Genomic DNA, 72,089 nt, shown 5'->3' with positions numbered 1-72,089 from the left:
AGTTTTGGGACTGGGCTGCGTACGCTGGGCGTACGTGGTCAACGCCCCGCTTTTGGTCAACATCAGAGTACGCTGGGCGTACTCTCTTGATACGCAAGGCGTACTCCAATGGGAAGGAATATTGACTTTTGGACCTTGACCTTTGACTTTGACTTTGATCAGGGTTGACCAAGTTTGACCAACGGGCAGTTTGGGTAATTTGATTTATAGTTTGAGATTTGGGTTCCTGTTAATTGTATAGGTGACCGGTAGAGATAGCTTTTAGAGCAACGATCAGTGTAGCTATTCTTTCAGACTGTAAGGTGAGTTTTCTCACTATATCCATAGATCGAAGGCACCAATGTCGGCCCATTACTTGGTATGTGGAATGTTAGTTGTCTTTGTGATACTTTCTTGGAAGACCCTGGGGGTAGCCCATGGCACTTGGATGTCATACCATGGGGGCAGCTCATGGCATTTCAAGGAAAGACCATGGGGTAGCCCATGGCACGTGGATGTTAGACCATGGTGGTAGACCATGGCATTTCAGGGAAAAGACCATGGAGTAGCCCATGACAAATGTATGTATGGTATGTGGTATTTTGGGGAACTCACTAAGCTTTGTGCTTATGGTTTTAAGTTTATGTTTCAGGTACATCCAGTACTAAGGACAAGGGCAATTAATGATATTACTCGGATGTTTAAATGATATATTCACTTTGATCTTGAAAGTTTGTGACTTTTTTATAGATAAAGTGGGAAACTTTATCCATATAAACATCATGTAGATTAAGATATGAAGGTTGGAGACTTAGACTTAAAGGATTAAGTAGAGAAAGATGCATTTTTGGGTCCCTTTAAGACTTAATGTCTAGATCTTTGTGGTTTGGACCTTCTTAATGGATAAAGTTGGAAACTTTATCCATTATGAAACAATTAGGAATCAAAACTGATGATTTTAGCTTTGGTCCTTATGGATTGAGCTCCCATTGAAGAAAAGCCTTTCAAACTGGAGACCACGACATGGCCATGGAAGGCCACGGCGTGGTGGCAGGACTTATCGCGTCTATTTTGTTTGTACATGACCATGACGTGGCAAAGGAAGTGCCACGACATGGGGGTCATCTGAGTTGACTTGACCATTGACTTTTTGACCGGTTTGACTTTTGGTCAAACATGGATAGAATTGAGTATTTGACTAAGGATTGGTCCCAGTTTGGATTTTAGGAAGCTTGTGATGGCTGTGGTGTTGCTAAGGTAGTTGTTGAGCTCTATGTTGAGTAGTTCAAGTGAGTCTTCTCACTATACTTGTGGGTCGAAGGCACCAATGTGGGCCCACTGGATGGTGTTATGTAGAATGCTAGTTGTCTTTGTGACTCTTGCATGATTGATTGGGGTGAAATATACCCCAGGGTTGGGCCCACTATTGTATGTTGGTTTGAAATATACCCCAGGGCTGGGCCTAATATTGTATGTTGGGTTGAAATATACCCCAGGGTTGGGCCTACTATTGTATGTTTGGGTTAAAATATACCCCAAGGTTGGGCTCACTATTATATGTTTAGGTTGGAATATACCTTAGGGCTAGGCCCACTGTTTTGTATGGTATGTGGTATTTTGGGGAACTCGCTAAGCTTTGTGCTTACGGTTTATGTTCAAAATGTTTTCAGGTACATCTAGTTTCAAAAGGAAGAGTCCGGCTTGATCGCACTGCATCCCCTGGAGATTTATTCTGCATTGATTTTTTATAATTTTACTCTGATGTTTTACGAATACTTTTACTCCGATTGTATTTGGGATAATGAATGAATGGTTTTAACTTACTTAAAATGAAATTTTTACTCGGTATTTTTGGGATGTTACAGTTGAAGATATGTCATTAGGGCTAATTTTCGGCTATATTTATAGGTTTCAGAGTCACCACGGAAAAAGGCTCGTCACGCCGTGGGAGATGGTTTCTACGCATGCACGAAATTTTCCGATTTGTCACGTCGTGGAAACGCTTTGCCATGGCATGGGAACTAGGAATCAGAATTTTCTCAAAACACGAAAGTTGTCCGAAATTTTATGTAGTTTCTCGTCAATCGGAGTTACGAGTCATGAGATATGGTCAAAACACTGGCGATGGGTCAAGCCGGCAACAACATCCTTTTTGCGTCTTTTTTCAGCTATTTTCTCCTCCTTTTGCATCTCAGCTTCCATTTTAACTGTAATTGAACATTTTAAAGCATAATAAGTATCATATATATCTCAAAATATAACATTTTTACTCAAATATATTATGATAATGGCCTAAAATATATAGTTAAATAAAGTCATATCAAAGCATATACATGAAAACTTCCGATCCAAATTGATGATAGTTTCCACCCATCATACTTACATTATAAATATTAAGAAAATGAACGAACGCAAAACGTTTCCGGTATGGATAACTTGTGTGGAATGAAGATATCTATCACCTTTCCATGGCTTTCACATATTGATCGCAAGTTCTTGATCTCAATGTCAACAGGAAAATTCGCCACGTAGATTGTAGTCGAAAACCTCTCTGCTGGCATATTAAAACTCACCTTCTTAACATAATCTTCCCGACTATTAACATTATTTTTAGGTAGATTCATTTTCTTTTTCATTTTAACAGATAGCCACTCCTAATCACCTACAATCTCGTCGTCTTTGGATTCTATCACCATGAGTGTAGTCTTAGTAAAGAGTTTTACAGTTGTAGGACAAAATTAGGAATCGAGTGATAACATGTTGCTATGTATTTACATGTTTACAAAAAATAGTGGTTCCTTTGAATATTTTTACCAAATATAGAATTGTAATTTTTTCTTCTTATTAAGTCATTATGTTTTTGAAAAACTCATTCGATAATAACATTTGTATTTTCAATTTTTAGGCTATGTTTCTAAAACAACAATTTTCTATGCACGGTATGTTGGGTTAATCGTGTTTGTTTACGGGTCAGTGGATCCAAAACTTGTAGCAAAAGACTTGGTCATTATCTCTTCCTAATTTGTTGGTATTTTGATTTAGTCATAAGTCTTTTTGGGAGTCAAATAGATTATCCGATTAGTACTGGTAGTAGTGGTCCTTGCTTTTAGGAGTTTTTTCTAGTATTTAAAGATATGTAAGTTACAGTTTTTTAAGTGGAAGGAATACAAAGAAAATTGCCCCACAACGTATCTCTTGTTCTCCTTCTCCTGTACTCGTTTTTTTATTATTGTTGCATGAAGCAAAGGTTTTACAACACAGTCTAGATGAGCAATAGTTGTAACTAAAACTTAAAACACACAACAAAATTTTCGCCATTAAATCTGGTCATCCACCAAATTTTCTTCAGATTCATCATCACTCTCCATCCTGTATAAAAATTACATTAAATTAACAAAAAGAAATAAATTGATTTTTTTTATTAAGAGAACCTCCAGCAACGAGTACAACTAACAAACACAGAAAGAACAAAAACCTAACCAACAAGAAGAACCAAACTACAACTACTCAAACAACACTAAGACTGTGACAGCAGCAAAGTAGTAAAAGAGGAGCCAAGGGCAAAAATGTCAAAGAACCCAAAAGCAGCAGACTAAAACAAACAGACAGCAACCGTGGCTCAAGTTCATTCATGATTGGTAACTGAAGTTTTTGTAGGGAACTTCTCGGTGTTCACTTATTTTGTGAAAATGTGTTTGATTTTTTTATGTTTCTTTGAAGTAAGAGTTGTATTGCTTTATTAGGCTGAATAAACTGTGAGAGAGTAAATGACCATTCCACCCTTGAAAAATAAAAAGAAATGTTTTTACCAGCAAACGTTTATATCTGATCATAAAGGTGAAAAATAAAAAGAAATGTTTTTACCAGCAAACGTTTATATCTGATCATAAAGGTATAGAATACTTTTTTTTAGTGAAGATAGGCATACAAAAAAAAGTTTAGGCAAGAATGTAAATAGTTGGTTTAAACCTTAAACAGAAGCATCAAAATTTGTAATAAGAAAAGGAAAATACTAAAATGAGTGCAAACTTAGATTGCCTTGAATGATTGGGATTTAACTCAAAGCCACATAGATGGAGTATCTACGGTACCAGCAAACATGGGACAGGGGCAAAAATGTCCAAGTGCTTTTTGTTAATATAGGTGATGAAGCTTCTTCTTTTGAATAAAACAACTCTTCAAATAAGAAAGGTGATCTGTGATTTTTCAGAGAAAGAAATAAAGATGGAAAGAATGCAGGTTACTTTCATTCAACATCCAAAATGTGCCTTAAATAGGCTAGCATCCAACTTACACAAGATTAATTCACCCAACACTCCACATTCTCTTAAGGACTCGGTAAAAGAAAAACAAACAAATGACCACAACTTTAATTCTAATTAACATGCTCAAAATAACTATAACCCAACAGCTATCTCTTCCTCTTCATCATCAGAATTTTCAATACTTGTCTCTTCCTTTTCATCATCAGAATCTTTAATAATTTTACTCACTGAACACACCAAACATCAATATTAAAACAATATAAACTTAGAGATTCTAAGTTAGTAAAACAGTGTGTATTTTTGAGAAAAGGATATTCAAGCTCACATTGTAGATTTTGGGTACCAAAGAAGTGAACACTCGTGTTTTTCATGTCGTGAGATAATTTAAAGTTTTCGACAAACACCAAGTTAAATTCTTGGGTTGGCAGAGACTTAGGATAAAGAGTTGCAAGTACAAATCTTTTTCCATCGACTATGATGTACAAATGAACAGGATCATCTCCTTCCCCATCAATTGCTCCAAGACAAGCCTGAGCAAGATGCAAAGACCTCCATTGACCAATTTTTACATCAGTCACCTCACCAGTTTTAACCTCCAAACCTGAATCAAAACAATATGAGTTTGCAAAAAAAATAAAATTATAGTACAACTTAGAAAATGAAAAGTTGAAAACACACATCATAACATCAAACAAAACAGAAAACTAGTGTTAAATACAATTAATATGTAAACAACCAACCATACATATGAAGCATCTAATATCCACATGAAACATAAAAAAACAAAGTTTGTGAACGAAACCATAACAGCACGATGAATATCATCAAGGTAAATCAAAGTGAAGATTTGTATCATCATCAAAACCAACATGGAAAAGGGATAACACAACTTTAAATCTAGACCAACACTTGCACACCCTCTTTCCTAATAACAAACACAAATTGGGATCAAACCAACACAGGATCAAACACATACCAAAACAACCTCCCCAAACACAAACAGATGCATACAGCTGCCTTCCAGTTAATTTCCATCACAGACAAAAAAAAAATCATACATACAATGCATCTAATATCTGTTGTGTTCCAGCCTCCAAAGCTACAGTAGCCATCATTGTTGACAAAATGAAACCTACGGGACAAGTTTTTCTTCCCACCCTATGATGAACACAATTAATAGACGCAACTACAATGGTGGCTGCCATGACTATAAATAGAGACTTCATTCTTCAGTTGTATGCATCCCAAATACAGAGACACAAATGGTATAAAACTTAGAGTGAGAGTGTTAGTGAGAGGGTTGGTCTTTTGTAATAGTTGAGTGTGAGAGTTGCTCCTCCTATTGTAATTCTATTTTAGTGTTTAATAGAAGAGTTTTCCGACCCCAACAACTGGTATCAGAGCCCCGTTTGGTGTCCAGGGAATTCTTTACGAATTTCTCTGTTTTTTCGTCAAATTTTTTTTTGTCTCAAAATCCATTTTTGAGTACACCGTTGGAAAGGGCTTGTTTCAAGGATTCCGAAAATATATTTTTCGTAATTTTTTGACCACGGGAAGACCTCCAAAACGTCGGTCAAAGTTTGGTCAAAATCGCCGGAAAATATCGCCTGAAAAACCAGTCGCCGGAAAGCCTCGCCGGAGAAGAAGGAGTGACGTCATCAGTGACGTCAACAGTGACGTCATCATTGACCAGAGTTTCAGATATTTTCAGTTTAGCCCCTGAAGTTTCCGAAAATTTCAAACAGGTCCCTCTGTTTCTAAAACACTGCAGTTCGGTCCCTGTTTGTTCCGAAAGTAACTTGTTTGCTCCCTAGACTTCAGAAAAGTTTCAGAAAGGTCCCTGGTTGGCAGAAACGTTTCAGATTAGTCCCTGTAAGCTGCGAAAATTACAGTTTAGTCCCTATAATTCTGAAAAGTTACAAATTAATCCATAACTTTTCAAGAAAGTATATTTTGAGCCCGAAAAATTCTACCCCACCATTTTTGACGCTTCCGAATCCAACCGAGAGCTCGGTTTTATCTAATTTTTCCTTGAAATATTTGTAAAATAAATTTGCATTTATTTTCGATGGAATCTACAAGTACGATTACAATGGTTCGACTTACGCCCACAAATTACAACATGTGGAAGCCAAGGATGGAAGATTTGCTTAATCTGAAAGATTTAGCAGAGCCTATAGAAAAGCAAGGCGTCAAACCCAACACGAAGACAGACGAAGTTTGGACGAGAATAAACAGGAAAACGGTGGCACAAATTCGACAGTGGATCGACCACAGTGTTTTTCATCATGTCTCTCAAGAGACAAACGCGTACAAACTTTGGGAGAAGCTCGAGAATATGTATCAGGCAAAGACGGCACGCAACAAGACCTTGCTGATGAGGCGCCTTGTAAACCACAAGTTACGAAGTGGTACGTCCATAACCGAGCATACGAGTCAGTTCCAGGATCTCGTAAACCAGCTCGGTGCTGCTGATTGGGTTCTCAAAGACGAGGAACAAGCCATATTGCTCTTGAGTTCTCTACCAGATAATTGGGAGACGCTTGTTGTGACTCTCAGCAATTCTGCCCCCGGTGGTAAAGTGACAATGGAGATGGTCACAGATGCCCTAATGAACGAGGAAGCCAGAAGGAAAGAAGCTGGTACAGACTAGTCTTTTGCCCTCGTGTCAGAAAACAAAGAAAGAGGCGGAGGCAGAACTGGAGGCCGAGGTCGAGGTAGAGGCAGAGGTAGACATGGTCAAAGTAGAGGAAGATCCCAAGATCGTGGGAAATCACGAGATCGAGGGAAATCGCGAGAGCGAGGTAAATCTTCAAATACATGGTTCGAAGGCTATTGCAATCATTGTAATTATTATGGCCACAAAAGGAGTGATTGCCGAAGGTTCTTACGAGAGCAGCCCGAGACAAGCCAGAATCCAAGCAGGGAGAATGGTGAAACCATGGTCACCATAACACAAGACGTTGCCCTTGTTACATACGAGGAGGAAGCATGCCTACATGTTGAAACTCATGATGATGAGTGGGTGATTGATAGCGCTGCATCATATCATTCGACTCCAAACCGGGATTTATTCAGTACTTATAAACCCGGAGACCATGGTACCGTGAAGATGGGAAACACCAGTTTCTCAAGCATTGCTGGTATTGGTGATGTGCATTTAAAGACCAATGTTGGATGTACATTGGTGTTGAAAGATGTTCGGCATGTCCCAGAGCTGAGAATGAATCTTATCTCAGTTGGAGCTCTTGACGTCCAAGGATATGATAATCAATTCAAAAATGGCACCTGGAAGTTGTTGAAAGGTGTTATGGTTGTTGCAAGGGGAAAACTTGATGGTAATCTTTATAAAAGTCATGCAAAGTTGCTTCAACCAAGTCTCAATGTTGTTAAAGAAGAGACATCACCAAACTTGTGGCATAGAAGACTAGGCCACATGAGCGAGAAGGGATTGACGACTCTTGCAAAGAAGGAGTCCATTTCAATGGCAAAAGATGTTGCCTTGGATCCTTGTAAATACTGCCTATTAGGGAAACAACACAGAGTTTCCTTTAGCTCCACAAGAAAGAACCGCTCTGAGTTGCTGAGCCTTGTCCACTCCGACGTATGTGGACCCATTGAAGTAGAATCTCTTGGTGGAAGCCGATATTTTGTGACATTCATTGACGATGCGTCACGAAAGGTATGGGCATACTGTTTGAGAACGAAGGACCAAGTATTGGACTGCTTCAAAGCTTTTCATGCAATGGTGGAAAGACAAACAGGCAAGAAGCTAAAATGTCTCCGATCAGATAATGGAGGCGAATACTATTCCCGTGAGTTCTCTAAATACTGCACGGAACATGGTATCAGACATGAAAAGATTGTCCCACGAACCCCACAACACAATGGTGTAGCAGAACGGATGAATCGCACCATTGTTGAGAAAGTTCGATGCATGCTCAGCATGACTAAACTCCCAAAGCCATTTTGGGGTGAAGCTGTACTGACAGCTTGCTATCTAATAAATAGGTCACCTTCCGCTCCATTGAATTTTGAAGTTCCGGAGAAGATATGGACGGGTAAAGACATATCATATTCTCACTTGAGAGTATTTGGGTGCAAGGCGTTTGCATATGTATCAAGTGAACTGCGGAAGAAGTTGGACCTCAAATCCACTCCATGCATCTTTATTGGATATGGAGATGAAGAGTTCGGGTACAGGCTATGGGACCCAAAACTAAAGAAGGTTATTCGAAGTAGAGATGTGGTTTTCTATGAAAACCAGTATTATGATTTCAAGGCACCGGTTAACAAGCAACAAAGCTCCAAAGTTTCAGATATAATATCTGAAAATAAAGAAGATGTTTCCGCTGAAGAAGTGGATGAAGAAGTCGATGATGCATATCAAGAAGGTGTTGATGAGGGGGAGCTTCCACCCCTGGATAATTCAGATCCACTGCCAGAAGTTGCAAATGAAGGAACTCAATTTCGACGATCCGAACGAGTCCGTGCTCCATCAAGAAGATATCCGACTTCAAACTACATCCTTCTTACTAGTGAGGGGGAGCCAGAGAGCTTTCAAGAAGCTCAATCTCATATTGACAAAGCAAATTGGCAGAAGGCCATGGAAGAAGAAATGAATTCTTTGCAGAAGAATCAAACATATGAGTTGGTGAAACTCCCCAAAGGAAAGAAAGCCTTGAAAAACAAGTGGGTTTTCAAACTGAAGAAAGACGGAAAGGGAAATACTATGAAGTATAAGGCAGACATGTTGACAAAGGTGGTGACACAAGAGAAACACAGACTATGTGCTGACATAGTTGGGATGAGGATTGTTGGACGGAGACTGGAGGGGGAGATTTGTTGTGTTCCAGCCTCCAAAGCCTCCAAAGCTACAGTAGCCATCATTGTTGACAAAATGAAACCTACGGGACAAGTTTTTCTTCCCACCCTATGATGAACACAATTAATAGACGCAACTACAATGGTGGCTGCCAAGACTATAAATAGAGACTTCATTCTTCAGTTGTATGCATCCCAAATACAGAGACACAAATGGTATAAAACTTAGAGTGAGAGTGTTAGTGAGAGGGTTGGTCTTTTGTAATAGTTGAGTGTGAGAGTTGCTCCTCCTATTGTAATTCTATTTTAGTGTTTAATAGAAGAGTTTTCCGACCCCAACAATATCCACATGAAACGTAAACAACAAGTCAAAGAGAGATATTCGTTACCCCAAAACTCCATTGTATTATTGCAGAGAGAGGCAGAGAGAAATTAGAGAAAGGGAGCGGCAGTTTGGGTTTCGACGAAAACGCAATGCGGAAAGAATTATTATACATACCTTCTAATTGTCAGGAAATCACATAATTGCAGTTTGGTCCCCGTAAATTTTGATTTTCATTCATTACAATCTTGGGAAGTGATTAATTTTTAATTATCATATTTAATGTTTTGGTCCCTGTTTAGAAAATACGATAATTATAATTTTTGTCATTATACTTTTATATTTGCAGCAATTACAAATTTGGTCACTATAGTTTTTAATTTAATATATTTACAGTTTTGATCCCTGTTGTTTATAATTTGTGTTATTTATACATGAATGGTCCCTATGTATAAGCGATATTACATAAAATGGTTCCTATATAATGACGACTTTATAGAAATGGTCCATATATAAAAGAAATTATAATAACGGTATGGTGTAATAGTGAGATTACAAAAATGGTCTCTATATAAGAAGACGGCATTACATAAACGAAGTTAAAATTATAAGATTAATAAACTCACAGCAACGCGTAGGTAAGGCATCCCCACTAGTTCATATTTATAGTCAACATAAATGCACGTTAGTTAATGATATATAATATTAATTCGCGTAGCTACGAGGAACAGTGTAGTTTTTGCATTTCAGGATTTGGCCACATTGTTTTTGCATTTCAGGATTTGACAACAATACTTTCCTAACAGTTTCATTTTCAGCCTCTCATAAATAATGTCGTCCTTTTGTGTAAGAAAATTAGGGTTTGTAGTGGAGAACTGGATACCAACTTGGATCGTGAGAACACTTTCCGAACTGATATTTCTACTCTATGCCTGGGTTGCAAGAAATTCAGCCTAGGATAATCCAAGTGGACACTTACGATTCTAGGCACAGAAATCGTAAGCCAATTTGTTAGAGAGATTCTGTGAGAGTTTGATGAAAACGAGAGCTCAAATCCGTAACCTTCTTCTGAAGAGGAAGAACCGTTTATATATTAAATGAGATTAGGGTTTCATTAGGGTTGGGCCGTCTTTAGTTGCTTTGGAAGCAAGTCAGGATAATCCGGATTAGGGTTACCAAAACTAACGAGTTTCGTTAGTTTTACCATAATCACCCAGCCAGGGGCTTTGCCCCTTGGACCCCGCTAGGGGCGCTGCCCCTTTGGAAACCCCGGACCCAGGGGCGCTGCCTCTGGACCCCCGACTAGTCGTCGAACCGGCTTCTAATTCGATCTTATACATGCGTGCACTCCGCACAACCCCGTACATATATTAGCGTACAAATTATGAAGCCCCTTAGCTCACATGTCAGTTCCAGTTACTTAAAATGATATGGTGACACTAAAATCACCAACATTCTCCTTTTTTGTTCTACGTCTGACACGAATTCCTTTTCTATTCCACCCCTTCTCCCCTTTTGCTCTATGTAATGTTTTTTGGTTCATACAGGACCGGAGGGTTCAAAATCGGAAAGATCCACTGCGAGAGGGGCGAGTACCGACGGCTTAGGCAGAGGAGACAGAGAAAACATTGGGTTTGGCTGAATTGCACGTATATGTGTGATCTGCTACTATTTCTACATCTTTTGTGTCGTTGATTAAAGTTGATATCAAAGCTTTTGTTATAGTTTGGTGAATCGAAATCGAAGGGGTTTTTGTATCTGGGTTGGAATTCGAATTGAAAAATATCAATTGTTGATAGTATCATCGCACCAAAGCTTATCTAAGTTGAAAAAAGTAGTGCGGCAAAGGCAAATCTAACAGTTTTCACCAAAATCGACCCTCAAACTGCTTCCGGTCTTATATTGAACTTGCAAGATCAAACTCCATAAGAAAGCGTAAAGCATGTATTCAGTTGTGTAGATTGTGGAGTATTATATAGGTATGGGTATACAATGATTGAAATACAACAATGAGGGATGAAGTGGTTAATTTGTAGGTTGTGGAAATTGTGTCTTAAAAAATGAGAAATGGTCAATTGTTGAAGGACCATATATATAAAACTGGAGTTTGTGGCACTATTCAATTCATGGATAAAATTGTAACCAATTCTAAAGATGCAATAAATGGTGGGAGTTTGTGGCACTATTCAATTCATGGATGGAAATTGTAACCAATTCTAAAGATGCAATAAATGGTGGTAATTAAAATTCAACGACACATTCTCTTTTCTCTTTTCTCATTTGTTTGGTGCGGCTCCTTTATACATACAATAAATATGCATGTGGTGTTTTTTATTGGTAGTAGTAAGAGTTGTATATATTTTTATATATAGCTAAAGAATGAGAAGTGTGCATATTGCAAAAATTATTCCACCAATTTTAGCTATTTGTAATCTCTCTGCAAAATTATAGCGCATTGTTTCTCGGCTTCCTCCGCCCATGGTTTTTTCTTATTTGGGTTTTCCACATAAATTCTTGTGTCTCTTTTATTTATCCTTTTCATTCGTATTTTATTAATAGTTGATTACGCTTAATGTTTTGATTTCATTCCGCATCAAACTAATATTATTCTATATCACTCGGATTCTTGGGGTGTGTCTCATACATGTATTACTACAATTGGTATCAGTGCTTTTGTGTTTTAATATTAGTTTATTAGGATCATTTTATCAAGTGATTAATCATGTCTTCGATTAAGTACAATATTTTGATATTGGATTGAAACAATGCGTTTTTGGGTTTTGAAAAGATGCCCACTACATGGACCGAAGAAAATAGAGAGATGAAAGATTTAAAAGCTTAATCCCATATTCATTTGCATGAAACTTCAACGGTTTCTTTATGGTTAAAGTTGGAGAAATTGTTGATGACGAAGAGCCTACCAAATAAGTTACATTTAGTTGTTCAATCTTAAAATGATTGAAGGAGGTTATGTGGCTGAACATATATGCACATTCAAAGAGTTAGTAAAAGGAGTCTCTTCGAGCTAGGTTTTTTTGGGGTGTGGATTTGGATGAAAGATGCATGCATTGGGTTTGTTGGGATAAAGCTTTAGCTAACAGAAAAGAGGGGGGGGTCTTGGTATCAGTAGTTTGATCTCCTTCAACCGAGCTTTACTTTTTAAATGGCGCCGGAGATTATTTCATAATTCGGATTTGATCTGGGTTAATGTCGTCAAAGCTCTTTATGGGTCTGATGGTGGCTGTAGCTCTCTTTCCCCGAGGAGAGGGACGATGGGTCCTTGGAATGGTATTATTTGGATGTTGGTCCAGCTCAAAGATCGTGGTTTAGATCTTCAGTCTTTTTGCCCCATTAGGATTGGTGATGGGAGAGTGACTTCTTTTTGGCATGATGTGTGGAAGGGGAATGCTCCCCTGGCTGTGTCTTTTCATAGGATTTTTGCTCTGGACACTCATGGATCTCTGTCGGTTCATGATAGAATGTTACTTGGATGGGATTCTGATTCTCTCAAGCGGACTCCTAAAGGAGGCATTGAGCAGACTCGGTGGGATGCTTTTATTTCTTTGATGCAGGATGTTCAGCTTCAGTCGATACCAGACCGTTTGGGGTGGACTATCGACGTATCTGATTCCTTTTCTGTTTCTTCAGCCAGAGTTTTTTTGGATAGTGGGATGTTGCTCACGTGTGGTTGTGAAACTAGATGGAATAATTGGGTTCCTATCAAGATCAACATCTTTATCTGGAGATTGTAGTCACGAAGTATTCTTACTAAAGAGACACTTTCTCACCGAGGCATTACTGTGGATTCGATTTTATGCCTTGTTTGTTCCAATACCGTTGAGACTATTGATCACCTTTTTGCAGGTTGTTGCCAGTTGTTAGAGATATGGACCCGTGTTGCTATTTAATGGGGTGTCCAAATTCCTCAACACTGTTCTATTGATCATCTTCTTTCGTGGTCGAATTCTATTTCCTTGGGAAGTGGGTGACGCCAAGCCTTTTTTTTGGCCATTTTGACTACGTTATGGTGTTTATGGAATTTTCGTAATTCTGTCATTTTTGGATCGGCTTTACCTAGGAAATCAGTTATTTTAGATGAGGTGATAGACAGAGCTTTCTTTTGTATTTCCAATAGGTGTAGAAAAGCTAAAATTGGTTGAACCTTTTGGTTACATAATCCTCTTTTAGCTTGTAATTTGTTGTGATGACTTTTTTTCTAGCTTTTTGCTAGTTTTTAATAAAATTTATGCCGTTCCAAAAAAAAAGTATGAAGATGAAGACTTGGATTTATTCTTGTTGTCGTTGCCCGAATCCTACATCCATTTTCGTGATACTATTACTTATAGACGTGACACTCTCGTCTTAGATGAAGTTATTATATCTTTGGATTAAAAAGAGAAGATGAAGCATATTACTGGTGATTGTTCAAGTGAAGCAAAAGCCGAAGGTTTAAATGCCTGAGGAAGAACAACATACAACAACAGACAGAGGTAAAAATCCTCAATATTCCAACAGGACCATATCTAAGTCTAAAGGAAAACGAAAGTTTTGCAATCACTCTCACACGAAGGGAAATACGATTGATGAATGCTTTAAGGTGAAGAATAAAGAGAAAGCATAAGCAAATGGTAAACAAGTGAACACTTTAGGGGAAGCCGAGGTAGTAGAGGCTGGTTGTATTGGAGATATTCTCACAGTTTATACAGATAAACTAGATTCTACTGGTGAATGGATACTCGATTTTGGTTGTATTTTTCATATGTGGCACAACATAAGTTGGTTTTACACATTTGAAAAGGTTAAACAAGGCTATGTTGTAATAACTCAAAAATCCTTCCGTTAACAATGTTAGTTTTCCATGACACGGATATTTATGTCTATAAAGTTATTTTGGTTGAAAGTTATAAAATGGATAAATTAAATAAAAAGGGTGTTGATTAATATTTTTAAAGGAATTAATTAATAATAAAAAGTCATATAAATTAATTAATATACTTTGGGGATTATTTAGAATAATTAAAATTTATTTAAGGGTATAGGGTCAAGGTTAATCAAGAAGGGAAATGTGTGCAATATTCTAGTGGATGAAAAAGAAGGTTAATCAAGAAGAATTCAAATGTCACAACTACCTAGAAATTTCTTCGGTCCATTTAAGTATATGCAGTAAACGTGATCATATGATCAAAACAAAAATATCATTAAGAATGTAACCAAATATATAAATAAATCAAAATGTCAACCAGACATGAATCCTTCAATATATGCATCTACATATTAGCTAACATCAACGTAAGATTTTTCTAGCAGTTCAAGGCTGAGAAGCAATCCTTTGATTGAACCAAATAAGAAACCACCCTTCTTCTTTGGGATTGTACTTTACATGTTCACTTGAGAAACTTCATCATGAAGACCATATTTTATGAATTATGGTAGATATAAAAGTGTTAAATGTGAAGTAAAGTAGGGGATCAAATTAAGATGAATCATAAACCTGAACCAAGAAGAAACATAATCTACTTCCGGAAAAATTCATAGAACACTTGCTTAGCATCTCTGATTTGGAGAAATCCCACCACATGTAACACCAGAACTTATAGAACCCATATTTGTCGTTGGGACTGTATTACCACTTACCAGTGCAAGCATCTCGTTGAAGATGGATACAATGCAATTCTCCGCCCATTTGAAGACTTTTTCTCAGGAACAAAAGGACGCCTTTCAAACATGCCATGGCTGGAACCTGAACCAAGAAGAAACATAATCTACTTCCGGAAAAATTCATAGAACACTTGCTTAGCATCTCTGATTTGGAGAAATCCCACCACATGTAATACCAGAACTTATAGAACCCATATTTGTCGTTGGGACTGTATTACCACTTACCAGTGCAAGCATCTCGTTGAAGATGGATACAATGCAATTCTCCGCCCATTTGAAGACTTTTTCTCAGGAACAAAAGGACGCCTTTCAAACATGCCATGGCTGGAACCATTACTCTGGCTAATCACGACATGGGTTTTTGTCTTCTTAGGAATCAAGAATACAGAGGTACGAGCCTATCGAACAGATCACGTGGTCGTGCGTATTCCTCTCTTCACTCCTGCTATATATGCCGCTTGATGTGCACTAAGAACCGATGTGGGATGCGCTTCAGAGGGAGACCTTTCCTCATCTTGTATCTAACTACATAGATGTGTAACTAAACTTAGAAGTTTCCAAGGCTTATATCACCTAAAAGAAATTATATTATATTTGTGTTTTCATCAAAATATATACTACAAAATAGACAAAATCATATAATTGGGCTATTGTACGATTTTATATTCGTACTTAGATTGTCTTTGAAATGCATAAAGAGTTACAAGCTAGTTTTTGTAAAGTTATTTATTACTTATTTAAGATAATTTATTGATAAAACTCATCAAGCTTTTTCCATAGTTTTTTCAAATATATATTTATATACTCGTTTCTTGTTAATCCAATTTATCAAACATTATAAAACTCATAGTTTTTTCCATGTAATGTGCAAAAAAAACATTACATGGCCTTCAAGCAGAGACTCCTTGTTAGAGATTTTTGGGGTAATAAAGGCACTTGGATATTCTGAGAATTGTGATTTCGCTTTCAAATCAAAGTATTTTGGTAGTACTCCCTAATCTTTGATTGGATAAGACTCATAAGAGATTATCAATTTCGTGAGTACCAAAAAACTGACCAAAATTCGGTTAAATACCTCCTTTTTCCGAAAACTACCACAAAACAGTTTCATGTATGAAAACTATCAAAAATTGTCATAAAATTCAAATTTTGGATTTCTTATGCATTTTAATACAACAACATAACCCAAATAATAAATTTCCAGGACAGAACGATGCATTTAGTCTAAGACAGATAATGTCCGTTTTTAGACTAAGACGCATTTTCGTGTTCTAAAATAGACTCCTTATTCTAAATTTGGTTTTTAGACTAATACGTCAAGAGTTTCGCCCCTAAATAACAGTGTACTTTGAAACTTAATCAAACTTAAACAAGTGTGTTATCCACACCTTCCTTAATTGTTTAATATTTATCAATATCACTTTTTGGTCAACAAATTAATCGCATTACACTTAAATAACATTGATGATAACAAATCACCAACAACCCCACCCCCCCCCCCCCCGGGCCCCCCATTTAAGTGTAATCTTGATTAACTTAAAACAAAACATAATAACAACAAACTTATGCATAAATGAAATGTCGTAACGATTGAATTTCACATTAGTATAATATACAATCCAAATATTCGAATATCAGAGTGTCACTAAGGATTGAACCCTTTCTATTTGTAGTGAATACATGAAGATAATACACACAACAGTTTACATTCTCATAAGTTCTAACTTGACACTACATTTTACTAGCTTGTGACCCATCCTTCAATAAGCATATCAAAGTCAAGTCCCAACTTCTTGAAGCAGCTAAACTTCATGCTTATATAGGTAGTTCTTTTGTTCTTGCACATGCAAATGCAATTTTTCAAAGAACGATTAAGAAATACAAATTTCAACCTCCTTAAGTTGCAGTACTGAACACATACCTTGGGATGATGATAATAATGTGATCCAATCTTCAAATATCAAGCTTTCCACATTGAATTCGGCATCTAATATTGCATTGGATGGGAATTAGGTATCTTAATATAAAAGATTTTAGGTGGACTTTAAACCCATCCCTACAGTCGCCTTGTGCACAATATTTCTCGCTAACCCTTTGGTTAGATGATCAGCTAAATTCAATTGAGTTCTTACAAACTCCACAGATATCATACCAGTCATGATGAGCTCACAAATCATGTTATGTCTAACACCTAAATGTATAGACTTTCCATTGTACACTTAAGTATAAGCCTTATCCAAGGTTGCAGCACTATCACATCTGATAGAAATGGTAGATATCGGTTTTGGCCATAATGGAATTTCATAAATCCAATTCCTTAGCAACTCAACTTCATTACCTGCAGCAGACAATGCAACAAACTTATATTCCATGGTTTATTTAGTAATACAAGTTTGTTTCTTGGATGCCCAAGAAATGGCACCTCCTCCAAGAAGGAACACCCAATCACTTGTAGAGGAGTGATCCTCTTAGTTGTTAATCTAGCTGGCATCAAAATAACCCTCCAAAACAGAAGGATATCCACTATAAGTTAAACCATAATTCTTGGTCCCTTTCAAGTACTTGAATACTCTACTCACAGTTTGCCAATGATGTGTACTAGGATTAGTAGTTTATCTACTAAGCCTTCCCATAACATATGTTATATTAGGCCTAATATTATCATGGCATACATTCGACAACCAATAGCCCTTGAATATTCAATTTGAGACACTGGAGATCCTTTATTAGGTAGAAGCTTGAGACTAGGATCTATAGGAGTGTTAATAGGAGAACAATTCTCAAAGTTAAACCTTTTCAATATCTTCTCAATGTAATGAGATTGAGAAATTGAAATCCCATTGTTTCCTTGTTTAATTCTTATACCAAGAATTACCTCAGCCTCCCCCAGGTCTTTCATTTCAAAACTAGATGATAAGAATTTCTTGGTTTCGTCAACTTCTTCTAAATCAGTACCAAAAATCAACATATCATCCACATATAGATAAATCATAACTCCTTTACCAGAAGTATCAAATTTGCTATATACACACTTGTCAACTTGGTTTAATGCAAAACCATTAGATAAGACAACATCATCAAACTTTTTATGCCATTGTTTTGGTGCTTGTTTCAAACCATATAATGATTTCTTCAACTTGCACACTTTGTGTTCATTTCTAGGCATCACAAACCCTTCAGGTTGTTTCATATATATTTCCTCATCCAAGTCGCCATTCAAGAATGTAGTTTTCACATCCATTTGGTGAATCACAAGATTATGTATAGTTGTAAGAGCTAATAATAATCTAATAGTAGAACTTCTGGCAGCAGGAGCATAAGTATCAAAGAAATCAATGCCTTCCTTTTGTCTAAAGCCTTGGATAACCAATATTGCTTTATACTTATCAATTGTGTCATCCACCTTCATTTTTCTTTTGAGGATCCATTTACATCGCAATGTCTTGCAACCAGGAGGTAAATCAGACAATACCCAAGTATTTTAATGCATGATAGAATCAATCTCATCCTGAATTGCCTCTTTCCAGAAATGAACATCCCTAGAAGCCATAGCTTCACTGAAAGTATTTAGATCCTCCTCAATATTAAAACAATATTGATGTTGAGACACAATCTCATCCCTTATTCCTTAAACTAACTATAGTTGAAACTCAGATCCAAAAGATTTAGCTTTTCTAGCTTTAGTACTCTTTCTAAGTTCAGGCACGAAACTTGTACCACTAGAAACATCTTCAGATTGAGTTGTGTTCTTGTTGAAAGCTTGTTGAATCATGTCCCTTGGTCTAGGTATAGATGTAAATCTTTCTTCATCAAAGATATCATCTCTTGACTCTATAACATTGTTCACAAACATAGAGTCATTAGATTCTAAAACATAAAATCTATAAGCTTTGGAATACTCAACATATCCAATAAAGATACAATCTATACCTCTTTCACCCAATGTTTTCCTTTTGGGTTCAGTGAGCCTCACAACTTCTCGACAATCCCAAACTTTGAGATAACTCAAATTTGGTACCTTTTTCGACCAAAGTTCATAAGGAGTATTCTTACTCCTTGTATTTGGAGTTATGTTCAAGATGTAACATGCAATTAACGTTGCCTCACCCCAAAACCCTTCACTTAATCTAGAATAGGACAACATAGAACTAACCATTTCTTTCAAAGTCCTGTTCTTCCTTTCAGCTACACCATTATGTTGTGGTGTATAAGGAGTTGTTGTTTGATGTATTATTTCAGTTGATTCAAAATAAATTGGATCATAATACTCACCACCTCTATCAGAATGCAAAACTTTTATTAATTCATTTTTATGTAGCTCTACTTGTTGCTTATAAATTTTAAATTTATCAAGAGCTTCATCTATTGAATGTAGCAAATAGACATAATAATATCTAGATGCATCATCAATAAAAGTAACAACACACTTTTTGTTTCCAAGGGAAGGTGTTGCATGGAAATCACATAAATCACTATGTATGAGATCCAACACCTTTCTTTCCCTAACATCTTTGAAAGGTTGTCTAGTGATTTTAGTTAGCATGCATGTTTTATATTTTTCATTATTTTGCATATCAAAAGCATGAATTAAACTCATTTTAGACACGTCTTTTAATCTCTTGTAATTAATGTGTTCTAGTCTGGCATGCCATAATTTAGATTTATTAAAATTATTGCTAGTACTAGTAGAAGTCATGCAAACAGAATTATCAATAGAAGGATAATTAATATTAAGCCTAATCATTCCATTACATACATATCCAAATCCCATAAAAGCACCCTGTCTTGACAAGATATACTTGTCACTTTCTAACACTTGTTTGTAGCCACAATTATTTAATACAATTTCAGACACGAGATTCTTATGAATCCATGGAATATATAAAACATTGTTCAAACACAAACATTTCCCCAGAAGCAAAAGTAAGTAAAACATATCATATGCCCTTGATTGGTTCAGTTGCAACAGTTCCGATCTTCACAACAGATCCATCTTCAATTGGTTGAAAGTCCTTAAACCAATGTAGATCTTTGCAAACAAGACTTGTTGCTCCCGAATCAACCCACCATGCAACATTATCATCATACACGTAAAATGCTTCAGAAATCACAGAAATATAATTATGAATATATTTAGAATTCTGTATGAAAATAGAAATCTGACCTTGTTTCTTTTTTGGATCCTTAGATCCACTTGGTCCAGCACCATCCTTGTTCACTTTACGAAAACGGAAATCTTTCTTGAAGTGACCCAGTTTGTTACAATTCCAACAAACCACTTTAGACTTCTTGTTGGAAGACTTGTCATCCTTTCCTTTAAACTTCCTTTTTCCATTAGACTTCTTTTGATTCATTGATCCTTCTCCATCCACCATGTTCTGTAACACCCAGTTCTGAAAATACTTTGGTTGTGGTCTAGGAGGCCCAGAGTATAGGCCATTCGGTCGTTTATGGGTCTCGGGTTCTATTCGAAAGGTTTTAAGGCTTGGGTGTGTAGTTAGAGCGTAGGGCTTCTCGCCACCTTTTCGTGGATATAAAGTTCGTCGGAAACGGACTTAGAATGAAGGAGTTATAGCACTTTGAAGTTATTGGCAATATTGGTCCTTAATAAAGAAAGATGGCAAGAAAGGACCATGCATGCAAGGTGGCCAGCGCAAGAGTACGCCCTGCGTAAGCTGGGGTACGCCCAGCGTAGAAGGATTAAGTGGTCGCGGATGCTGGAGACGTACGCCCAGCGTACGAGATGTACGCCCAACGTACGCTCAGAGACCCAAAACCCTAATTTTTAGGGTCAAGCACTATATAAGGAACATTAGGACTCAAACCCTAGCCCCTTATCAGCCTCCCCAACCTTAGAAAAACCCTAGAACGCCTCATCCCTCCTTTCTTGTGTGATATTGATCTTGAGAAGCTCATCTTGGTGGTTCTAAGCTTGGAAGAAGAAAGAAGAAGTGGCAAAGAAGGACTTGGAGTAGCTTGAGCTCATAGATCTGGGATAGCATCATCATTTGGGACTCTTTGGAGGTATAAAGTTCATAACTTTCCTCAAGTATGCTTAGATCTAGTGTAGTGTGATTTTGAAGTTATTTTGGTCCCAAGTATAGAACTTCATGGTTCAAATCCGATTTCTGGACTTAGAGTTGCCACTCTCAGTTCTAAATGAGTCCCTAAGGCAGAAAGTTGCCATCTTGAATGTCGTATTGGATCATGCATGAGTTAAGATCATTTTTATGGGAATGGAATGCTATTTTGGAGTTTGGGCTTATTGGGGTCATGTAAAGTCACCAAGTCAGTGACTTTATGGATTAAGACGTTGAAAAGGACTTGGATCTGTGATTGTAGCTTCTGGATTAGAGTATTAAGCACTTAATGGGAAAGTGACTTAACAGGGGAGTACGCTGAGCGTACATGCAGGTACGCCCAGCATACGCACCATTTAGCTTGTACGCTTAGCGTACATAGGAGTACGCCCAGCGTACTCATCAGTTATGGGCTTGATGTGTTTTGGGCCTCGGGTTGGGCCAAGCAATGGACTTTGGCTCTTTGGGCCTTAGTGGGCCATCAGAAGTCAGATGTTTTGGGCCAAGAATATGTTTGGGCTTAGGGTAAGGCCCATTAGAGGGATTGGGCCCAATTTAGCAAATTGGGCCATTAATGGGCCAATAGTGGGCTTGGGAAGCCTACCTAGAGTTGGGCCTTTTATATTATGGTTTTGGGCCTTCGATATGGACCAAGTTGGACTAGGGGTAAAATGGTCACTTTACCCTAAGGAGGATTATTGGTTTTTGGGATAAGTGTTATCTTGGTACTGATAGCTTGAGGATCCGAAGGAGCAGCAGTTCGGGGAATTGCCAGTTAGAAGCCATATGTTTATCGGTGGGATTCAGCAGTGCGAGGTGAGTCTGCTCATTGCGTGCATGGGTCTACGGACACAATGCCGACCCATTATGTTTGTGTATAACAGGAAGACCCGGGGGTTAGCCCTAGGCATTTTTATGATATATGTTTCGTATTACGATCCAATACCGGGCGAGGCCCGAGGTATGTTAGTATGCTAGAGGTCTTGGTGATTCTTGCATGTGTCGGTAGTATGTTCCAGACTAGGGTCCGATGCCAGGGTAAGCATCGAGGAATGTTATATGTTGCATAGTAGTTGATACTTGTTGTCTTTGTGATACATGTATGTGCCTGGTAGGGAAGTGAGTGTGGGCGAGGTCCCGTATCTCACCACTAGCTGAGTACGGATGACGTTCCGTATCTCATTATTAGCAGAGTAGGGGCGGGGACCGGGATAGGAGAAAGGTGAGTGTGGGCGGGGGCCTGTATCTCACCATTAGCAGGAGCGTGGACGGGGTTCCATGACTCTTCAGTAGCACGACAGGGGCGGGGCCCAAGATAGGCGAGGCCTTAGAACATGAATACAGTAGAGTATGTTTACTTATTGTGCTAGTATGTTTATGTGATTTTATATGCATAGCGGGCGGGGCCCGGAGACAGGCGAGGCCTAAGAGAAGCAGATCTGTATACCAAGGGGGGATAGATGTCGGGCGGGGCCTGATGCCGAGCGGGGCCCGATGCCGGAGCGAGTCTGATGTCGGGAAAGTCCCGATGCAGCGGGCGGGGGCCAGTATGTGGTTATGTGTATGGTATGTGGTAGGTTGGGGAACTCACTAAGCTTCGTGGTTACAATTTTCAGTTTTGGTTTCAGGTACTTCCGGTAGCAGAGGGAAGAGCTCGGGATGATTGCATCGCACACACCATGATGTTTAGTCTGGGATGTTTTACTCTGATTATTGATATGGAACTCTGATGACAATGTTTGGATGAAATGTTTTGATAACTTATGGTTTTATTTATGAATAAAAATGGAATTTTTAGTCATGAATTTTGGGATGTTACATGTTCACAGAAAAGGAACCAACTTGGTTCTTGACTTTGGGATTGTTATCAAGTTCTTCAGTCCTTAAGGGCTCTTCAATCCATAAATGGATTCCAAGTTGAGTCAAAGTAAATTTCTCTTTGTTATGTTTCAGATTGTGTTTAAAATCCTTCCAGGAAGGGGGAAGTTTGTCAATAATCTCAGCCACAGAAATGGCTTCATCCATTTGTAGATTGTGTTGAGCAAATTGTCCCAAGATCCTTAACATTTCATTGAATTGTTCCATAACAGGCCTGGAGTCAACCATCTTGTAACCTATAAAGTTACCAACCAGAAACTTCTTACTAGAAGCATATTCAGTTATGTACTTGGATTCAAGAGAATCCCACATTTCTTTTGCAGATTGAACATTTTTATAGATATCAAAAAGAGAGTCAGGCATACCATTGAGAATATAACCACGACAGATGTAGTCATCATTGTCCCACTTTGATCTCCTCCTTGTTGCCTCCAAAGTTTCATCTTCAGTAAATTTTGGCATGGGTGTACTCAAAACATAAACCACTTTCAGATTGGTCAAGAGGAACTTCATCTTCTTCTGCCATCTATGAAAGTCTTGGCCTTCAAACTTCACCAACTTATCAAACTCGCTTGTCATTTCCTTCAAAAAATCGCTACTTTCCATGATCACATAAATACTTTGATTTTTGTTAGAGATGTTTGGGGTGATAAAGACACTTGGATATTCTGATAAATGTGATTTCACTTTCAAATCAAAGTATTTGGGTGGTTCTCCCTAATCTTTGATTGGATAAGACTCAGAAGAGATTCATAACAGAGAAGGACAAGCATAAATTTCGTGAGTACCAAAAAACTGGCCAAAATTCGGTTAAATACCTCCTTTGCCTGAAAACTGTCACAAAATAGTTTCAGGTATGAAAACTGTCAAAAACTGTCATAAAATTGAAATTTTGGATTTCTTATGCATTTTAATACAACAACATAACCCGAATAATAAATTACCAGGACAGAACGACGCATTTAGTCTAAGACATATAATGTTCGTTTTTAGACTAAGACACGTTTTCCTGTTCTAAAACAGGCGCCTTATTCTAAATTTGGTTTTTAGACTAATACGCCAGGGGCTTCGCCCCTCAATGACAGTGTGCTTTGAAACTTGATCAAACTTAAACAAGTGTGTGCTCCACACCTTCCTTACTTGTTTAATATTTATCAAGATCACTTTTGGTCTACAAATTAATCCCATTTCACTTAAATAACATTGATGATAACAAATCACCAACACTCCTCAAGAAAAGCAATGATGATCAAGATTCCTGCAAAGACATCCAAGAAAAAAGATACAAAATTTGCAACGATTGATAGAATAGAAGATGGGCATTGGTTTAAATAATCTGACGTGTGTGTAACAATGATGTTGATACGGTGCTTGAACAGATGATCCACCTAAGCAACTATAAAAATGTAAAAATTTTAGATATACAACATTAATATAGAAGAAGATGATAACAAATAAACAAAATTTAGGGAAGAGATCTCACCTCATTGAATTCTCGGAATATCCACTTTGAAAGATTTGACCATCTTCTTGATGAAGCTGTATTAGGATGATTGTAGAAGTGTTCGGCGTGTCTTGGAAAAAGATACACGGGCATAAAAACAACCATAAATGAAGAGAGGAGAAGCATTGCAATCCCAAATACCATTAGCCTGTTCTTTAACGTACCGTGGTTGCTTACAAAGTCCATTAGAAAAATCTGTGAAAAATAGGGTAATATGTAGAAAAAAACAGGATGTTGGATAAATCTATGAAATCATCTAAAAAGGGTTATTCCAGTGTTTTAGTCGGTAATATGTCATGTTTTGTAAAAAAAAATTGAATTAAACCGTAAACTGACCCAAAATATTGAGACTTTATTTTAGATTTCTCTACTATTGTTGCTATAAGTTTTACAAAAAAAAAAAAAAAATAGGCCAAAAAATAGTGTTAGGATTAGTCACGTCCATTTTGATTTGTTTTAAAACTTTAACAATCTTTTACCGGGGGTGTTTGAGATTGCTTATTTAAAATAACTTATCATTCGTAAAAGTGTTTATTAGTTTATCATATATGAAAATGAAATTAATTAAAACGTGTTTTAATTAATTTGTATGGTACCAAAGCATAATAAGAGTGATAATTTATTTTTTTAGTATTTGATAAATTCTCCTTATAATCTCGTATTATATTCTTAGTTCTTCTTTCTTCTGAATTCTGTTCTTCAGTGGTTTCAAATTAGGAAGGTATTTGAAAATATGATTGGAATTTCGTAAATGATTTATGATTATTGTTTAAAAGTTGAAGCTACAAAAATAAAAGAGTACTTAATGTGATCGATGTCATAATAAATGTTATTTATCTTGATACTATTATAAGTTAGTGTTTTTTTGTTATTGTTTTTGGCTGTATATGTGTATTTAATATGAATTTTCATCTAAATAAGCCGGAAGAAGTATATATATATATATATATATATATATATATATATATATATATATATATATATATATATATATATATTAAATATTGGGTTTTTGTAAAGTGTTTGATAATATTTGTGTTTTTAGGGGCCTTTTATTTCCTCTCACACATCTGATTGGACCGGCCGTGATCACTTAAAAGGGTAACATAGTATAACTTTTGTATATGTTTAGTTATTTATGTTTTTTTATACATATTTAGTCATTTATGCTTTTTATACATATTTGCTCACTTATGTTTTTTTATTTTATACACATGACGAATCAACTTAATGGTCATATGTGTAAAAAATGAAAAACATAAGTGACTAAATGTACATAAAATGAAAAACATAAATGACTAAATATGTACAAGAAACAAACGACATAAGGTTCATTCTTCTGAAAAATATAAACGACATAAATGTGTAGAAGAAACGATATAAATGTGTATAAAATTAAAAACATAAATGCATACAAGAAACGACATAAGTTTCGTTCTTATGGAGTTGCAATTGGTAAAGGGAAACATCAAAGCAATTTGTTTGGTTGACCAACTAAAACATCAAACACAACAAGAGTGGTAGGTTATGTTTCTAAAACAATTTTCTATGCAGTAACCATAAAGAAATCTAAAATTGTTGGGTTTAAACTTGAATAAAATGTTGAATCATCTGCCGCCAACGTCTTGCAAACAATGTGAACATTCATAAGTAGCAAGACTTGTGCCTTTCCAACTTTCTTTCTTTCTCTTTACCATCATTACTTTGAGAGAAGGTGAGAAAATGATATCCATGCTTGTGTTTATGTTTGGTAGTCAAGGTCCCAAGTAGGTAGACCTTGACATCTTTGAAGTTCTAACTTAATTGAATCTCTTCTTCGAAAAATCTTTGTAAGACTACTTGTGGTTTGCTTCTAGTATTCAGGGATGCGATCTCATATTTTGTGCCACCGGCATTGATTTCCACATTAACATCCTTCTCCTTGGTTTGCTTTTCAATACCAATAAGAGAAGCATGCATACATTTTCCAGTAATCAGCCCCTTGGTGAACAATTCTGCTATTTGGTCATCGATCTTGATCTGTCGCATCTAAATTTTCTTCCACCAAGACTCTCTCTGAGTACCACCATGAAGATGCTTCATTGAACACTACATCTATTGAGTGTAGCATCTTCCACTTGTTGGATCACAACACTTCCACCGTTTTCTTTGATTACGATATCCAACAAATATACACTTGACTGCTTTCTTGTCAAACTTGCTACATAATTGACTATGCACAAATACATAGCAAACGCAGCCAAATACTCAGAAGTACCTAATAGTAGGTTTCATGTTCCATAGTCTCTCAAATGGTGAGATGAAAACTAAGTACCTAACCTTGGTTGGGGACTGTAATGCCAAGTTTCGGGTATGTTTCTTTTAAGTAAATTAATATTTTGGATGTTGGATTTCTGGTGGTCATGGTGTGGTGATCGAGTCCTACGGCGTGGCCAAGGCCGAAGTTTCGTGGGCACTAAACTAGCATCACGGCGTGGCATCTATTCTCCATGGCGTGGTCGCGGTTTAATAGCAAACCCTAATATGGGGTTTGAGCCCCTATTTAAGGGAATGACATGGCTAGGGTTACCCACCCTCAACATTAATCACTTTCCCTTAGCCTCCAAGAGAAAACACTAGCCTCCATTGCTAACCTTTGAGTTTTTGTGTGTTTAGTGGTGTTTTGAAGAAAAATAAGAAGAAGGCACCCTTGGGCTTTGTTTCAGCAAGCAACTCACCTTATCCCTCTTGTGCATATTTTCTGGACTCTTGTAAGTCCTCAAGACCCAATATTTATGTTACTTGTCTCTAGATCTAGCCTGTTGTCCCTTAATCTTCATGGTGTGAGAAATTGGTGTTGGATTAGGTGTCTAAGTCCATAACTATAATTGGTATGTACTTAAATTGATAGCAGCACAGTCCTTTTGGGTTGCCCTCAACCTAGCAACTGGACAAGGAAATTATGAAAGGAGAGATATTAATTTATAAGATTAATAAATTAATATATAAATGATTTATTAATATGTTAATGGATTAATATATTAATTAGAAATCATTATGTTTAATTAATAGTTAACCAGAAATTAATCAGAATTAATTTTGGGGTTAAAAGAATTAATTATGAAGTGCAGGGACTAGTTTGCAATTAACTAATAGTTGAATGGAAGGATCCAGAAACCCTTTGGAAGGGGGTGGACGAAAACCCTAGGGGAAACCCTAGAGAATTCGTCCAAGGGGTCCAGTAAAGGCCCTTGGATCTTGCTTAGGCCCTAAGCAAAGGATAACTAGGGTTTTCCCTAAACCCTAGATCCCTCAGCTATTTAAGGAGCCTCCTGGCTCACATTTGAGGTACTGATTCTTTGGAAGAATACCTTGGCCGAAATTGCATACTCCCTCTCCTCTCTCTTCTTCTACTTTCCTTTTTGCTAGTCATTGGGTGTGATTCCATTAGAGGCATTACACTTGTGGTGCTAAAGCTTCCAAGAAGATCAAGATCAAGATCAAGGGAATATCAATTGTTTGCTATAACAATTGAAAGGTATGTAAACTCTAAACCCTAGTTTGTTAATTTCGAAATTAGCCTCTCTCCTCTAGGGTTCTTGTTTTGCAATTCAAAGTTGTATGTTCAATAGTTAAAACATAGATCCAAAGTAGGTTGCATGTGAACTTAGGAATTGTTTTCTAGTTTATTTGTTTTAGCTAAAACCCATCAGTGGTATCAGAGCCATTGTTGTTTTAAATTGAATTGCTACAATTGTTGAATTGCAAATTAGGGTTTATAGCTATTAAACCCTAAAGGCCAAATTTTCGATTTCTAGGGTTTTGGATCAAAGGGTTTTTTCGAAAACCCTAGCCTCCAAAGAACCCTAATCGAAATTAGGGTTAGGGTTTTGAAAAACCCTAGCCTCCTCCCTTGTAAATTTCGAAATTTGCTTAGAAGTTTTAGGGTTTCTTGTTTTGAATAATTGTTACTTAATTAGATTAATTGGATAATTATCCTTACCCTATTTTTCGAAATTTAGAGGGATAAGGATTAGGATTAAATTAATGGATTAATTTAATTAGATAATCCTTACAAGATTTAATAATTTGATTAATAGTTAATTAAAAGATAAATATTAAATCTAGTTAATTGGTTTATTTAAATTTAAATTTAATAGCTTAAATTTCGAAATTTATAAACCCTTGAAGTTTTAAAATGTTTTAAAACACACCTTATATATATATTATAATTAAAAGTTTAATATTATATATGTATAAGAATATGGTCAGTCAAATCGCTAGTATGCCTCATTCACGAAGCTAATCTATAAGGGGGGTATAAGGAAACTGCCTATAAAATGGTAGTTGAATGGGTGTCCACTCTCACCCACCGCTTCCTTGATTAGTGGAGGGTCGTTAGCAGAACGGATTTGATAGGACAACTACTTCTCATTAAAAGTATAATGATATTAAAGAAAGTACTAGAACATTATTTTCAAAATCCCAACTCTAGTTACTTTAGGAAAAATGTGAAAAGTATGCTAATCCATGAAATTGCACATTATGCTTTATTGGTCGTTAGTGGAGCGTGTGTGGTTAACCAGCACACTAAAAGGCACCAATAAAGAGTAGTAATGGGTATCTCATAATTGTCATTTTGATGGAGCGTGTGTGGTTTACCAGCACATCAATAGTTAATGATAAAGACAATGAGGTTACCAAGCACATTTGCATGGTTATTCACATCTTGTTTGTGATCCTCGGCATCCCAGTCACAAATAGAAGAGCATAATCTGAGATTAAAACATGCCATTGAATAGTTTCAATGTATCTCAAAAGAATTAGGAATTTCACTTCGTTTGTTTCGTCTAATGGTGGAATTGGTGAATCGTCATTCACCTACCTTTATGAAATTTGCACTTGGATCTCGGCATCCCATTTCTAAGTTGTGAATCTTCATAGTTGGATCATAACCTTGATATTATATCTTTGGGTTATTCTATTAAGGTATCTTGAAATCTAACTAAAACTTTCTTTCTTTTCAGATGTCTACTCCTGGAAACACTTCTGCTTCTTCCTCCTCCAACCAAAACTTCTATTTGCTCAATATATGCTCCAAAGTCGTTATGGATGGCTCAAACTATAACGATTGGATGCGCAACATCAAGATGGCTCTTCGTTTCGAGAACAAAGAATATGTTCTTGAAAAGGAGCTCAAAGAGCTTGATGAGAATGAAGCTACTCCTGAAGATCTTGCTGCCTACAAGAAACATTACGATGATGCTACCAAAGTGGCATGCATCATGGTGGCAACTATGTCCCCAGAACTGCAGAGGTACTATGAGGACTACTGGCCTTTCGAGATGAACAAGGACCTTATGGAAAAGTACCATAAGCGAGCTCGTCAAGAAAAGTTCGAAGTAGTCAAGTCACTCATGGCTTGCAAGATGAAAGATGGGGAGTCGGTTGTGTCACATGTGCAAAGAATGCAACGCTACATAGAGCGTTTGGTCAAGCTCAATATTCACTTTGATGAGGAATTGGCCATTGACATGGTCTTGAACTCACTTCCTGAATGTTATGGTCAGTTTATTCTAACTTACCATTTGAACAATACTGAGCAGACCTTGGCCCAATTGCACAACTTGTTGCAGACAGCTGAGGCATGGATGAAGGGTAAAAGTATACCCTCCACACCTACGAGTGCCCCTGTTTTGGCTATTGGACAGGGAAAGGGGAAAAAGAGGAAAGGTCCTCCCAAACAAAACTGGAAGAGCAAGGCTCAAGCTGGGTCATCTAGTAATGGCCCAAAGGCTAAGCCCAATGGTTCCACTCCCCATGTTTCTGATCCAAAAGAGGCAGTTTGCTTTTACTGCAACCAAAAGGGGCATTGGAAGAGATCTTGCCCACAATATCTGCAAGATATCAAGGATGGCAAAGTGAAGCCATCTTCGGCAGGTATTTACACTATTTCTGCTAATAACTCATTATCTTCTCGTTCATGGGTCCTTGATACAGGATGTGGTTTTCATATCTGTTCTGATTTGCAGGGTCTAAAGGAAAGTGAGGAGATAGAGCGAGGAAGGATAAACCTGATCATGGGAAACAGAAAGTCTTCACCAGTAACCAAGATCGGAGTTTATCAGCTTCTGCTTAGTAATGATGTTAGATTAGATTTAATAAATTGTTGCTATTCGTCTGAGATGACGAGAAACATTATTTCATTTCATGCATTGTTCAGACAAGGTTTTACATATTCTTTTAATGATTTGAATGGTTCAATTTCTGTTTATAAGAATGGTGTTTTTATGTTTGAAGCTTTGCCTTGTAATGGTGTGTATGAAACAGTGACTTGTGTTGATAGCCTAGGAAATAGTGTACTTAATATTGACTTGTCTAATAGTGTAGACAAGGCATGCTTGTGGCATTGTCGTCTTGGACACATTAACAAGAAACGCATAGCCCAACTCCAAAAGGATGGAGTGTTGGAATCATTTGACCTAAAGTCAGATGATATGTGTAAATCTTGTCTTTTGGGAAAGATGACAAAATCACCATTCACAGGGTCTTGTGAAAGAGGTGAAGGTCTGTTGGATCTCATACACACGGATGTGTGTGGGCCCTTCAGATCAACTACAAGAGATGCTAATCGATTCTATGTGACTTTCACTGACGATTATAGCAGATATGGATATATCTACTTGATCAAGCATAAGTCAGAAACTTTTGAAAAGTTCAAAGAGTTTAAGCATGAAGTCGAAAATCAATTGGGCAGAAAGATAAAGATACTTAGATCCGATAGAGGCGGGGAGTATCTTAGTATCGAGTTTAACGACTATCTGAAAGAATGTGGGATAGTCTCAAAATTGACTCCTCCTAGGACACCACAGTTAAATGGTGTAGCTGAGAGGCGCAATCGAACCTTGTTAGACATGATTCGTTCTATGATGAGTCGGGCTTCGCTTCCTATTCACTTCTGGGGGTATGCCTTAGAGACAGCCGCCCACATCCTCAATCTTGTCCCTACAAAGAAGGTTGCCAAAACACCTCACGAAATGTGGACAGGGAAAGTTCCCTCGTTAGCACATATTAAAGTCTGGGGTTGTGAAGCTTTCGTAAGACGAGAGACTCACGACAAGCTAGCAGCTAGAAGTGAGAAATGTGTTTTCATTGGTTACCCAAAGCAGTCTTTTGGATATTTGTTCTACAGGCCTAGTGAGAACGTGGTCTTTGTAGCACGAAGATGAGTCTTTCTTGAAAGAGAGCTCATATTCAAAGAGGACAGTGGGAGCACTATTGACCTTGAAGAAATTCAAGAGTCAGCCAATGAACGAACCTTAGATGACACTAGCACTCAACCAGAGGAAACAGTTCCTGTTGAACCAATTGATAACTCATTACCTCTTAGAAGATCCACTAGGGTGAGTGTGTCACCTGAGTTGTATGGTTTTCATATTACTTCAGATGGTGACACATTCATAAGTGACAGAACACTGGTAAACTTAGATGAACCAGTCACTTATAAGGAAGCAATGGCAGGCCCAGAGGCTTCCAAGTGGAAAGAGGCAATGGACAGCGAGATTAAGTCCATGTATGACAACCAAGTTTGGAATTTGGTTGATAGTGCACCAGGTCGCAAGACAGTTGGGTGCAAATGGATCTTCAAAAAGAAGACAGACATGGATGGGAATGTACACACATTCAAAGCTCGACTGGTTGCAAAAGGTTTCACTCAAACCCCAGGGGTTGACTATGATGAGACCTTCTCGCCAGTGGCTAAGATTAAATCTATTAGGATATTGCTCGCCATAGCTGCCTTTCATGATTATGAAATCTGGCTTGGAAAGTGTTTTGCCATGAAAGACCTTGGAGAAGCTGCCTATATTCTTGGGATTAGAATATTGAGAGATAGAAAGAAGAGACTACTTGGACTTAGTCAGAGCACATACTTAGATAAGGTACTAAAGAGGTTTAGTATGGAAAACTCCAAGAAGGGAGAGCTACCTATCCAGAGCAATACCAAATTGAGTAAGACTCAATGCCCGAGTACAGATGTTGAAATAGATGACATGAGTCGTGTACCTTATGCTTCCGCTGTCGGATCGATCATGTACGCTATGACATGTACTCGCCCTGATGTGGCATTTGCTTTGAGCATGGTCAGTCGCTATCAGGGAAACCCAGGTAGAGCTCATTGGATAGCAGTTAAGAATATACTCAAGTATTTGCGAAGGACAAAGGACTGGGTCCTTGTGCTTGGTGGCAGTGATACTTTGAGAGTAGATGGTTACAGTGATGCCAGCTTTCAGACGGATAGAGATAACTTCCGTTCTCAGTCGGGCTGGGTGTTTTTACTGAATGGAGGAGCAGTTACTTGGAAGAGTTCCAAGCAAAATACGGTGGCTGATTCTACTTGTGAATCAGAGTACATAGCAGCAAGTGAAGCGTCGAAAGAAGCAGCTTGGTTGAGGAACTTCATCGGGGATCTCGGAGTTGTTCCAACCATCCAGGAGCCCATGGAACTGTTCTGCGATAATGAAGGAGCGGTTGCCTTGACAAAGGAACCGAGAGATCATGGTAAGACCAGACATATCGACAGAAAGTACCATTTCATCAGACATAGAGTAGAAGAAGGCCATCTTATAGTAAAGAGGGTGTCATCTGAAGATAACCCAGCAGATCCTCTCACAAAGGGTCTGAGTAGGGTTAAGCACATTCAGCATGCTCGGAGCATAGTACTAAAAGATGATATTAGTTTTAGTAGTTAGATTAGTATTTTTTTTTTTTTGAAACTTGTAACAAAGTAAATGTAATTGACTTTTAGTGATTAAATAATAAAGTATTATTTATAAGTTTGGCTACTACCTTTTGTCAATTGTTTATTATTGTGTTTCATTTTTGCATGTTTTACTTCCTAAATAATGAGATTATTCAAACTCCACAGTCGCTCGTACTCTTGGAAGTAAGTAGTAAATTAAGACTGTCATGAATTGGATTGCAGATTGTCTAAGGATAGACATGGCAATAGAGTTGCTGCAACGTTCATGAGTACTCAGAAATTGAGATTTGAGTATTGGATAAACCCTCGCTCAGAGTATTACTTCATGGAATTCATCACGAGTAATACTGAGACGATAATATCTTATAATCTTGAAACGAAGATATATGAGTTGTAATTTACAAGTCGGTTGTGCATTGGTGATACGAAAACGCATCAGTAACTTGGTGTTATAAAACGTATTGTCATGCATAATTTGATGAGTAAAAGATACAAGCATATGAGTCAACGTTTATTCGTTCCTTTTGCCCTAACAGGAAAAGCGATATCTGTGGGCCCCTCGATGATTTGGTGTTGACTTATGTGCTGGGCCCAGCCAGGACTAAATTGATGTGTTCGATTAGAAGTCCTTCATCATCACAAATTAGGAATCGGGAAACATAGATTCTGGACAAAGAGATTGATTACATTCCATGTCTTTTGTCTGGGGATATCAAGCAGAACGAAGGGTTATATGATCACTTATCTTAGGACACGTAACTGACTTGGTCAGAGTTCGGCAGCAGCTTTTTGGAAGCTACAATTTGCTGGTCAAATTTAGAAGGCATACTAGCAATTATAGTTACAGACTTATCCAAGTGGGAGACTGTTGGATTAGGTGTCTAAGCCCATAACTATAATTGGTATGTACTTGAATTGATAGCAGCACAGTCCTTTTGGGTTGCCCTCAACCTAGCAACTGGACAAGGAAATTATGAAAGGAGAGATATTAATTTATAAGATTAATAAATTAATATATAAATGATTTATTAATATGTTAATGGATTAATATATTAATTAGAAATCATTATGTTTAATTAATAGTTAACCAGAAATTAATCAGAATTAATTTTGGGGTTAAAAGAATTAATTATGAAGTGCAGGGACTAGTTTGCAATTAACTAATAGTTGAATGGAAGGATCCAGAAACCCTTTGGAAGGGGGTGGACGAAAACCCTAGGGGAAACCCTAGAGAATTCGTCCAAGGGGTCCAGTAAAGGCCCTTGGATCTTGCTTAGGCCCTAAGCAAAGGATAACTAGGGTTTTCCCTAAACCCTAGATCCCTCAGCTATTTAAGGAGCCTCCTGGCTCACATTTGAGGTACTGATTCTTTGGAAGAATACCTTGGCCGAAATTGCATACTCCCTCTCCTCTCTCTTCTTCTACTTTCCTTCTTGCTAGTCATTGGGTGTGATTCCATTAGAGGCATTACACTTGTGGTGCTAAAGCTTCCAAGAAGATCAAGATCAAGATCAAGGGAATATCAATTGTTTGCTATAACAATTGAAAGGTATGTAAACTCTAAACCCTAGTTTGTTAATTTCGAAATTAGCCTCTCTCCTCTAGGGTTCTTGTTTTGCAATTCAAAGTTGTATGTTCAATAGTTAAAACATAGATCCAAAGTAGGTTGCATGTGAACTTAGGAATTGTTTTCTAGTTTATTTGTTTTAGCTAAAACCCATCAATTGGAAGGTTAGATCTCATAAAGTTGGCAACTTTGTGGATCTATGTGGTTATTTTAGTGTCATATGTTCTAGATCTAAAGATCTATAGAGTTTTTGGTCCCATGCTCAAGCTTGAGTTCCTTATTGCCATGTTTTTTTACCTAAAATGGAAGGACATGCATTGGACATGCATGTCCATGAAGCTATGATTTTTATGGATTATTAGGTGTATGAAACCATTTTGGGAACTTTGGGTGAGTATATGCATTTAGTCACCTTTAAGGAATTGGTGTTTGGGATCTTTACTTATTGAGGTGCCTTAATGGATAAAGTTGGAAACTATATCCATTAAGACCATGGGAACAAATAGATTTGAGCTTTGCAGAATTTGGAGTTATAGGAAAATGGATTAATAGGTTAAGATGTCCAGACCAGTCCCTACGGTGTGGCCTTAGGTTGCCACAGCGTGGCGACCGGGTAGGGACCCATCTGTTTTGTCATTTAGCAGCCACGGCTTGGCGACCAGCTGGAGGTTGATCTTTGACTTTAACCATTGACCGTTGATTTTGACCAAGTTTGCTTTAGGTCCTTTGGGGTATTTTGAGTAGTAAATTGAGGCTTGGTCCATGTGTATTGTACAAGCGACCCATAGATCCAGTGCTTGGAGCAGTGGTCAGTTCAACAATCGTTCAAATTGTGAGGTGATTTTTCTTCACTTTACTCATGGGTCGAAGGCACCAATTTCGGCCCACTAGGTTGTATGATGTATCCTAGTATATAGGATCTTGCCATGTTGTAGTGTTCTGTTAGACCGATCTTTGCATGATTATTTGTTTGCTGGTTATATGTTTATCTATTGCATATGTCGACATAGTGTGATTGAGTGGAGGCAATACTGCTCTATGTGGAAGCCAACAAACCTGGGAGCAATCCAGACATAAGCTGAGGGTCGATAGGGAAATCCAAACTTATGTTGTGGGCTCGGGAGCAATCCAGACATGAGCTGTGGGCCAGGAGGGCAATCTAGGCTTATGTTGTGGGCCCATGGGTAATCCAATCCGATGGTTGTGGACCCAGTATGCATGTTGTTATATGTTTGTGTGGTCGTATTTTGGGGAAACTCACTAAGCTTTGGCTTACCATTTGATTTTATGGTTCAGGTACATCAGAGGATAGGGGCAAGGCGAAGGCATGATTGTGCACATCAACATGGATTTTTATTTGACTTATGATTTTGGGATACTCTGACTCATGATTATGGTTTTTGGAAACTATGTTTTTATGTAATTTATGGATTTTTGAATGGTTTTAAAAACAAAAATTTTGTCATGATTTTTGGGATGTTATATCAACCCAAAATCTTCCTGGGACATTCTTCGTGTGTATCATGCTTCGACAAATTTCTACAATATGTCAATTCTTTCTCTCTGCTACACCATTTTGTTGTGGTGTGTTGGCACATGTCAACTGATGACGTATACCACATCCTTGTAGATAACGCTTGAATTCTTTCGGGCTGTATTCTCCTCTATTGTCTAAGCGTAGACACCGAATCTTCATTCTCACTTCTCCTTCGACCGTTGTCTTGAAATCTTGAAACTTTGAAAATGTTTCAGACTTTTATTTCATGAAGAAAACCCACACATACCTCGAATAATCACCATGTACCGCATCCCACTAATTGATGTATGCTTGACTGGACCGAACACATCTGAGTGAATTAACTCTAATGGCTTCTTTGCTCTAAAATTTGACTCATTGTATGGTAATTGATGAGTGTTACCATACTAGAATCCAACACAAACGACATATGTTTTGACTTCAAGTTGAGGTAAGCCATTGAGCATGAAATTCCCCATTATTGCCTTCAACGTGTGTAACCAACATGTCCCATCCGTGCATGCCATAGACCTGTTGTCTCATTCTTTTGATTCTTGTCTATATATATGCAGACTCTGCAAAGAACATATAGACGGACTCCACTCTTCATCCTTCCATTGATGGATTTCCAAGATCTTAAAATCTCGATAGACCTTCACATCTTGTGGGCCAAACAAGACATAGTTGCCTGACGATGTTGGTTGCAAAATTGACAACAAGTTCTTCTTCATACCTGGCACATGATAGACATTATGTAGTGGCACCATGTCATATTTATTACCAGACATGATCATCATGTTACCGACCTGAGGAAATGGTAGTCGTGCATTGTTGGTTGTAAGTACCATGCGACTCCCTTTGTACTCCTTCATGTCTTGTAGTTTGTTCTGATCACCAGTCATGTGTTTGGAGCATCCTGAATCAATGACCCAATCATTCTCATATTTGATACGCTCTCCCATCATTTCCATTAGTGCCAACACATTTTCTTCTATGAAACATAATACCTCAACATCCCATTCATCCTCTATTTCCTTTTTGGAAGTTACTACATTGATTTCGACATACTTTTCTTTAAAAAACAATCCTTGGACATGTGGCCCCACTTTCCACAATTGTTGCAGTTGCCTTCGAACATCCTCCCACGAGAACTCTTATTGTCGGTCTTTTGAGATCTCTATGGTTGTGAGGTTCCTTGCTGACTCTTCCCTTTGTCATCATTTTTGTATCCTTCTTTAGCAGGTGGCTTGAAATTCCTCTGGCTTTTACTTGTGTAGAGTGCCTCCTCTTCACTCTTCAGTGTGATGTCTCCCATTTGTTTAGCCATAGCTTCTTGGTTGGCTAGAAAATTCTCAAACTCTATAAGTGATGGTTGAATGGGCCATCCTTGTACAGTAGTAACGAAGCTCTTATATTCTGGCATCAGTCCATGGATGATGATCCTCTTCATTCGAGCTTCTGCAATATCGGATTGCGGATCTAGTTCAGTAATCTCCCCACATATTGATTTGGCCTTGTGGAAATACTGAGCAATCATCATGTCACGTTGTGTGATTGATAAAAGCTCGTTCTCCAGAAGTTGTACTCTAGTGTCATTCTTCTTTGAGAAAAGTGTCACAAACATGTCCCATGCTTCTTTTGGCATCTTTTTGTCTCGAATATGCTCCAACATCTCTTCTTCGATTGAGGCCTTCAAGGCAAACATTGATCTGTCTGCTTTGATTTTCCATTTTCACAGAGCGACATTAACATCTTCGTCTGGCGGCATGGTTTTGCTTCCGCCAACAACCTCCCATATGTCTTGTCCTTGTAAGTAGGACGTTATACACTTTTCCCATGTTTTGTAGTTATTGTTGTTGAGTTTCTTGATTCCTCTGATGACTTGGAGATCACCCATCGTGTAGGTAGTACCTCGGTAATACCAAACATGCTAGTTTTGATACTAAACTTGCAGAGTCACAGACTACTCATGATACAAAGATAATAAATCGTTCTGACTATCAAGAAACTTCGCTCTAATACTAGATTTTATTAAGACAACGTGAGAAGAAATTACACTTTAGAGAGACTACTACACTTTGTTTACTTTAAGTGTTTCTTGGATGGTTTGGATCAAATGAGCTTCACACCAATTTATAGGCCTCTAAGGAAGTTTCTAGATACTAGTATACACTTGGTATTTACATGATAACTCTAGAACTATCTATCATGTTCTATAAGCTTCTATATGTTTCTAGAACATTCTATCATGTCCTAGAGAGGTCTAGGATGATCTATTGTCTTCTAGAATGTTTCATAACCTTCCAGGGTCTTGCATTGTTAGGATCGAGACACTTAACACACGACTCTAAACACACACACAGCTCACGAAAAACAAGAACACAAGGATGAACATGAGGGATTTAACGTGGTTCGGTCCTTCTCTGACCTACGTCCACCGGTAACTAGGAATTTACATTTCTTTGTGCTAATCTGCACTCTTTCTTTGTTACACTAGATACAAGTTTTACAAATACAGAATAATCTCTTATATAGAGATGGAAATCAGAAGTAGTCAAAAAACACAACTGGGTCTTCATTCAACAATTGTGGCTTCACAACTTCACATTGTTCCTGCCATTTTTGACCAGCTTTTCTGTGGATTCACACTCAACATTTCTGTGGATTCACACTCAACATTTATGTGGATTCATACTCAACAATCTCCCACTTGAAGCCACGGAACAATCTTCACCTGTGCTTCAACTGTGCATCTGTATTTGATCTTAACTCCTTCCTAGTTACCCTGGCCTTCTCTTCAATTAACCTGAAGGCCAGTTGAAGCTTTCGTTAGCTCCAACACATCAGTCATGGCTAAGTCTGCCACTGACCTGTTCTCTGTCTCCATCGGCTCCCACTGAAATGAACTGCCCGATCCTGGAACATCCTGAGAACAAACGACACTCTCCATGTGAAGCAGATAATCTGGAGAGACTTTTACAGATGGAATACTGGTTCTCTTAACCCACTGTGTTCTGGGTATTCTAGCTGAAACAAAGCCCATGCTCCCACTGCTATGAATGCCCTTGACTGGTTTTTCTGAACCGTTCCAAACACGTTCAACCTGAATCTGACCTGTGACTCTGGGTTTGCCATCTGCAAAGCAAACCTTCTTCTGTCCACAAGACTCTATGAACCAGATTTTGTTTTTCTTCTGAACTGGGATGGTTACTCCCTCAGACGGTAAACTGACCATATATAATGAACCCCTCTTATGTCCACGAGCTATCACAAGATTTCCTTTGACAACCTTCCACTGCCCATTCCTGAACTTAACCTCGTGTCCCTGTTCATCCAACTCCCCAACATAAATCAATTGTTTCTTCAGACTTGGAATTACCCGGACATCCTTCAAAGTCCATGGACCAACTGGAGTCTTCAAATCTAAGTCACCTATGCTCGTCACATCAAGAACCTCATAGTTCGCCAGTCTTACCTTACCAAAATCTCCTTCTTTCAGATTCTGCAGTGCTTCACGGCTGTGGGTAGCGTGAAATGAAGCACCCGAATCCATAACCCAGGAATCCACATTGCTCTCCACACTACAGATCAAAACATCATCATCTGAATGGTCTACTGCAACGTTAACTTCTTTCTTGTCTTTTGGACATTGATTCCTGAAATGTCCAACCTCTTTACAGTTCCAACAAGTCACATCATTTCGAGTCCTCGACTGACTCCTTCTCCTGTTCCCGCTCCCACTACCTCTGTTATTTCTTCTACCTCTGACCACATTCAATTGTTCACTTGATGATTCCCCGGAATTTCTTCGTCTGACGTCTTCGCCTAGAATTAAATCCCGAATTCCCTCAAAAGTGAGCTCTTTCGATCCTGCGGAACTAGTAACGGCTGTAACTGTTCCGGACCAACTGTCAGGTAATGATGATAACAGTAGTAAAGCTTGAACTTCATCCTCAAATTTTATTCCCACTGACCCAAGTCTGGATAAAATCGACTTCAAATTGTTGATGTGTACTGTAACTGAACTTCCTTCCCTCATCCTCGTGTTGACTAGTTCCCGAATCAGGAAGACTTTATTTGCTGCCGACGGCTTCTCGTACATATTAGACGATGCCTCCATGATTCCCTTTGCCGAGGTCTCCTTCAAAATGTTGAAGGCAACATCCTTTGACAACGTCAGTCTAATAAATGTCTAGGCCTTCTTATCCAAAGTCTCCCAGTTTGCCTGTGTCATCGCCTCCGGTTTTTCACCTAAAACTGCGTCCAAGTCTTTATGCACGAGCAAATCTTCAATTTGCATCTTCCACCAACCAAAATCATTCCCATCAAACTTCTCAATCTGAAGCTTATTGCTTTCTGCCATTTTCTGAAAGAACAATGACCTATTTTGCAATTTTCTGGAAATTCAGGGGCCAAATTGCAAATTTTCAAATCTGCTACAGTTTTGCTACAGTGCCTGCTACAGTGTCTGCTGACGTCACCGCTGACGGCGTGCTACAGTGTCTGCTGACGTCACCGCTGACGTTGTGCTACAGTACCGCTACAGTGTCGTCTTCTCCGGCAGAACTTCGGTACTACAGTGTCGTCTTCTCCGGCAAGTTCAGGCGCTACAGTGTCGTCTTCTCCGGTGGAACTGGTTTTTCGGTCACTATTCCGGCAAACCTTTGACCGGCGATTTGGACGTCTTCCGGTGGTCAAAAAAATTCAGAAAAAAATATTTTCGGAATCTTCGGAACGAGACCTTTCCAACGGTATACACCAAAATCGTTTTTGACGAAAAAAAATTTCAACCAAAAAACAGAAAATCACCCTCTGGAGCTAAACCAAGGCTCTGATACCACTTGTTAGGATCGAGACACTTAACACACGACTCTAAACACACACACAGCTCACGAAAAACAAGAACACAAGGATGAACATGAGGGATTTAACGTGGTTCGGTCCTTCTCTGACCTACGTCCACCGGTAACTAGGAATTTACATTTCTTGGTGCTAATCTGCACTCTTTCTTTGTTACACTAGATACAAGTTTTACAAATACAGAATAATCTCTTATATAGAGATGGAAATCAGAAGTAGTCAAAAAACACAACTGGGTCTTCATTCAACAATTGTGGCTTCACAACTTCACATTGTTCCTGCCATTTTTGACCAGCTTTTCTGTGGATTCACACTCAACATTTCTGTGGATTCACACTCAACATTTATGTGGATTCATACTCAACATGCATGTCGTTCTAGAGTATTCTAGACTCGTCATGTATATTCTAGAGTCTTCCATAGTATTCCATAATGTTCTAGAATCTTCCAGAGCATTCTAGTACAAGCTAACTTTTTCTAAATAATAATATTGGTTCTATTGGGCTAGTGATAATATTTTTTTAAGCTTGTTGCAAACATGAGACAATTTAGAAGCCAAAATTGCTTCTTTCTATAAAAAAAAATATTCACAATATATAAAAACAACGCAATTCAATGATTCATAATTGTCAAACTAACATTTACACAATTAGGATTGTGAAAAGGATATACATGCATACATTGTTTTCTTTGGAATCCACATAAGTATATTGTTCCATTCTTCGCGTTATGACTAATACTAATGAATTTATCAAACTTTATGTTCATTCGTTGGTGTGGCAGCCTCTCAGGGTGAAGCCTTGCTACTTGAATTTTTTTTCACAGGTTTTGAATTCCAAAACACACTGAGGACTCCTTTGTTTCATTATTTTCAGTTAGGGATGAGCATATGGACCGGGGAACCGGCCGGAACCGGTACCGGAACCGGAACCCGATGGAACCGGTCGGGCCGGGACCGGTACTATAATCTCGTCAATTTTTGGAACCGGGACCCGGTAAGAACCGGTCATTGGAACCGGCCCAAAACCGGGAACCGGACCAGAAAACTCACTCACATTTTGAAAGTTGCATAACTCACTCAATTTAACTTTTTTTTACGTGAATCTTTTTCCTACATGTAGATTATGATTTGTACTTAAGCTTAGACTTTAAAAACGCTTGATTTGGTTAAAAATTGAATGATTTACAAGCCCCGCAAGGAAGGGTATCAAATCAGAATTTTTTTATGTTTCAGCAATTAAATGTAATCTGACTTTGTTGTTCAAATGTGCATAACTCACTCAATTTAACTTGTTTTGACCTGAATCTTTTTCCTACATGTATATTAGGATTTGTAGTTAAGTTTAGACTATAAAAACGCTTGATTTAGTTAAAAATTGAATGAGTTATAAGCCCCGCAAGGAAGGGTGTCAAATCAGAATTTTTTTTATGTTACAGCAATTAAATGTAATCTGACTTTGTTGTTCAAATGTGCATAACTCACTCAATTTAAGCTTTTTTTACCTGAATCTTTTTCCTACACGTATTTTAGGTTTTGTAGTTAAGTTTAGACTATAAAAACGCTTGATTTGATTAAAAATTGAATGAGTTACAAGCCCCGCAAGAAAGCGTGTCAAATCAGACCGGTTCCAAAATAGGAAACCCGGCAAAAACCGGACCCCGACGCGGAACCGGTAGAACCATCGGGCCGGTTCTGTTCTTGATTTTGGCCGAAGCCAGTTCCCGGTTCGGGTCCGGGTCGGGCCGGTTCCGGCAGGTTCGGTCCGTTTGCTCATGCCTATTTTCAGTGTCTCGAATACAAACAAGAGAAGCATGCATGAATAAAAAAAATAGTAAGTTCCTTTCATGTTAATACAAAGTAAAAAAAATTACATGCATATACCAGTTTAAGGTTCAAATAACTCTCTTGATCAAGATTTACATGAAGCGCTTGACCATTTCTCACTTCAACCCCTAAATTACGATTTTGTAGAAACAATCAAATTAGAATAAGAAAACACATATGATAACATCAAAGATGAAACAAAACAGGGCATGTAGATGCTCAAATAGAAATGATCAAATGAGGGAGAGAGAGAGAGAGAGAGAGAGAGAGAGAGAGATGATTCCTTACCCCAAAACTTCATTACCGTAAACTTCCAGCAAGTATGTGTGTAAGCAGAAGTAGAACTTTCTTCTTCCACCTTTGGTGTCTCTTCCTTTTCATCCTCAAAACAATACAATGGCCTATCAGGATCTTTTTTATATATTACCCCACACAAGTGAAGATTGTTATATCTCAAAGTATGGGTTACTGTGAATATTTTATCAAATGGCAACCAAAACCCTTGTTCAGACCGCCTCTGAGGATTAAAGTTTATAACAACAAGCCTTTTGCCATCAAAAGTGATGTTCATACAAACAGAATCCTCCTTTATGTCCTCCATAGGTACTCGAAGATAAGCCTGATTATAATTTCTTTTTTTAGTTAGTTGTATGTTAATCCAAAGCAAAATAAGGATATCCCCATGTTCCAGTAATACCTTTAAAAGAATCAAAGTTGTGACTTCATCAACCTCTGCTTCAAATCGTTCACCACTTTTCACCTCATTACCTAAATCAAACAATATGATCACCATATTAACAACCTCTCAAACCCCCAATCATCACAAATAATAAAAATTGAAATAAAAAAACAAATTTACGAAGTATCCAACATCCATATGAAAACATAAACAAAACAGAAACCTGACAGCATAAATGAAAAGGAAGATATTGAAATAGAAATGAATTCGTTACACTAAGAGGCCATTGTTGTAGAGATATGTAGAGCTTTCGTGAAAGAAAGGCTACATGTATCGGCGGCACAAACAAGCATATAAGCTAATGGAGAATACATATATTTGATTACATATATGTGTTATTAGCCTAAACCTCAAAAGTTTTTTAAAAAGGACAAGTAAAAGTAAAAGAAAAAACATGACTCTCATTTAGGGATAATGCAATAAAAACCCTTAAATTTTCATAAAATGATCGTTTTTTTCCTTTTTTATTTTTGGTTCAATAAACAGGAGGATTGCGTCTTTTTTTTTTTTTTTTTTTTTGCAATTTTACCCTTTTTGTAAACTGAAGATTTATGCCAAACTTAAGGCTTTAATGGACCGAAAAAAAAGGTAAAACTGAACATTTATGACAAACGTAAGGACTTTAATGAACCAAAAATACGCAAAATAATAAAATTGAAAAAAAAATTACAAACCTTCCGTTTTATGAACCAAAAATACACAAAAGGGTCAAACCAAACATTTCGCAAAAACTTTAAGGGCGTGTTTGGAAAAAATAGTTGTTAGCTGGTAGCAGATAGTCGGTAGCTAATAGCTACTAGCTAGTAGTCGGAAGCTGTAGCTTTTAATTTTTATATAAGTGTTTGGCAAAAATAGTTGGAAGCTTTTGAAATGTGTAAAATTACATAAAATGACAACTGCTTTTAAAAAAATAAATATATAAATATATTTTTAAGGGCAGTTTTGTAAATTGATTTCAAAAACTCAGTAGCATTTTGTTAATCACTACATAAAGTAGTTTTTAGATTTGGAGTATTTTGTTTAAACTAAAAGTTAAACGCTCGTACTGTCAAACGAAGCTTTTTGTTTAAACTAGAGCATTTTGTCAAAAACTAAAAGCTAGAAGCTCCGAGACGCTTCCAAACACTATGTGTCAAACACGCCCTAAGGCTTTTATGACATTATCCCATTGTAAAAACTTCATCCCTATCATGGAAGCTTTCTCCTCCAAAGCTTTTGCAATCAAGATTGTATATTTACAAGTTATTTGTTTTTTTTTAAACGGCAAATCTAAAAACTACTTTATGTAGTGATTAACAAAATGCTACTGAGTTTTTGAAATCAATTTACAGAACTACCCTTAAAAATATATTTATATATTTATTTTTTTAAAAGCAATTGTCCTTTTATGAAATTTTACATATTTCAAAAGCTTCCAACTACTTTTGTTAAACACTTATATAAAAATTAAAAGCTACAGCTTCCAGCTACTAGCCAGTGGCTACAAGTTATTTGTTGAATTTTTTTTATGATAACTCCATATATTTACACGTAATTACTGATAGTTAAATTATACAAAATACAATTAAATAGTATAAATACAAATTAGTAGGTCCCATAAACAAATTGATAGAAAAACTTTCCTATTATAGATCGTTTTTGAACTTTTTAAATTGATGATTTTGTGTTATGTGATGAAAAGGTTGAACAAATAATTTTTTTATTGGGATGCTCTAACACCGACCTAACACCTTCTACTACCTTGAATATTTTCTCAACATAATTCTGCTAAAATAATGAACCTAATTCATAAAAAGCTTCGATAAGTCATTCACTCTAAAATTTCATAATCCAAATTCAGTGATAAATTTAAACGACTTGCAAGCTCCTCTCGTGACAGTGGGGAGTAGAGGATGTCCACTTTCATGAAGGCAATTGTCCAAAACCACGGAATATTAAAATACCTATGTCTTATTATCATAAAACGATGTATTAATACGTGGTGTCATCAAAATCATACATTTATGTATGAATCTGTGTTCATTCCATGTGACTTTATCTTCTTTGTTCTCAAATTTTTCCCAAGTCTTGGACTTCTGATTTGCTTTGCTAAGAATCTTCACACCTGATTACTTGATTAATAGACCATTTTAACGTAAACGAAAAGATTTGAGAGAATTTATAAAATATTGTAAACAAAAGGGTTGCAAATGTATTAGAGGAAATTTGTAGAGAGGTTTGTGAATTATTGGTGGAATTAAACCCAACAAAAACAGTATTTTTCTAAAAAAAAAACAACGTTAAATGACCAAAATATAGTCGGTAGAAAGGTAAATATTAAAATGGAAAATATTAAATTTAATGAAAAAGTAATTAATATACTTCCGTGTTTCTCAAATGAATTTCATTACAAAAATTGTTGAGAAATGATAAGGCTGTGAGACATTAGACGTTTCTATCAATTTCATGCTTTGGTTCTTGGTGTTTGAAGGTTTATTTGATGAAGTCCCGAGTAGAATATTTCAAGCTAAACCAACTTAATAAATTTGAGTAGACTAGGATATGTTGCAAAGATATGGGTATAGGTATATGTAAGCTTGAAATATGGAGACCATGTTCTAAAAATTGCAACATGGGAGTGTCTTTTAATATGCCAAATGACTTTCTTGATTGAATATAGGTTACAATACAAGAATATATAGTGAAAGATACAACTCTAATGGGCCTATTCATAATATACAATAATGGGCTATACATGGAATACAAACGTGAACACTAACATCCCCCCACAGTTTGAACGGGGATATGAATGTTTAAACTGGATCGAAAGTCTGAAAAAAGGATGACGGAAGTCCTTTGGTGAAGATGTCGGCATACCGAGCAGAAGAAGGCACATGAAGTACACGAATTTAGATCCGATCAACTTGGTCACGAACAAAATGTATATCAATCTCTATGTGTTTTATCCATTGATGATTAACCAGATTTGCAGACATGTACAAACCACTAATGTTGTCGCAGTAAACGATGGTTGCTTTGGTTGTTGGGCAGCGTAGCTCACATAGCAGATTACGGATCCAACTTGATTCTGCAACTACATTTGCAACTCCTCGATATTTGGCCTCTGTGCTGGAACAAGAAACAACACCTTGGCGTTTGGAGGACCAAGAGATGAGGTTGTCGCCAAGAAAAACATAATACCCAGATGTGGAGCGATGTGTATAGGGGTATCCCCCAGTCTGCATCAGAATAGGCAACAAGAATAGTATTGGGGATATGTGAATTTGAAGACCATGGTCAATATTTCCCCGAATGTACCGAACAAAACACTTGAGAGCATGAAGGTGCTTCTCTTGAGGTTCGTGCATTTAGAGACAGATTTACTGAATAGCAAAGGCAATGTCAGGTCTGGTAAAAGAAAATTCAGGTACTGAAGAGCACCAGCAAGACTGCGATATAGTGTAGGATCTGAGACATGAGGTCCGGATGACTGAAGCTTGTGAAGAGGTTCAGGAGGAGTCTGACATGGATTACAATTGAACATTTTTTTTCCCTTTCCAAAATGTTGGTAGCATACTTTCGTTGCGATAGAAAGAGAAATGTATCTGATCGAACTGCAGATATACCAAGAAAATAGTTAAGTTGCCCGAGGTCAGTCATGGGGAACTCATAACTAAACTGAATGATGATCTGCTGCTGTCAGAATGATGTCATCTACATATAGAAGTAGATATGTCATGGCTGTCACAGTCTGCATGATGAAGAGAGATGGATCTGTATGACTTTGCTGAAAACCAACGCTAGTGGCATGTTGAGCAAAGCGATGATACCAGGCCCTAGGGGCCTGTTTGAGACCATAAAGAGATTTCTGAAGTAGGCACACATGATCAGGGTGAGATGGATCATGAAAACTAGGAGGTTGATGAATGTAGATCATTTCCTGAAGACAACCATGAAGGAATGCATTTTTTTACATCAAGCTGCCAGTTACGTGAGACAAACATACTAAGAACAGTACGAATCGTTGTCGGATTAACAACCAGGCTAAAAGTCTGATCACAATCCACTCCTGCCAGCTGACTGTGTCCATTTGCTACAAGTCTAGCTTTGTATCGAAAGAGTGTACCATCTGCATAAACTTGTGACGAAAAATCCACATAGACCTGATAATATTGACCCCTGGAGGTCGTGGTACAAGCTTCCAAGTATCGTTATTCATAAGAGCATTACATTTATCTGTAACATCCCGAAAATATGAAGGTAAAAATTTCATTTTTAAAACAACCAAAACCCCCCATTGATCATTTATTTAAACAATTAAAGGTATTTTACAATAAAAAAAGTTATCAGAGTACAATCCCAAAATCTCAAGGTTACGGAAAATATGGGTGTATGCGTTGCGATCAAGCTGGGCCCTTCCTTTTTGAACCGAAAGTACCTGAAATCATAAACAAAAACTGTAAGCACAAAGCTTAGTGAGTTCCCCAAATACCACATAACATACGAGTTATACTTATCAAACATGCAATAGGAGGTGCTATGTGCCAACCATAGTCTTGCCATTATGTCACGAGCCGTATCATGGTCTTTCCTTGCCAGGACGGAGACCAAAACCCTGGGTCTTACAGACAAGTGCCAGGAGCCACCTCCTGGTCTTCCATGCAAGCATCACAAAGACAACTAGCATACAATCTACAACTACTTATCTACTTAACTGCCAGAGTCTAAACTATGGTCTTGCATACCGATTTGCCAGGAGCCACCTCCTGGTCTTTCATACGAATGCTAAGGGCCACCCCAGTCTTCCTATAATACATAAACCAAATGGGCCAGCATTGGTTCCTTCGACCCATAGAATAGTGAGGAGACTCATCTCGACAGCTAAACCCACGAATAAATCTCTGACTGCAGATCCGCTAGAATCCTCGTGCTAGCAAACATAAATAACATTCAATTAATGATTGGGTCCCGACTCACACTAGGAGTCCAAATCAGGGTAAAATACATTTTTATCCTTCCTCAAACTTGGCCCAAGGCCAAGGCCCAAACTAGATGACCCAAAATCCTAAAATCTAACAAAAGCACCCAAGGCCCAAATATGGCACAATTTTCCAAATTGGGCTCAATCCCTTTCATAGGCCTTCACCCAAGAGAGTCCAATAAAGTCTCAATAGCCCAACCATAAAATCCAGATAGCCCAACATGGCCCAAGACAACCAAGCCCATCCTAGCCCAAAATGAAGAAATCTAAGCATGCTGAGTAAGCAGGGCATACTCAGCCTGTACGCTCAGCGTATTGCATGAAAGGCTTGTACGCGTAGCGTACAAACTTGTACGCCCAGCATACTCACCAGTCATGTCCAACTTTCCAAATCAACTCTTACTCCATTAAGACTTTGATCCAAACTTATATCTGACTTCCCCAAGGTGGTTAATCACATAAAGTTGCCAACTTTATGTGCATGCATGGATAAATGGGGCTCTAGAGATCAAAGGAGCTTAATACTTGACTTAATACATGCATGGGACCAAAACCACCATAAAGTTTGCACCTTTATGCCCAAGGAACCCATAATAAATCCATATCTACAAAGATAAGCTCCAAAACGACCTTAACTCCCAATCACCAACCAAAAAGGACCAAAATGACCAAAAATGTGCCAAGAAGTAGATCCATGAAATGAAATGGCAAGGTTTGAACTTTATACCTTCCAAGCCACCAAAAGAAGATGTTGATGCTGGATCTCAAAGCCTTCCTCCAAAGAACAAGTCTTCAAGCTTCACCTTCCTCCTTTAGATGCACAAAATCATCCATAAAAGCTCTACAAGAACTCAAAATCACCAAACATAGACTAAGGAATGAATTAGGGTTTTTAGGGTATGGAGGCTGGCAAGGAAATGATCAAAAGAGGCAAACATGAGGCTTATAAAGGGTACACTTGAAAATAATAGGGTTTTCTTACTGAAAGGAGTACGCCCCGCGTACCCCTTTGTACGCCCGGCGTACTCATGAACCATGCGTGATGCCTTAACCCATTACGCCCAGCATACATGGTGAGTACGCCCCGCGTACTCGACCATGCTCCAAAAACCCATGATCTTCAATTGGCCATAACCCCTTCGTCTTAAGTTCGTTTCCAATGAACTTTATATCAACGGAAATGTGACGAGAAGCCTTACACTTCTATCAAATCACCTTCGCCTTAGAACTTCCCGTACAAATACTCAAAATTCATAAAGGCCCGAACTGCCAAAATTATAATTATACCCTTGAGCTCCAAAACACAAACGAACACTCGGATCACTCAAACTACATTATCCCCGCCCAAAGGGGCCTAAATCTCTTTTTCCCCAAGACCCTAAGGCATATGATAACCGATAATTGGGCCACGGCCCCAAATAATGAAACGATTCGAAATTGAGTGTTACATCATCATTCATGGCTTTTTTCAGTTAGGGTCCTATAAAACCTTTAAGTGAGACCGGGGGCAGGGGAGATAGAGGTAGTATAGAGATTAAGTCGGTGGATCGGTTTATGATCATCGCTTTGAGCATGATTTTTCATATGATGAGTGTGTAGAAGAATAACATGTTCATGAGGAACCGTGTTAGTGGATGGTGATGATGATGAGGGAGAGACCGATGATTAGTTATATGGAGATGAGGAAGCTTGATCTGAGGATGTAGAAGAGACCGAAGGAGGAGGAGATGGTGGGGGTAGAGGTAGAGGTAGGGGAGGTGGTGTGTTGATGTGATTGGAATTGGTTATGGTAGTCAAAAGATGGTGATGGTATGGAAAGAGTGTTAAGAAAATGATAAGATGGTAGTTCGTTTGGTGTAATAGATTTGAAAAGGAAAGTATTTTCATCAAATGTGACATGACGGGAGATGATGATTTTGCGGGACTCAAGATCAAGACATCGATAACCATGTTGATTAGAGGGGTAACCAAGGAAAACACATGGAGAGAAACGAGGAGATAGTTTGTGAGAGGTGGTCGGTGAGATGAGGATAACATAGCAAACTAAACACACGGAGGTGAGTATATGTAGGGTGAGTTTGGAAAAGGCGGAAGTGAGGTGTGTCGTTTTAAATTAAGATGAAGGGAAGAATGTTTAGTAGGTGGGTGGCCATTGAAGAGCTTCCACCCAATAGGTTGGAGGCATGTGAGCTTGAAAAAGAAGGGAACGAATTGAGTTATTGATTGTGTGCAACATTCGTTCTGATTTACCATTTTGTTGGGAGGTGTGGGGGCATGAGAACCGGAATTGAATGTCGTGAGTAGAAAAATGGTCAATAAATTGTTTGTTATCATATTTTCCTCCATTATCACATTGGAAAGCTTTGATGGTTTTACCAAATTGGTTTTTGATGTATTTTGAAAATAATAGAAATTTAGCAAACACATCGGATTTTTTTGAGTGGGTAGACCTAAAGGTAATGAGAGTAGCGGTTAAGAAAAATAACATAGTATCGCAAACCACTAATGCTAGCAATGGGTGAAGTCCAAACATCAGAGTGAACAATATCAAGCATGTTGGAAACAATATGTTTTGAAACATCAAATGGAAGTTTAACATGTTTTCCAAGTCGCCATGAATGACAAATACCATCAAAAATTGTCTTATTACAAGAAATAGATTTATTGGAAATTAAATATTGCAAAGCTTTATTGTCGGGGTGGCCAAGACGTTGGTGCCAAATAGAGCGGCATGCGGAAACGTGGACTTGAAGTGTGGATGGAAGAACTGGATAAAGAGGGTCGTCACTATCACATCAGATTAAAGGTTGCTTGGTCCTATAATCCTTGACAGTAAAACCAAATTCGTCAAATTCAATAGAGCATTTGTTTTGACGAGTGAATTTACGAACTGAAATGAGATTTCTTATAATGTTGGGTTTGATAAGAATATTATGAAGATGAAGTGGTCGATGTGAGTTATTTAAAGGAAAGGAAGAGTGTCTGGTCTTAGTTATAGAAATAGGGGACCTGTTACCAACTAAAAGTGAATGATAATTGCTACTATGACTAAGAGTTTCAAGTATACCTTTGCATGCACGTGATCGGTGGCTCCCGTGTCCATTATCCATTCATTTTGTGGCTTGTGAAGTGACATAGATGAGAACATTTGCAGGAGAGATGTTGGTTATTGAGTCCCGAACCATTCCCAAAGAGGAAGAATATTTCCTGAATTTTAAGAGCTAAGATTCTGCCCCAATAAAATTCTTGAGGCTACAATGGAGGCGTGGACTTGAGGCTGCTGAGGAGGTGGGCCCAGAAGCCCATGTTAGGGACATTGCACTCTATTAGACCTGTTGGACCATGGAATCTTGGTTGATGGAGGAAAGAATACCCAACCATAAGGTTGGGTTGTCGATTGCGATGGAAAAATGAGAGCAGCAGGATGCGTCGTTGTTTGCGTCGCCTGGTGAGAGTGTTGCGACCGGTATATGAGCTTTAATGTTTGTGACAGCAAAGCTTTAGGGATTGAAGGAGTTGTTCCTGACATGATCTTGTAACATGAAGCAAATTGAGATGGATAGTTTTAGGGTTTAGAAATTGGCAGAAGTGCAGCCATGAGGGAGAAGTAGAATAGTAGGAAATAGAGAAATTTGAGGAGGAGTGTTTAGAAAAGATTGGTCAATGGCTCTAATACGATAATATGGCAAATGACTTTCTTGACTGAATATAGGTTACAATACAAGAATATATACCGAAAGATACAACTCTAATGGGCCTATTTACAATATACAATAATGGGCTATACATGGAATACAAACGTGAACACTAACATCTCTCTATATACATGTGTGTATAGAAGTCTAAAACACGTAAATTTTTTACTCCTTCAATAACATATTGCTTTTAGATTAGATAAAATGGATTGAGAAAACAAAGTTATCCAAATAATCACTTGTAAATGTTGAGAAATGAAAATTTTACTCGTCTAAAATGTTAAGAAAATAAAAAATATTTTGGATCCAAAAATTTGGGTCAATTGTTATTCTATCTTAATAAGATCTGTAATAACATGTTTTCACTTGTATATACACACAAGTTAATAGCCATGAATACTCAAGAAGTAAATAATCGAACAAGTAGTACATTTAACAATGTATATGAGCAAGCATTGACTTTTAACTACCAACAATGACCAAATAGTGAATAATAATACTACTTTTAGAAAAGATTACAAATGAATAAGGACATCTATGTTATTTTATTATAAAGTATATCAAATACTAATTACATAAAACTGTGACGTATTTGTAATTATCACAATAATCACTCAAAATCATGTGCACCGTTGGATTCATAAATAACAAATGCGTATTACATTACGTTTTCAGGATCCTATCCATTCTTCATTGTTTTGGCTTATCATCATTGTACTATATAGCCAAATTGTATAATATGATTCTATATAATTTAATTTTCATAGTACCTTAGCTTATTTAATTATGTTTATGTGGATTTGTGTTTAAAGTTTATTGATCCAATGGATATGTGTCCACATGAACTAAAATTAATTTTGCATTCGTATCAAGTGAACTTGTAACTAAAGATTAGTAGCACACGGTGTTGTAAAACTCGCCGAGTTGGCCTATTACTCGGCCGAGTACTCCTTACTCGGCCCTTACCGAGGCGAGTTACAGAAGCTAGTACTTCCCGATCGACCCCTTACCGAAGCAAACAGTGTTGTAAAACTCGGCAAACTCGGTGATAAATATGTATAATATACTTAATGATTTATTATTTAACACACATGTGATTTTATATATATATATATATATATATATATATATATATATATATATATATATATATATATATATATATATATATATATATATATATATAGAGAGAGAGAGAGAGAGAGGATAGTTCAAATAAAAACAGTAAATAGTGTGAGAACGTAAAAACACTATTTTTATGTTATTATTCTGCAATGAATTTTGTATCCACAGCTTTATGTCATTATTCAACAATGAATAAATGAATAGTCACGAGTTAAAACTAAAATTAGAATTTACTACAATAATGCACATACATAAATTTATAGTAGAATAATAACATTCTATTGAATATATGAATAATCAAATGTTAATATTCATACTAGAATTACTTCAACAATATACATATACAACATTCATTACAGAATAATAACATAAACATAGTGTTTTTACGTTCTCACACTATTTACTGTTTTTATTTGAACTTACTTCTATATATATATATATATATATATATATATATATATATATATATATATATATATATATATATATATATATATATATCTTAGATTTTCAATAATTATTCACGAAATGAGACCATTGTGTGTTTTTCAATTTTTGTGTATTCAAATATATCTAATTTTGTTATATATTTCGGTCAACTAATGATTTTGACATATATAATTTCCTTAAAAATATTTTTACATGAATTACTGAATTCGAATACTCCCCGAGTACTTGCTACTCGGCCAAACAAATACGGAGTAGCGAGTTCTACAACCTTGGTAGCACATGGCCACGTCACCATAATGTTTATATTCATCTTTCCATACATGGAGTCATAGATGCATCATTTTTAGGAAAACGTTAAAGGAAATCCATGATTTAATGATTCTTAATTGATTTCTAAATCAACTATGATGAATACCAAATTCTAATCAAATATAATAAATGCGATTGTAAATAAATTAAATTATTCCGTTTGTAATTATCTATTAATAGAAGTGTTATAGAGGTTCAGAAAAGTGGTCTAAAATAGTGGTCGTGCTAATATATATATATATATATATATATATATATATATATATATATATATATATATATATATATATATATATATATATATGTTGCAGTTTATGATTCTTAGGTGATAACCATTGAACGTGAATGTTTTATGTTTTTAATATTGTTTATGTTAGCGAATACTGCTAATTTTCTAATGCCAGTGGTTTATTGATGCTGTTTTATTTTGAGATTGTTTATTAATGCCTCTGCGGTTGTATTTCAGTGATTGTTTAGATGTGCCGACAGGCTTAATCTGTAACTTTGTGTTAATGCTAACCGATCATGTTTAATGATGCTTAAATAAACTCGATATTCAACTATATACATGCATGCACATGTTTTGATGATAGTATACGTTTGTGCATAATTCTTTAATTTGCTAATTTGCTTTGTGCAATTAATGAACCTTGTTTCATTGAGGCATGTGTAGCCATAATACCTTTGGTATTGCAATGTGGAACTAGACCTGGGATTCAGTTTATTACTCTTTTTGTGTATTATTATCGGTTTAAATTCGGTTTAATATGTTTTTGTACTTGAGTTCCTTTTTACTTTAAGCACTTCAAAAGTAGCCATACTTAGGTTATTTATTTATTTTTTTCTCATTTGCAGAATGTACGAAATGAGTTATTGATTATCTATAGCACTCAAGTGCTGGAGAAAGAGTATTTCGGATGCGGCTCCTTACTTATAGATGATAAAGTGTTTGATTTCACACCAAGGATCGTGACATGATTTTTAGGATGTGTTAGTAAGTTATCCATATCAATTGATACCAGTTGGATGATCTCATATGGATGTTTAGACTTTTCATAAGAGTTGTCTAAGGATTGGGTCCCGTATTATGATTATTGCTTGATGCTACCCTAGCATGCTTTTCACACGAGTGCAAATGACAATCATGCAAGGTTGAATCTGATCCTCTCAATTTTGAAGCAACAACTTGGTGATTCTTCTACCAAAGTTTTGTTTTCTTGAGGCTTTCCCGTATGTTGATTTATGCTCAGTTTGATCTATTATGTTAATTTCTGCTTCCAGATTTGGCATTGGCCATTAGCAAAGGAAAATCAGTCCCTTCATCAACACAAATATACAATTATCAATAAGTAATATGTTTGTCAAATGCCAATCATGGAATGTAGTCAACTTTCACTGTTCTTGTTCTCGCTACTGGTATCTGGCCTACCTACAGAAATGGTATGTCTTCTTTTTAAAAGCTGATTTTTAGAGGTTGAAATTCATACCCATTTACCAAAATGGGTCCATATTGAGTCATATTTTATCTTCAACAGGTCATGTGGATCGAAAGTTAATGAAAGTGTATTCAAATGCTTAGAAGTTAGAACCTTCCAAATTGTTTCATCAGAAAATAAGAATGTTATTTTAGTAGTATAACTTTTATAGTTATATTTAATAATACTTTTCTTATACATAAATCACAAAAAATAAGCAAAAAAAAAATGTTAGTGGGCCAACCCAACCCGAATAACCAAAGCGTTAAATTTTTATTACTAATATATAGAAGTGGCAAAATAGCTTGGTTGGGTAACAGGTCAAAAAGGATTTTTTTTTTTTTTTTTTATTGCAGCTCAAAACGGTTTGGTTCATAAATAACTTAAGTGCTGAATTTTTTTACAGAAATTTTTTCTGTTAAAGTAGTAATCTACATTTTTTAACATGGCGTGGCTTTGTCAAGTTTCCAGAATGATTTTTCATCATTTGGGTCAAGAATTTCAGTTTCATAATCTGATAGAACCCAAGGGAAGACGGGATATTGGGTAAGATCACTGTACCCATGACCCGACCCGCGAGTGTGTTGAGATGGAAATTACTAATTTCTCCATTTTGCAGAAAGATTTTGCCATAATCTTGAAAGCACTTTCTTGTTTTGCTACTCATTGTGTCCAACCTATAAGCATTAACAAGTAAACAATGTTATCAATGATTGTAAAAAAGATGATAAAAAAAACAAGAGAGATCTTACATGCTCACTACAAGAAATGCAGCCATTACCGGCGACACTAATAGCGGCGACAGCACCTTTAGCGGCGATTTTTCGAAAAGTCGCCGCTAATGGGGTTGTCGCCGCTATTGGTGTCGCCGGTAATGCCTACCTACCCGAATCCGCGTTTTCACGTTCTGGTGAACACCAACCGTTTGATCATTTTTCTAATCTAATGGCTGAGAAACTCGTGGAACGTACAAAACCAATACCGGCGACAATATGTCGCCGCTAAAAATCTAAATTGTCGCCACTAAAGGTCGAAAAAAAGTGCGTCTTTTTTTCCCTCTTTGTATGTCGCCGCTAAAGGTTGGATGTCGCCGGTATTGATTCTTTTGTCGCCGTTATTGGGTGTCGCCGCTAAAGGTCGACGCAGATTACTCCCACTTGCTTCCTCTTTCTGCTTCAATCTGCTCTCATTTTGTTCCAACATTTTCTCCTACGATTCTCCTTTCCTCCAACGATTCTCCCTCATTTAACAACATATAGTAGAAGAGATACCGCCGGCCACCGAAAACTTCCCCTCTCCGGCCACCGGCACTGTTGCTGCTGTCGATTTCCTTCTCCCTGGTTCGTGTTTCCTTCCTCATCTCTTCCTTTCTTTCTACTTTAATGTCGATTTCCATAAGAGTTTGTGATTAATTGCATTTTTGTTTTCAAAAATCTCTCTTCCTCTCTGGTCACCATCACTACCGTCGGCAGTTGCTGTCACCTGCATCAACTACCACCACCATTGTTGCAGCACCGAAGACTCCAGTTGAAAGAGGGAAAAGTTTTGGGAACCACAGGTGCATTTTTTTGTAATTTGTTTTATATGTGTGCATTTGTGTGTGTATTTTGTATATATGTGTGTATTTCATATATGTGTGTGAAATATGTTATATGTGTATGTATTTCATATATATGTATGTGAAAATTGTGTGTATTTCATATATGTGTGTGTAAAAAAAATACGTATATGTGTATAATGTATGTATGTATGTATTTCTATGCAATTTGGATTGTGTTCATAGTTGTTTTATGTGTATAAAAAGTATGTATATTTGTGTATAATGTATGTATGTGTGTATTTATGTGCAATTTGGAGTGTGTTGATGGTTGTTTTATGTGTATAAAAAGTATATATTTGTATATAATGTATGCATGTGTGTATTTATGTGCAATTTAGTTTGTTGGTTTGTTAGTTTGATTGTTGGTTTAACTTAAAAGGTTAATGTTAGTTAGGTGGTTTGTTAATTTCATAATTTTAAGTTTGGTTTAAGTTAATAGGTGGCGGGAACAACAATCCGGAGTCTACTGTGGAACTTATAGGAGGGAACAACGGTGGCGGGGATGATGACACGTCGTATTAGATTTATCTTTTATTAGAGATTGTAGTATGATATAAATTTATAAGAATTTTGTTATTTATTTTGGTGTATGTATGGTATTATAAAACTTGGATGTTATGTAATCGTTTTTCTGCATTTAACGTATCGGTTTTTCTGCATTTAACGTTATTATGTATCGGTTTTTAGACAGCCGAAAATGATTGCTTTTAAAAAAAATAAAAAAGGCAATAGCGGCGACATCGGGCATTAGCGGCGACATGAGTATTAGCGGCGACACATAGCATTATCGGCGACATCATCATTAGCGGCGACAGTGAGCATTAGCGGCGACTTTTTGATCAATAGCGGCAAGGCAGTAGCGGCGACTCAATAGCGGCGACGTGCCGCCGGTAAAGCTATTAGCGGCGACTTTGGTGAGCAATAGCGGCGACTTTTGTCGCCGCTAATACCCTTTTTTCTTGTAGTGGCTTCATTGCTGGCAAATTTTTATAAACTTCTTCACTTTCCTTTTTATGAAAAACCAGAAGATGATTACATCCATCCATGCTAAATAAGTAAATATTTCAACAGCAACAGGACGAAGCTGGTAGATTTCATCAACACTATTAAGCTTCCACATTCCCCCACTGTTTGTCACTTTCTCCTTTCCCCATGCTCCACCATTGTAGGCCCACTATGTGCTTTAACAGCCCAACACAAGAGTGGGACACATTTTGGCTAAATCCACCATGAATTATTTGAATCTTAACAACAGAATGAGTAACAATGTATGTATGGATAAAGGTCACGTGTACATAAGATTTATTTCTTTTATTTTCTAGACTGAATAAGCCGTTAAATAAGACTAAATGATCATATTACTTCACATTTCAACAAACAATTTCTACAATATTCATCAGTTTTAACATGAGAGGTTGGGTGGAAAAGGTAAGAGCAGATATGTTGTAAAGGGTTGGTGTCTTAATACATCAAGTCAAGTTTTTGGCTTAACCCATAAAGCTCATTAAGTAAAAAAGAAACAGCCCCTTATCGAGCATAAACGGTGTATAATAATATGCATGTTAACGTAGATCAACTAAATTGAGCATTGACAAAGTTCCAGAAGTTGGAAAGGCTTATGTTGATTTTCCATCAAGTGCAAATATGAGTTTCCTTCCAGAGAGCTGTAGTAATGCGAGATAGGCCTGGCAATCGCGTCGTGTTCGGGTTGGCGTGTCAAAATATGTCAACCCAAACACGACCCATTTAAATATACAGGTCACGGGTTGACGGGTTTGGAACATAAACCCATATATGACCCGCCAACCCATTTATTTATACGGGTTCACAAGTTGGCGGGTTCGTGGGTCAGATCCCATAAATAAAATTGACAATTAAACATGAATAAATTCTTGTTGGTTGATGCAAACATATTCGAATTTTAGACACTTAAGTCTTAAACATCCAAATGAAGATTTAAAACATTCATAGAAACATGTTCAAACTAAACATTAATACAAACATAGATAATTCAAGTGTTATTAAATATTAATACTTGATACATAAATACATTTAAAAATAAAATAAATTTTTTTATTAAAAATATAAACGGGTTGGCGGGTCAACCCATTTATTTTTTGAGAAACCCATATATGACCCGTTTAATAAACGGGTTGGCGGGTTGAAAAACTCAACCCAAACCCATTTATTTCGTGTCGTGTCGCGCGTCGTGTCGAGAATTGCCAGCCCTAGTGCGAGGTTCCCTAATCTTTCAAAATCCCACTATGATCTGTCTTACAACGTCCTTGCTTATTAGCACTCTCAGGCCTTTGATTGTTGGAAACCAATGCCAAATCGGTTTCTAAAATGACCATATTACCCCCACAACAGGGACAAACTGGAGAAGATTTTTGTCTTGAAAAAGTCCCCAATACCCTGGACCCAAAATAAATAAATGTTCAAACAGATAGTAAGATCGTAGCTTCCATGACAAATCACTGACCCTTGCACAGGTTATGGGTTGTCCCGATTGTTACAGCAGGAGAGAGGGAATACCCTAGTCTACTGTGTGTCTAATAAGCTTCCCATTAAGATACACATATGCAACACTAGCTTGGTTTGCCATTGGTCTTCATTAACATCTAACCCTGAACAAGACAATGAAGATGAATTGCTGGTTACGAGGGCTAATATTCCATCTTCTTCAATACAGATTTCTGCATAAAATGTATCAACACCAACTGAGAATAACGTTTTATCTTGCATCACAACTATTCTTTCAAGAATATGACCAGGATTCCTCTGTCTCACTTGCAGAAGACATCTTATAATCATTCTAAGTTCTGCTGTTGATAACCTGTAAGCACCGAGTACTTCAATAATCTTTAAAGCATGGGAAAGTGGAGAGGATGAACCCGAAAGGAAAGTATATATTTTGTCTCCAAAAGAAGCTCCACACCACCTGAAAGAACATAGCACAGATAAGATACGGACTGCTGCTAACAGCATGTAAAATATGTAGAGAGAGTTAATTACCAGCAGATGTTAGGTATTCTTGATTAAAAGGTCCAGCTGAAGCAAGCTATTCGATAAGTTTTAGCAACTCCAGCTGTAATTTTGGAGTAAAGAGCAACAATGAACGAATGAGGATCTTCAAAGCACCAGCATTGTATATCCGCTCTCTATCAGGAAGAACATTTAATGATGTGGTAGTTTCTGGTGTTGAAAATGGCGGGAGTATAATCTAAAGGAACAACTGAATTACTTGTCTTTCACACTCCACACAAATCAAGCCAGACTTGGATAAAAGATCATAGAAAGCGTGTGTGTTAATAGCATTATTGCACACCCCAGCATGCAATAAATATGTGAAAACTTTGGTGCAAACTGGTAAAAGAGATGGCTTCACCAACGATTAGATTTGGATTTAGCTTACCTGTGAAGAATCTTCAATGATTAAACATGATATGACACGAAGGACACCTGGATGATTGATATCAGAGACCAAAACTACACCATTTGCAGCCCGGAATGTTACTTGATTCTGTTCTGCTTTCTTCATTAAATAGAACAAACAATTCCAAGATGCTGAGATTGTGCCTTCGGCTTCAAAAAGAGACAACTTTCCTGAACCAGAACCCAACAATCTTGGAGATGAAATAATTGTGTCTTTACTGTGTAAATGTTTCTTAAAGCTGCTGGAGTTTGACTTTATGCTTTTTTATACACATTTACATGACGGATCAACTTAATGGTCATATGTGTAAAAAATGAAAAACATAAGTCACTAAATGTGCATAAAATGAAAATATAAATTACTAAATATGTACAAGAAACAAACGACATAAGTTTCATTCTTGTGAAAAACATAAACGACATAAAGGTGTAGAAGAAACTACATAAATGTGTACAAGAAACGACATAAGTTTCATTCTTGTGGAGTTGCAATTGGTAAAGGAAAACATCAGTAGAAAGAATTCCAATCGTTAATTGTTTTTTTTTTGCATACGTTTAGTCGTTCATTGTTAATCAAGAAGAAAATGACATATGGAGGAATATACCATACATATCTAATTTGTAAAATATTGTCTGGATCAAGCTTCACTGAAATCTATTCATCACTTTTAATCTCGACTCCTGAATAATGAGTTTTCAAAAAACAATGAATGTAAGTAAACCTTAAACACCAGATTGTGGCAAAGAGTACCATCCTGAATGCATGCAATCTTATAAATCCAAGCTATTTCAAACAAGGTAGGTTTTATTAACGTGCAGATACAGAAATACACAAACAAACAGAAAAAATCAGATTGATATACATGAATTAACACATTGGCAGTCTACCTAAAAACAAAGTTCTAGGCTATTAGTCTGTCTTTCTTACCAACATGAACATGGAAAAGATATATTCTAATAACAAACAACTCAGCTGTGCATTCCAATTAACTTCCACCAGCAGCATAGACAATAAAATTGAAAATAAAATACATACATACCAAACATCTAATATCTACATGAAACATAAACAAATAGAAATCAAGAGAGATATTATTTATCCCAAAACTTCATTGTTTTAAGCTTGCTGCATACACGTGCACATTCAGAAGCCAAACTTGCTTCTTTCTGTCATTAAAAAAAAATATTATATATCAAAACAACTCAATTCAATGATTCATAATATAGTCACATAGTTCAGGGTATGCTCCAGTACAGGAACACAGTTCGCGAGGTTAGACGTATCGGATACTGAGGGGGTAGGTTCATTTCAGTAAGGTGTACCATAGGTACATGTTTTCAAAATCAAATTCAATATAAATATTTGATAATTGATATTACAGCAATGTTGTATTTAGTATCAATGCATATTGCCAGCAAGTCAATAACATAATATTATAAGCAAGAAATTTATAAGTATTTTTCCAATGCCCAAATCATCCAGTAACATGGAATACTAGCTTTGGTACGAAAAAGGATGAAATACAAATTTGAGACGGCCCATGAAATTTAATCAACAAAATTCATGAAGGCAAGAAAGAGAGACTTACAGAAGGCATCCAATCTTGGATTAAAAGAATAGCAGTAGAAAAGGAGCAGAAATAGAAATTGAAAACTAGAAGTCAGTGCTCAATGGTAAATTGCTAACAGTGGAAAACAAGAATCATGTAATTGAAGAATATGAAGTATAAGGTGAGAGGGGTCTGAATTAATATGCTAAACATACCTGGTATCGAGGAATCAAAACAAGAGTCGAAACGGATTTATGATGAATCGTTGCTTTTTGGAATCGACGGAGGAATTCCCGCCAATCGCCAAATCGGCGATCCAATCGTCAATTCGTCGCCGAACCCAATTCATCGCTGAACCCAATCGTGAACGGGAGCAATCCAAGTCGATACAAACGTGTTCCCGTCATCTTACCGGCTGATTGATTGGATTGTGACGACACCGTACCAGAGAGCGTTTCGGCCTGCGTTGGGATCGATTATGTACCGCATTTGCGTACGAAACGTTCAGAACGTGGTACGCGGCCTATTGCGCGACTCCTGTGACTATGATTAACATACAACTAACTAAAAAAAGAAGTTCTACTCAGGATTATCTTATCTTGGAGTACCTAAAGAGGATTATGTTTTTCTACACATCACTTTTGATGGAAAAAAATTTGTTGTCAAAGGCAGTCCGAACAAAGGTTTTGATTGTCGCTTGATAAAAAATTCACAGTAACCAATACTTTGAGATATAACAGTCTTCACTTATATGGAGTAATATACAAAAAAGATCCTGATATGCCATCATATCCTTTTGAAGATGAAAAGAAAGACACACCAATGTTGGAAGAAGCAAGTTATGTATCTGCTTATACACATACTTTCAGGAAGTATTCAATAATAAATTTCTAGGGCAAGGAATAATCTTTTTTTTCTCAAATTTGATCATTTCTATTGAACATCTACATGCTCTATTTTGTGTGGATTCCAAAAAAAACAATGCGTGGCTAATTTATCATTTTCACAATCCTAAGGGGCTGTTTGTTAGCATCTGGATCACGAAGAGGCATAGATGATGAAGATCTTTATGAATCTATATCTAAACGGTAAATTGATGTTAGTTTGATTCTTGCCAAACTAGCACCTATATGTAATCAAAATACGTATTCTCCATTAACTTATATGCTTTGTTTTGTGCCCTAACTGCCGATACACGCAGCCTTTCTCTCACGAAAGCTCTACGTATCTCTACAACAATGTCCTCTTGGTAAAGGAATTCGTTTCTATTTCAGTATCTTCCTTTTTCATTTCTATCGTTAGGGTTTCCGTTTTGTTTATGTTTTCATATAGACGTTAGATTCTTCATAAATTTGATATTTTCAATTTTTATTATTTGTGATGGTTAGGGGTTTAGGAGGTTGTTAATATGGTGATCATATTATCTGATTTAGGTTATTAGGTAAAATGCGGCGAACCAATTTGAAGCAGAGGTTGATGAAGAAACAGTTTTGTTTCTTTTAAAGGTATTACCGGAATAAGGGAATATCCTTATTTTGCTGTTCATTAACATACAACTAACTAAAAAAAAAAATTTTACTCGGGCTTATCTTGGAGTACCTAAGGAGGACATAAAAGAAGATTATGTTTCTCTACACATCACTTTTAATGGAAAAAATCTTGTTGCTGGAAACTTTAATCCTCAAAGGCCGGTCTAAACAAAGGTTTTGGTTGTCACTTGATAAAAAATTCACAATAACTCATACTTTGAGATATAACATTCTTCACTTGTATAGAGTAATATAAAAAAAAGATCCTGATATGTCATCATATCCTTTTGATGATGAAAAGGAAGACACACCAAAGGTGGAAGAAGCAGGTTATTTTTCTGCTTATACACATACTTGCAGGAAGTATTCAATAATAAATTTTTGGGGTAAGGAATAATATTTCTCTCTCAAATTTGATCATTTCTATTTGAGCATCAACATGCTCTATTTTGTGTGATGTTATCATATGTGTTTTCTTATTCTAATTTGATTGTTTTTGCAAAATCATAATTTAGGGGCTGAAGTGAAAAGTGATCAAACGCTTCATGTAAAGCTTGATCAAGAGAGTTATTTGAACCTTAAACTGGTATATACATGCAATTTTGGTTTTGCTTTAAATTAACATTAAAGGAACTTACTATTTTTTTTAATTCATGCATGTAGGCTTCTCTTTTCCATATTTGTATTCGAGACATTGGAAATAAAGAAACAAATGAGTCATCTTTGTGTTTGGAAGTCATAACCTGTGAAAAAAAAATCAACTAGAAAGGTTTCACCTAAAAGGCTGTCACACCAAGTAATGTACTTAAAGTTTGATAAAGACATTACTATAAGTCATAATGCCGAGAAAGTAACTATATATACTTATGTGGATTAAAAAAAAAAACAATGTGTGGATAATATCATTTTCACAATCCTAATTGTACAAAGGTTACTTTGACAATAATCAAACTAACATTTGCATAATTAGGATTGTGAAAAGGATATCCACGTGTTGGTTTTTTTTTCAGTCCAAATAAGTATATTGTTCCATTCTTCACATTATGACTTATACTAATGTCTTTATCAAACTTTAAGTCCATTATTTGGTGTGACATCCTCTTAAGGTGAAGCCTTACTAGTTGAATTTTTTTTCAAAGGTTATGAATTCCAAACACACAAAGGACTCTTTTGTTTCATTATTTCCAATGTCTCGAATACATAAAGACAAGAGAACCCTAAATGTATGAATTAAAAAAAATAGTAGGTTCCTTTCATGTTAATGCAAAGCAAAACCAAAATTGCATGCATATACAGTTTAAGGTTCAAATAACTCTTTTGATAAGCTTTACATGACGTGTTTGACCACTTTTCACTTCGGCCCCTAAATTACGATTTTGCATAAACAATCATATTAGAGTAAGGAAACACATATGATAACATCACACAAAATAGAGCATGTAGATGCTCAAATGGAAATTATCAAATGAGAGAGAGATTATTCTTTACCCCAAAATTTCATTATTGAATACTTCTGACAAGTATGTGCATAAGCAGAACTTGCTTGTTCCACCTTTGGTATGTCTTTCTTTTCATCCTCAAAAGGATATTGATGACATATCAAAATGTTTTTTGTATATTACCTCATACAAGTGAAGAATGTTATATCTCAAAGCATTGGTTACTCTGAATTTTTATCAAGTGGCAACCAAAACCCTTGTTCAGGCTGCATCTAAAGATTAAAGTTTCCAACAGCAAGATTTTTACCATCAAAATTGATGTGCGGAGAAACATAATCTTTCTTTACGTCCTCCTTAGGTACTCGAAGATAAGACCGAGTAAAATTTCTTTTTTTAGTTAGTTGTATGTTAATGCACAGCAAAATAAGGATATCCCCCTGTTCCACTAATACCTTTAAAATAAACAAAACTATGCATTCATCAACCTCTGCTTCAAATTGGTTCGACACTTTTCACCTAATAACCTAAATCGGACAATATGATCACCATATTAAAAACTTCCCAAACCCCCAACCATCACAAATAATAAAAATTGAAAAAAACAAATTTACAAAGCATTCAACATCCATATGAAAACATAAACAAAACAAAAACCCTAACAGCATAAATTAAAAGGAAGATACTAAAATAGAAATGAATTCCGTACACTAAGAGGTCATTGTCGTAGAGGTATGAAGAGATTTCATGAGAGAAAGGCTACGTGTATGAGTAGATAGGGCACAAAAAAAACATATAAGCTAATGGAGAATACATATTTTGATTACATATAGGTGCTATTAGCTTAAGGGATTGTTTGGTAGCATCTGGATGATGAAGAGTCCTAGATGATGAAGAGGATCTTTATGAATCTATATCTGAACAATAAAATTGTTCTTTATGAAAATAAGATGCTATATTAGACAACAAAATAAAAATATATTGCTATTCCTTGCATTTGCTTTGATTGGGCTAAATGCAAGAAAAAGCAAGGTACTTACATTTTGTTGTCGAATAAAGCATCTTACTTTCATTTCTTTTTATTTTTTTACTTTAGTGCCTACTATGCTAGAAAAAACTATCCATATAATAGCAATGTCATTAAAAAAGAAAGCATTTTTCATGTGCTATAACTTGATAAATTTCTTAAGTACAATGTCTTAATAAGAAAGAAAACGTCAAGTACAATGCTATAATTAGGTTTTTTTAATAGTAGGGTGCCTTAATAAAAAATGAGAATGGAGACTCTTCTTTTGTGTTTGCAATAGTTCTCACACGGGGAAACCTTAAAATAACTAAAAGAAAAGAACCAATAATTTTGAATCAATAAAATAGTTGAAATTTGATTACCCTGCTTAAAAATAAATCTGCAAAATGGTTAAAAATCACAAAATCCTTTTTCTTAGAAAACCCCCGCATCAGAAACAATAGTTTTCTTCAATCTCCATATATGGTTTTGATAAGAGAAGATAAATTTTATGTTTTATTAAGTTAACTGAAGATAAAATTACACAAAATATATATAATTACATAAAATATAGCAAGTTAATAAAAGAACAAACAATATAATACCTTACTCATAAAATATGTCCAAGCACATGATAAACCTGTAATAAGATAAAATTTATATTAGCATTTAGTATCAGCCAATAATCAAAAGAGTTTTTACATCCAGATTTGGCTAAGTGGATGTTAGACTTGGTAATAAGAACTCAAACAACCAAAATCCATTGCGAAAACATGAAACGAACCAGATTAAGATCCTAATCATGATCATGTACATGAAAATATAACTAAAATAAAAAAAGCATCAAACCCTAGCTTGTTCAAATCAAAACACGTGTTAAACCGAGCGATCCATTCAGAAAGTTTATGTTTAACAAAACAAATGAAATAATTTACCATGAAAACCCCTTTAGCAAACATTCAGTTGGATAACATCTACACAATAAAAGGGAACATGCTTCTATGTTAGCGTTTGATTACAAATACTTTTGTTAGTCAAATCTGAAACAACCAGAAACAATTTGAAAAAAAACTTGCAATAATACATACATGAATCAAATTCTGATCAACATGCACACAAAGACACAAATTGAAAGAGAGACCATGGTTGAAATTTGAGAATACCTAACATTTGGTAGCACTTCACAAATGTAGGATGAACTTAGGGGGTGTTTGGATAGGGAAAAAAATAGGCTGCTTATTGCTTATCGCTTAATCCCACCGCAATAAGCAAATTTAAGTGTTTGGATAGAAGTCTTTAAAAATCAGCTTATTGCCGTAGGAATAAGCAAAATAAGCTGATTTTAATAAGCAAGGGGGAATGCTTATTGCTTATTGCTTATTGGTCATTTTACTCATATAAACTGTTTTATTTTGCCAAACACTTAAATGCTTATTGCTTATTACTTATTCCCACCGCAATAAGCTAATCCAAACATATTTTAAAAAAAAGTTTATTCTCACCACAATAAGCAATAAGCTAAAAACTATTTATCCAAACACCCCCTTAAACACTGTAAATAAAAACAAACATTTGATTAAATGAAAATCACCAACAATCAAAATACATTTCCCAATAAAATTAAAGAGCAAGAATAACGTATAGAGGTTCGATGGGGGAAAAGAAAAATGCATTGAAAATAGAGATGTCACCGTTACAGTTTTGCCGACACCTGCACAATCGGAGTCAGCTTTTGGTTTCTCACCATCTGATGCACATTTGGGATAATTTGGAGACTTTCATCTGATTGAGATTTATCTCTCTTGTTCTCTGTAAAAGAATGGAGAAACAAATCGAACCTGTGAATAAAAGATGGCGATGGTTGTGTAAACGGGTGAGTGGTGGTGAATGTCCAACCCACAACTTGAACTCTGTTCTTGATTTTTCTTTAATTTCCAAATCTTTCTTCGTCTTTGTTTACGTTTACCCTCGAATCCAACAAAGTAAAGCCCTGACACCAATTCCTCATCTTTAATCTTGAGTATCCCTTTAAATTTATGGTAGATGGTAGGTGCGCTGGCGATAAAGGGTTTTTCTTACAAAAATAGAAAGAGACAGAGAAACAGAAGGTGATGATGCGGTAGAGATAGTTTAGAAGAGGTCGAGAGAAGAAGCCCTGTAAAGAGAAAGCATTATGGCGTTGTAAAAAAGAGAAAGATGGCTGTAGAGAGAAAGCATGATGGCGTTCTTAGGGTTTGGCTTGGTAGAAAGAGAAGAAGCGTGTTCAGAAGGATGAAGCACTTTTCCATTCTGGTGGGATTTGACCTTGGGATTTGACCTCGTTTATTTTTCTATAAAAGTACTTTTTGAGTACTTTTCCTTGTGGTGGGATTTGACCTTGGGAACAGTCGCTAGTGTGTGCTGTTGCTTCACCATTTCTTGATTCCTCTGCTTTCTCTTCTCGCATCTGTCTCACTATCGCAACTAAAAGATCTAGAATGGTCATCATACCAATAAGCACTCCAAATAGGGTTTTGTTGAGTTTTTTTGGCCACTGATGGTGGTGGAGAAAAGCTGGCTGAGATGGTTGTGTCTAAGGTTAGGGGGTGTTTGGGATGCTTTTTAGCCTTAAAAAAAAAAAAAAACTTTTTCGCTTATAACAAAATGACGGTTTAAAATGTGTTTGGATAAATTTTGAAGAAACATGTCAAAAAGCCAAAAGTCATCAAAAATCACAAACTTTTAACTTTTAAAATCACTCATTTTTCTTCTGGCCAAAATGTCATTCTAAAAGGACTTTTAAAATTGTTAAATATATTTTTAAACTTTTAGCTTTTTAAAAAAACCAAAAGTTCAAAAAATCATTTTAAAATTAATCCCAAAATATAGAAATGTATTTCATTTTTAGTGTTTAATTTCCTTTTTCATCAAACCCATAAAACCCATACCACAGGGATTAGCTAAGATACGTTTCTTCGGAAGTATAGAGAAAACATGTATTTCTTTGGAAGTGCAAAGAAAGTGTAGAGAAAGAAGAGGCCTTTCAAACAAAGTATAGGAGCACTGTACATTGATTGTGTTCTTATCTACACCAGATGTTAGGTGTTGTTATTGACACCTAGTTTACGACCAATTTTAATGTCAAAATCACCATTTGGTAAAACCAGGGAATTTTAATGTCACCCAACAACTTGATGATTACCCTATTGACTCTTTAATTATTTTATATTATTTTGAATTCATTTTGTGAATGTAAACGGATCGTATTTTATATTTACGATTTTTTTCTCTTTAGATTATTGTATATTACAGGTTCCACCCTTTCAGTTTGTTGTAAGTATAACTATAGAAGAATATTTATGACATTTTTATTGGCTTTTTAATTTTATTACACATTAATATTTCTCATAACTTTAAAACGATGAAATAAAAAAAAATATTAGAAGAGTAAACAAAAGATTAAAATATATAAATAATATTTTAAAAATAAAAAAATATAAAAATCAAAGATAAGTTTTAAATAAAAGAAATATAAATATAATTTGAATATATAATAACATGTCGGGTCGGACAGACATTTCAAGTCGAACACATAATTCAAAGTAATTTCTTATTCGGCGCAAAATTCAACAATACGACGTATAATTCAATTTGTTTAATCATAAAATATATAATATTTTTCTTATAAATAGCTCCTTCAATTTTGTTTTCATCGTATCTAATTCTGGAAAACAATATATTTTAAGTAACGACATTAGTTTGCTAAATATTTGTCATCGTTTGATGAAGTAAATTACGAAGTATGTTTATTTATTTGCCATCACCAAAGTTAACCGCCCCCGAAGGACATACATTTGGCTTTCCAAGAGGAAAACTGATTCTATACTCTCTCCACAACCGGCTGCTAATTCCTCTTTAAAGACATATTTTCCCCCACCGGAACTCCAAGATACTTAAAAGGAAAGGAAGCAACGTCGCAACCAAGAGTACGAGCACAAGAGGATATTTCACCATCCGTGACACCGACTCCAAAAACCTTGGATTTATGAAAACTAACCTTTAGCCCCGAGGAGGCATAGAAACACCTCAAAATGCGAGTAAGATTGGAAAAATTATTCGTATCATCGGCATAGAAGAGATGAGACGAAGAAGGGTTGTTGTGGGAAATCCGAACACCTTTAAACAGACCCATTTGACAAGCAGTCTTCATCACAACATTTAGGCCCTCCATGGCGATGATGAAGAGAAAATGGGATAGCGGGTCCCCTTGTCTCACCCCTTTTGACATATGGAACTCCTTAGTGGCGGACCCGTTAATAAGGATCGATCCCCAAGTTGAGTGTAGACAACCCCTAAACCACATCATCCATTTGGGACCGAAACCCATCTGCGATTCCAAGTACCCCCAATTTATAGAGTCAAAAGCCTTGTTGAAATCAACATTGAAGAGGAAAAGTTTGTGTTTCACCTTTTTCGCCCGATTGCAAACTTCATTTATGATCAGAAACCCTTCTAGAATATTTATTCCTTCAATAAAAGTGGTTTGTTCCTCAGCGATCATTAATTCAATAACTCTTTTAATCCTAGAAGCAAGAGTTTTGGCCAGAATTTTGTACACGCCCCCAATTAGGCTAATAGGCCGGTAATCACCAAGAGAAAGAGGGTCCTTTTGTAACGCCCTGTTTCAGATCGTTTCCATTTCAGGGTGGTGACCAAGGATTGGGTATTAGCGGGCTTAGAATCCTTGGAGAAGTTACTTTTGGACTTATTTAGAGGTGGATGATGTATATTGGATGATCCGGGTATTCGGTTTTTGTTTTGGAGTTAAAGGGTAGTTCAGTAATTTGTCAGCTCGGGCTTCTATGGAAAATAGATGTTTGTTCAGGATATGGTAAGGCGGGTATGATTTGATTAAGGCATAGAGCTTCTCGTTACCTTTTCATGGATATATGGATCGTCGGAATCGGATGTATATCGAATATGGCCTTCGGAATGTGTAGGGTTTGAGGTGAAACCCTAGTACGCGGGGCGTACCTAGGAAGTACGCGGGGTATACTGCTGTGGAGGAGGATACGTGAGGCGTAGTATGGATTACACTGAGCGTAGTGTGAGGGTTGATCGGGAATGAAAAACCTCGCACGATGGGCATACGAGGAGTATCCGGGGCGTACGAGGGGAATTAAGAAACCCTAATTTTTGGTATGGGACCCAATATAAACATATTTAGTCATTAGGGTTGGCCTATTCACCAACCTATAAGTCCCCAAAACCCTAGAAATGGTCTCTAAGCCTCCATGGTTGTGATTTTGATCTCATGATGTGCATTTTGGTTTTTTGGGTCATTTCCAAGAAGATGGAGTTTGATGCATGGTTGTGAATCAAGGATGAGCTTATGGATCTGGATTATGTGCTTTATTTCCAGCTTGTGTGAGGTAAAAAGCTTGAATCTTATTCATTGTTAACTTAGATCTCCTTTGTTTGAGTTTTGGACCCATTTTGGTCCCCTAGTGAAATCTTGTGGATTATTATCATTTATGAAGCTTAGAGTTGCTACTCTTGGTGTTCTTTTGGTCCTAGAGTCATAAATTTGTCACCTTTGAGGCTTAGAACCATCCATGCATGAGTTATGACCATTGTTATGGAAGTAGAAGATTATATTTCGAGATTGGGTTCGTTTGGGTCATGCAAAGTCACCAAGTCAATGACTTTATGGTTCTAGACGATGTTTATGGCTTAGATCTATGGTTTGGACTTATGGACTTAAGCATTAAGACCTTAATGTC

General features: G+C 36.6%; 1 protein-coding gene and 1 long non-coding RNA gene across 5 annotated transcripts; one reads left to right on the top strand and one right to left on the bottom strand.

The window, feature by feature from the left end:
* The first annotated feature begins 12,662 nt into the window (after window positions 1-12,662).
* Window positions 12,663-13,142, top strand: LOC145139022 (uncharacterized). Its single transcript, XM_079072987.1, has one exon. It carries the CDS (start codon window positions 12,663-12,665, stop codon window positions 13,140-13,142), a length of 480 nt encoding a protein of 159 aa, XP_078929113.1.
* A 46,193-nt stretch (window positions 13,143-59,335) lies between these two features.
* LOC145135518 (uncharacterized) lies at window positions 59,336-68,754 on the bottom strand. 4 transcript variants are annotated; one of them, XR_013719864.1, is made up of 5 exons: window positions 68,019-68,754; window positions 66,933-66,967; window positions 60,787-62,817; window positions 60,387-60,594; window positions 59,336-60,312 (listed from the first exon to the last, which is right to left on the bottom strand). It is a non-coding gene; the product is annotated as an uncharacterized LOC145135518 (long non-coding RNA). The 4 variants fall into 4 exon arrangements; XR_013719865.1 differs by having other exon boundaries at window positions 60,387-61,487; window positions 62,572-62,817; window positions 68,019-68,751; XR_013719866.1 differs by having other exon boundaries at window positions 60,387-62,817; window positions 68,166-68,754.
* Window positions 68,755-72,089: the final 3,335 nt, after the last annotated feature.

Source organism: Lactuca virosa, chromosome 9 (genome assembly GCF_052849685.1).
Source record: "Lactuca virosa cultivar CGN04683 chromosome 9, Lactuca_virosa_CGN04683_v6, whole genome shotgun sequence".
NCBI lineage: Eukaryota > Viridiplantae > Streptophyta > Magnoliopsida > Asterales > Asteraceae > Lactuca > Lactuca virosa.
This window is presented reverse-complemented; position numbering and strand designations above follow the sequence as displayed.

Coding starts and splice junctions, on each gene's coding strand:
- LOC145139022 (XM_079072987.1), top strand. CDS start 12,663: ATGGGTCCTTGGAATGGTATTATTTGGATGTTGGTCCAGCTCAAAGAT.